The 70554-nt window shown below is 55.5% G+C and overlaps 1 protein-coding gene across 1 annotated transcript; it reads left to right on the top strand.

Moving 5' to 3' along the window:
* Window positions 1-49557: 49557 nt before the first annotated feature.
* On the top strand, window positions 49558-68610 carry PCBD1 (pterin-4 alpha-carbinolamine dehydratase 1). The gene is made up of 5 exons (XM_012762601.3): window positions 49558-49563; window positions 64042-64101; window positions 66446-66577; window positions 67142-67222; window positions 68082-68610. The coding sequence occupies exons 1-5, from the start codon at window positions 49558-49560 to the stop codon at window positions 68178-68180; spliced, it is 378 nt and encodes a 125-aa protein (XP_012618055.2). The 3' UTR covers window positions 68181-68610.
* Window positions 68611-70554: the final 1944 nt, after the last annotated feature.

Here is a 70554-nt window from a genome sequence, read left to right as displayed (position 1 = left end):
ACACACTCACACATACAAAAGTCCCAAGGAGCTGGGCCAGCCTGCGGGATTGCTGCCAAGAAGGGGGAGTGCGGAGTATCACGGGAGCACGTATGAGGAGCATGAAACTCAGACTCACGGGCTAGGCGAGGCTTCCTGGAGAATGTGGGACCTGGAGGATGATAGGAGTCAGGCGGGTGCAAGGGGAAGGGTAGAGGGCATCAGGAGAGCATTCCAGGCAGGAGTCACAAAGGCCTGGAGACCAGCAAGAGTGCTCTGGGGACCGCAGCCATCCAGCTCTTCTCCTGGGCACTCCCAGGCTCTTTCTCCCACTATCCCTGGATCCCGTTGGGCCCTGGCTGTGCATAATCCCATGTAGTCCATGCCTACCTCTCCAAGCCTGGCAGGTCAGGAGAGATGGTACATTCCACTTGTGCTGCGTGACCTTGGGCAAGTCGGTAAGCCCCTCTGGGCCTTGGTTTACCACCAGTTGAATAAAGCAGGCAGAAAGTTCCTGAAGGTGCTATAGCTCAGCCTATGACCTTGTTCGGCCAGATAAATCCTCTTTGGGGAACATCCTTGCCCTATTCTAATCCCGCCTGAATGGCAAAGCAAGGCAAGTTGCACTATGGAGGGACAGGGGAGGCCGGGCTGTGACCCGGTGGGCTGGGGTGGGTAGGCAGCCTGCTCCCCACCTTCCAACCCAACCCGGCCACTAATGAGGCCTGTCTGTGGAGTAATTAGCCGCAATCACAGCAGGGCGCATTAGGCAGACACGGCCTCCGTGCAGTGGCGGTTCCTGGGACGCAGAAGCCCAGGGCTTTGAACATTGCATTACGGCGGGGGATACGTCCTAATGTCACTTAATTACCCCAGACAGCCTCAGATGTAATCGAGCCTGGATGGGCTGGCAGGAGCGGGTGCAGGCGTCCAGAGGAGGCTGATGCATTTATAATGATGCCACTTTGCCAGACAAATCTGGCCCCGGTGGGCTGAAGATGAGGAGGAGGATGGGGGTGGAAGCTGCGGTGGCCTCCAGACAAAGGTACTTTCATTCTCCCAAACCCTAGGACATCTTCATCCTAGGTTGGCCAGATGTCTCCATGTAGCCGCTTAAGGCAGCAGGAAATTGGGGGGTAGGCAGGTCTTCACTTCCCACCCCCTCATCTGAGAGGCCGTGTGGGTCAGTGTTTCCTCTCGTTCTTTAATTTCCTTTCCCGTGAAAGGCAGGGGTGAACAGCAGGAGTGAGTGGTGGGCACAGAAGGACGTGGGGCTGAAGACCACTGGGGCGGGGAAGGTGGGTGGTGCCCCAAGGATGCTGTAGGCTGCTTTGAGAGGAAGCCCCACGGGCAGAGGGAAGAACTCTAAGGTATGAATCTGGACACTGAGCTTCAAGGGAGAACTCCCAAGACAGTGCTCCTGCCAATGCACATCCCTCCAGAGGCCAGAGACCTAGCAACACGGGAATCAGTGGCTTCCGAGAGGCCCTGGAAGGCAGGGACCGTGTCTGCCTTGCTGGCCTGTATATTCTGCACCTAGCACAGGGCCTTAGTACGTATCTATCTATGTGAGCAAGTGAATGAATGCCACCCACCATTTATCCTTCCAGGCTAGTCACCCTCCCTGTCCTCATCTGGGAAATGGGGCCAACGATGCCCAGCTCACCTCCCAGGGCTCTGGTGGCTAATGACTGGTGAGCTAATGATGACAAGGGACTTTGAACACTTAGGAGCCCTTGACAGAAGAGCAACTGCATCTGTGGACCACTCCCTCTCCCGCCACCCCGGTCACATCCCACAGGCCCGCGCCAGGCCAGGCAGGCCACAGGCCCAGTGGAAAGTAAAGACCTCGTGGCTGGATTGGGGTGAAACTGCCCAAGGCTTGCCAGAGGGGCCAAGCATCCCCCTTTTCCCCTTTGATCTTTCTCCCCTTGTAGGCCTGACTTGTTCCCCACGTGCCAGGAAAGCAGGCCTCTGGCGTCTCTAGCTGTAGAGCTTCCAGTAATTTCAGGAACGGCTGACATGGAAGAGAAAGTTCTTTGGGGAGGTTCTCCCAAATAATAACGGGGAGGGGCTTAGTGATGGAACGCCACTCAGGCGGGGACCTTGCCCGGGGAGTGAGTTCAGAATGCCAAGCAGGATGTGTGACTACAAAGGGCATCTGGGCACAAGCCCCCCATAGATTATCAGGCAGACAGATGGGAGCAGCTTCGAGCACAACCTGCTCGGGGGCATGAGCTGAGGCTCGGAGTTGGGAGAGGAATGCGGACGGCGTGGGCTGCAGGGTGTGGAGAAGGGAAGGTGCAGACAGATCATCAAGGTCTCTAAGACCAGGCAAGAAGCTGGGACCCTGTCCTTCCCTTGCCCCGCAGGGACAATGATAGGGACAGTGACACCGTGATGCATCTTGCAGGCCTCTCTCCTCTCCCTCTCCTGGACCACCTAGGGCCTTCACAGCCATCTCTGACCTTAGCTTGCTGTGTGACCTTGGTTGACTCGCTGTCCTCTCCACTTGGACACTGAGCAAGCGGGACTATATGGTTGTTACAACTCTTCTAACTTTGACATTCTGTCTGCCTGCCACACAAAGGGGGCTATGGGAAGCACCAGCTCTTTCTAGGGTCCCTGTTGCTGTACCCCAGAGCCCACCCGCTCCCTCCATGGGGGCCTGGCAGTCACTGTGCCCCACAGTGACATTGAGGGACGTGCTGTTCTCTACCCTGCCCAATGGGCCATGTGCCAACACCTGCCTTCTCCCCACGAGCCATCCGTCACTGTCGTGGCGTGTTGGTGGGAAGACGGCTTCATTAGCTCCTCCGGAGCCATCCGTCCCCTGGTGCAGAGACAAACGGAGCCCTCCAACCCCCGCCATGGCGGAGCTCAGAGCCCTGAGGGCAGTTTCCGAAGGGCCGCCCTGACCCCTCTGCTCCCTGTGCCATTCTGCTTGAGGTTATAGGCATCTCCGCCAGGCAGGGGTCTCCGGCCTCTCAGGATATGTCCCGACAGCTCCCTCACCGCCTGTCACCACGCCTGACGTCCCCACCATTAGAGGGGTCACTGAGGCACTTCAGCCCCCACAAGTCCATTAAAATGCAAATGCTTCTGGCAGGAGCAGGAACGTGAGACCGGGAGCCAGGAGTGCAGGATGCTCTGTTCTCTGCTGTGTGAGTTTGGGCAACTGATTTCCCCTTCCTTGGGAAGCCTGTTTTCCCATCTTTAAATAAAGGACTTGATCTAGAATTTAGATCTTCTCCAAGTCCCTTGATCTCTGCAGTGAGGCTCCACAGGGCAAACTCTAGGATTCTGAGAATATGCCAGTATATCTGAGGCAAAGTAAAATGCTCTGAGCCCATCCCCATAGGACCTCAGGCCACCAAGCCCACGGCTCAGGCTTGTCAGGCACAGCTCGATCAGTCAGAAAACACAGCCCCCTTCTAAGCCTCTTCTTGAAAAATAGTATACATTTTGGAACTTCTAGTTCACAGCCATGGCTTTCAGGGACTGCCAAGCAGGAGGCAGTGGGCAAAGTCGAGGCTAAGACCTGCCTTGGTGTTTTTGGCTGATAATAGGCCCAGGAAATGGAGAGTGATTTCTTCCCAAGGGTTTTTCCAGACCACCAGGAAATGGTTCTGTGCCCCTGCTGAGATGGGGGGGATGCCTGGTACCCCACTCTGGACCATGTTGAGTTCCTCATGGGTTTAATGGAGGAAAGAGAGCCCCTCCTCCCTACCTGCTTGCTCACCTCGGTAGACGGAAGCCCCTTGGTGTGCAGCGGGCAGAGGGAGAGGCGACTCACCTGCATTGTAACGGTGTGCAGAGAAACTGTCCCATCTCTGTTAATAAAACCAAGTTGCATCCTCCAAGGCTGAGCTCCAGAGAGAGAAAACTTCTCCATGGAGCAGTCTGGGCTCTAGTTGGGTGAATGGGTAGGAAGTCCCTGGAAAGGTGCCTAAAGTTGAAGGTGAGGTGGCCATGATGACAGCACAAGGATTGTGTCGGGTCAACTCCCAAAGGCTCAGAGTACACAGAGAGATGGCAGCTTGCGTGCAGACCTGGGGCGTCCTGGCCACTCCATGGGGAAATGAGGTGGAATTCTGCATCTACACAGATGTGGCCCTGCCCACCAGTGCCAGCATGGAGCGGGAGCCCCAGAAAGGTTCTGTCTGAGAGAGGGTGCCGCAAGCCTCAGCTAACCTCCCCTTGAAGGGATCTTTGACCACTGACAGTGTTGAAAGAGCAATCATGGTTTTATTAAAAGAGCTTGGGGTCAAAATACCACAAAATACCACAAGTGCTCACCCATGGTCCACACGCATGGTCACGAGAAGCTCTGGTGAGCCACTGACCACCAACCTGGAGCAGGTCCCGGGCCCTGGAGAGCACTTCAGGGGACCCATGAAAGACAGGCCTGGTCGCTAGACTCTGGCATAAGGCCATTGCTAGTCAATGAGGGCCCCAGAGGGTCAGTTCTCTCAGAGATTAGGAATGGAGAGGAGGGGTAGGGCAGTGAGGTGGCAAAGGCTCAGGGACCCAAAAGAAGAGTGTGTCTGAGGCCAGACACATGCTCATCTAGTTGGAATGAGGGTAATTCAAGGAAGTGGAGAGGGGTCAGAGAGGGCCTTCAGGGCCTGGTTAAGGGATTTATAGCTTGATCCTATAAGCAGAGGGAATCTATTAAAGGCTTTTGGTAACAAAAAAAAGCTAGAGCTTAGAGGGCCCTGAAAGAACATCTAATCCAACTCTTCATGTTACAGGTGGAAATCCTGAACCCCAGAGAGCAAAAGGGACATGTTTAAAGCCATCCAGGTGTTTTAGAACCATGGCCAGACACGGTAAGTTAAGCCACTGCCCACTCCACCCCAGAAGTAATTGTATTCTGTGGGAAGGAGAGGCACTCGCCGTTCCAGCCCTGGGGCCAGCAGATACTTTCAACAGTACTCATGTTGTAAACAGCTCCTAGTTGCCCAGCTTGCCCCTTGGAGATAGAGAGGGGCTGGGGTTTAAGCTTTCAGCTCCACTCAGATGGTGCACAGTTCTTGCTCATTGGTTTTCTGCCGGGGGTGAGCTGTAGATGCTTTCAGCACCACACAACCGTGGACAGCTCCTGGCCCCCAGTTCCCCTGCTAGGAGCCCTGGGAACTGGGGGGGGGGGGGGGGGAAGCAGTGGGAAAAGGGGCTGGTGTGTTGACTTCTATTATCAAGGGGTCCAGATGCAAAATGAATGCCTGTGATATTTATCCCTGTCATCGCTAATAATAAGTGGCCTGATTTGTCAAGTGGGGACAGATTCGAAGACGTCAATTAAGAAGAGAAAAGAAGCCCAGCTGTGCTGTATTTATCTGCTGTGCAGATGCCTGGTGGGTGGAAGGACTCCAGATCTTGGGACCTCCATGCCCCAGCCCCCACCCCTCCCGCCTTCTTTCCACCTCCCCTCCCCTGCCTCATCTTCCTCTCCTTCCTTTCTTCTGCCTCCTCTCTCTTTTCCCTCATGACTTGTCCCAACAACTTACTGCACTTTGGCCTCTCTCCCTCCCTTCACCTCTTTCCCCCTCTTTCCCCTGTCTTTTCTCTTTCTCCTTTCAACTCTCACCCTCCCTCTCTCCTTGCTGCTGGCTCACTTACCTTTCCCTCTCACCCTTTGGTTGCCCAATGCTCTCTCTTTACCTCCCCACTACATTCCTGCATCTCCTCCCCCAGACCCCCTCCTCCAAGCCTCTGGCTGCCAGAGTTTGTCTTTCCAAACTGGCTTCCTCCTGTGGTCTCAGTTCACAAAGCATAGTCTTGATTCAGAGTGTTAAATGGATGCAAACCATTGATGGAAAACTGGAAAAGCCATAAATCTGAAGGTTTTTACTTAAACCACAAGCTGAGCCAATCTTTTAGAGGTTTTTTCTTTGAAAAATAAAATAAAAGAAGATCCTAGGGAATAAGTTTGACTGGGTCCTTGAATCTAAATTAAAATTTGAAACTAGCATCTGAACCTGTGCAAGAACTCAATACTGCCTTCCCTGGCCCTGCACCAATCATGTCTCAACCCGGGGGTCCTCAATGCAGGCCTTTCTCAGGTAGCTGAGGATTATAAAGAACAGTAAGGATCTTCATTCTATATCTGGGGTCTCTCCAATCAAGAAGTCACAGTGAAATGCCCCTGGGATGAAAACCAGCAACCAGGAGGCCATTGTATTCTAAGTGGGGTTCAGGAAGGATATGAAGATGTGTCCATTTTGGCACCTTTTATGGGGCCAAGGAGAGGGTGACAATGCTTCAGTCTGGTATTCTCCACCCACTAGCAATATGGGAAATTGTTGGTCTCTTGTAGAGAACACAGCCCACCTGGACATCCCAAGCTGGGGTAGGAACTCTTTCCTATCTCTGCCCCTCTTGGGCCATGACTTTCACCCTCTGGGAATAGTGGAAATGGGTCCCTAGACTATGGGATTCTGGGCCCAGAGCCGCTTGTGTCAGCAGAGGCCCCCTCTTCCCGGACTGCCAGCCCGGCCCACAAGCTCTCCAGCCCACTATGACTTCACATTGCAGGACACCAAGCCTGACCATTGACATGTGGCTGGGGCTGCATTCAGTCTGGCTGAGATCAAAGGCTAGAAGGTGGATCAACCTATGGCCAGGAAGAAGAGAAAGCCACATGGCCGCTAAGAGACCCCTGGTCTTGCCAACCTGGCCAGAGCCAGCTTCCCTGGGTCTCATCAGCTGGGTGTGTGGACAGGAGGATCTTTAGCCACAACTTGAGATGTCCTTGTACCCATAAGGGAACAAGGAAACATGTCCCCAGTTGGTTATAATGCTTCTCAGGTAACCACCTTCCTTCCTGATTTAATAATGGGCAATTCCGTCCTGCTCTGCCTTCCCTCCATCCCCAGGGGCCAGCTGAGAGCATCCCCTACCGATGTCCCCAGCAAGAACTTGAGGCATCCCTCCCAAGGACCAGGGTTCCCCAGGTACCCTGTCTTCTTCCCAGGCTGCCTGCCCTAGAGGCCCAGCTTGAGCCATCCTTGGTGTGGCCTGATGCCATCTATGTGAGGCCTTTCCAGTGGCCATGGTCACTTAGACCCTTTGGAAGGCCCCAAGGTATAGGAATCAAGTCACCTGGCTCTAGTCCCAGCTCTCTGCCATTGGTAAGGACTTTGGATGGTGATTTAGAGTTTTCAAAGCATTCCACATTTGCGATCTTTTTTCTTTCTCATGATCTTATTTGATCCTCACAACAGCCTTAGAAAGACACAGAGACAGTGTGATGTTATTGCCACATTCCAGATGAGGAACGTGACATTCACTTTAGGACCTGAATTAGAATCTAGACTCCTTGCCTGCTGTCCCTTCTTCTGCTCCAGGTCTTTAGGATCTGTTTCAGGGATATTCTGAGGGTCAGACAAGAATCACTAGATAATGGCTGAAGCTGATTTTTGAGTTCTAGGGGAGACAGGTGTCATAGACCGGTCACAACCAGTATTCACATGCACAGACATGTAAAGTCGCTTGCCGATGGCTCAATTTGAGCCCACGAGGTCCAGAAATGCTACATGTGTCCATTGTTCTTTAACCCTCAAGGACAAATTGGGCCACTGAAAATGACTGTGAGCTGGTGAGTTGGCAGTGTATTCTACAAGCCTGCATCTTGCTCCTCCCTTTTTAATGTCTCACTGGAATAACAAAATCGTAATAATGATAATAAACATTCAGTGGGCACATAACCTATTCAGGCACTGGGCTAAATACTTTGCATGCATCATTTCATTTATGGATCACAACGATCCCATAGCACAGTTACTATCATCTCCCCTTATTCAGAGGAGAAGACCGAATGAAGTTCAAGGATGTTAAGTAACTTTCACAAGGACACAGCTTAGAAGTCACAGACAGCACTTGAACTCAGATCCATGTATCTCGAAGGCTGGAGCTCAGCACCAGAATCTTGGCACGCTCCTGCCTCGGGGTCCAGCCCCCAGACAGAGGCCTTGGGGAAGGTGCAGACGGAGAGACTGAGGCTTTGCGGAAGCGGAGCAGTGCTCGGCCTTCCTTGCTGGGAAGTTCACCCCTGCTGCTCGGCTGCTGCAGAGACAGTGTTGCTGCGCCACCCGTACCCCTCACCCTGACCCTCTCGGGGTGCCCTGGCCTCACTGCCAACTGCCGGCATCTTCATTTCTGTGCCCGAGGACTCTGACTGCTGGTCCTCTTTGCTGACTGCGTAGGGAAGGCCAGGAACGCCAGGGATGCCTCCTGGAGCAGCTTTCAACCAAAGACTGATGAGCGTTGGTCATAAGCCCCCAGCCCCCCGCTCCTGGGTGGGAGCTCGCTCTGTGCCCGCTCTCAGAGCTCCCCAGCAGGACCCGCCCCCTCGCCCACCATGGCAGTGAGCCCAGTAGTGTCCCCGCCGCCTTCCTGTCCCACCAGCACTTCCCGCACCTTACTCTGTGACTCAGGGCCTGCCTCTGCAGGAACCCAAACTCAACCTCCCTCTTCCCCACTCTCAGCAGCGGCCTCAGGCCCCAGAGCAGTAGAGTGGCAGGTGATCTGCTCAGGGCGTGGGTGCCCGTTTCCGGCTCACACCCGGCGAGTGGCTCTCCACGTCCTCACGCTGAGGTTCAGGTCTGCCGGCTGCTGTGGGATGTCCCTCGTGCTCTGACCTTTCCCACCTCCCCTCTGGGGACCCACGTCTTCCCACACCCTGGGACTCTGCGCACACCACTCCCTCTGCCTGGCAGGCTCGCTCAGAAGCCCCAGCCCCTGCACCTGGGCACCAGCCATTCACCTGTTGAGACTCAGCTCAGCAGCCACTTCTTGTCGGGAATTCATTTCTGACCACGCCCCCAGGAAAAGTGCTCACTCCCACCGGGGAGCCCCTGGGTGACGTGAACTTGTCTCTGTCCCAGGCCCTGTGACTCACCCCAGGCCTGGCTGTTCATGGGGCACCTCTCACACTCCATGCTGAGCCCCTTGAGGGCAGGGGACTGTCTGATTCATTTCTGAGTAGTCAGGCCAGCTCTCTAACTAATGTGCCCTGAACAAGTGACAGTTGTCTCTGAGACAAGAGGAGAGGCCCTCATGGCGCAGGGTGTGTCTCCAGCCTCAGAATCTGTCCCCCCCACCCCATGCTCCAGGAGCCTGACAGTTGGGCCCCGGGAGTCCAAGGGAGGGGTGCTCTGTTTTCCTCTCCCTTGGCATCTCAACCAGGGTCTCCTCTGTACCCAGGTGATGGCCAATATTCTGGGAAGAGCACACACCTGGGTTCAAACCCAGCTGGCTCTGGGTCCTTCAGCAAATTACTTGGACTCTGTTTTCTCATCTGAAGCTCAGTTTTCTCGACTTCAGTGGGGGTAATGGAGCACCTCCCTCCCGGGAAAGCTGCAGGCATTCAGGATGATAAGCTCGAGAGTGTGCAGTGCATGTCCTGGAACGTGCATGGTGCTCCATAGACAGTGGCTCCCGAGTGGGCTGTGCAGGCTATGGGAGACGGGGAGTATACCGGGTGTTAGAGGGACTTTGCCAAATGTAACACAGTCACCCCATTTCACAGATGGGCAAACTAAGGCCCAGAGAGCAATCATCCTCCCAAGGCCACAGGACTATCAGGGACAGACCTGCGGGGTCTGATGTCCTTGGCTGTGTGCTTTCCATTGCACCAAGTGGCTGATGTTCAGCCATCATTGTTTAGCTAAAAATAGTTTAAAACCTCTTTTCTGCCCACCTTCCCCCTGCTGCAGTGGGTCTTTGTGCAGAGTTTATGGAAGGTTCCCCATCCATTTCCCCACCCTGGCAAGCCTGCCCTGCACCTGGCTGCCCACACCTGCACACCCGCCTGCACCAGCAGAGATCCGCCCACCCCCCAGGCTGCGGGTCTCCAGGGCCGCAGGGGCTGTTTCCCTCCCGCCATCCCCTGCCCAGACCCCAGCGTTTCTCAGGCAGAAGGCCAGACCTGAAGACTAGCTGCAGGATGCACGGCCCCTCGGTCACGCTGCAAACGTCTGCTGACCTCCCAGAGCTCCACGTCTGTGCTAGGCTTTGGGAATCCGGAGCTTAACTCGTCATTGTCTGCACCACAATATGTTCAGGGTCAGAGTAAAGGGGCCAAGCAAGCAAGCAAAGAATGAGCTCCTGTGTGAGAGCCAACACTCCTTAGAGCAAAACTCTGGGGGCTGCGGGAATGTGGGCGGCAGCAGGAGGGTTGGGGCAGGCCTGGGACCTTCCTTCGGGCTCACGCCCTGCTCGCCTTTTCCCCCAAACCCTGAGCACCGCTGGGCCGGGCAGTGAACCCTGGCCGGGCTTGGTGAGAGGGAAGCAAGAGGGACCACCCTCTCGCTCCCCCAGCTCCCCTCCTCCCCTCCCCCACAGCCCCGCTCCTGCCCCTCCCCCTCGAGAGCCATCCTATTAATAACTTGTGATACCATTAGGTTTTGCTGTCACCAGCACTGACAACTCAGAAGCCCCCGAGAGCTGTCTGCAGAGACACAATAAATGAGAACTCTTAATTAACACCTCCCTTAACTAAATAAATTAATTTTATGCAGTCGTGATGTCAGCGATGTGACTTGCCGATGACTGAGGTGACTTGGACAGACTTAGCCCGGGCTGCGGGGCAGGCTCGGCATGTTAACTCTGCAGGGCGTCCGTGGGCAGCGGCCGTGGGTGTGAGTGCCCGGGCCAGCCGGGCAGCGGCGTGGGGGGCACCAGCTGGGAAGGCAGGACCGAGGACGGTCCCCAGCCTGCCTCTGCCACCTGAGTGGCCTTGGGCGAGCTTCCTTGCTAGGCTGCAGGTTCCGTCCTCTGTAAAATGGGCCTTGTCTCTTGTCACGTCTGCCGAGAGGACTAAAAGCTGCGGATGGGGAGGGGGTTACACACCATGGAGTGTTCTGCCAGCGTGACGAGTGCTGCCGACGCCTCCCTCCGGCTGCGGAGTCAGTGCCAGTGGGGCGAGTCTCCTGCCCTTCCCCTTACAACACACATGCAGGACAGATCGTCCCTGGGTCCCTGAGCAGCCCTGAGCCTCCCCAAGGACGCCTCGGGGACAGGAGGACACATCCAAGGCCGTTGCCCTCAGAAAGCCTGGGTACCCACCCCTCAGCTGACCGGTGCTCACGGCAAACGAGGACAGGACAGGAGAGCCATTCCCAGCTGCTCGCACCGGAGGGAAAGCTGCCCTGCCCTGGGCTGACGCTGGCCCTGACCCGGAGCGACCTCTGATCCTGCCCCAGCCCCCCGAGTCACCTTCATCAGGACCCAGCGTGAGCTGCCCGAGCCGGCCCACGTGCCCCACCCCCACCACGCCAGGCCTGGGACAGCCTCCGCCTCACCGCCCAGGGCTGCGCTGTGCCCCCAGTGTCAGCGTCAGCCTGGGAGAGGCAGAGAGGCCTGGGGCCCCAGCAGCTCACCCCCCAGGGTGAACCCCCTGCCCACACTGTCCCCTCAACACTTGGCCGTCAGTAGTCATTCTTCCCAGTTAGCGCTGTTCCCAGGGATCTGTGCACAGAGACATCCAGCAACTCACCAAGGGCCACACAGCACCCCTGTGGCCAAGCAAGGACTGTGACGGCCACCCAGAGATGCCTAACACATTCACTCAGCCACTCAGTCACTCGACAAGCAGGCACTGGTACCCACCCCATGCCAGGCACCTGGGGGTCAGCGGCAGGACAACAGACAGGGCCCCTGCTCTCACGGGCTCACAGGCTGGGCAAGACTTGTTCCTGTCACTGCACCAAGCGTCTCACAGGTGCTGCCTCCTTCCCTCCCCAGCACTCACAGGTGTGCGCGCACACTCGCGCGCACACACACACACACACAGATGCACATGCACACGCATACGCACACACACGCACACACACGCCCACGCATGTGCACACACGCACACCAGGCTGGCAAAGTGAGGGCACGCCTGCAAGGAGCCGTACTGGGCACAGGGTCGGGGGAGGCCCCAGGGTCTCCCTGTCCACCTGTGAGGCTGCCGGGAAAGGGGCCCTTGCTGGTGGCTGTGGGAACTCAGAGTGCTGCGTCAGTAATCGGGTGCACGTGGGCAGGGGAGCGATGAAGTCCCCGTGTCCCCGAGCACACGGGCTGACCCGCAGCGGCCCTGCCCAGAGCCCACATCTCCACAGCCGTGTGGCTGGGAGCAGAAGCTGGGCTGGGGCCGCGAACAACCGCCCGCCTGCCCCTCCCACACGGGCAGGACGCAGAGAGGCTGAGGCGGACGCCCAGGGCGGGTCCTGGCTCGTAGCATCGGCGGATCGTGGGATCTTCTGCCTCCACTTCTTGAAACTGTGGCGTGCCCGACCCCAGGTCCCCTCTCAGTGCCCCACCCCGCTCTCCCGACTTCCTAGAAGCCTCCTTGATGCTCACACTTGATGCAGTTCCAGGCAGAGGCTGCCCCTTCCTGTGGGAGGCGGTAGGACGGACGTCCCGGAGTTGGGGACGGCGGGCCCAAGCGGACCAGCAGCTGTGTGACCCTGGGCAGGTCACATACCTCAGGGTCTCGTCTAGGAAACACGGCCACAGGTGCCCTTCTCACAGGGCGGTGGTGACATGAGACTGTCACCGTGCTTGGCTCAGGGCTGGGGACACAGAGGGTGCCCTGCCGTCGGGAGTCCCTCCGTCCTGCTTGCTCTGCCCCACAGCCAGCCTTCCAGCACCACAGCCCCAGGGACGCAGCCCCCAGCAGGAAGTGCCTTCGGGGTGCCTGATGCTCCTTTGTCCACAGCCCCTGACTGCCTCCTCTGCAGGCCGTCTTCCAGCCTCTGCTTACATGCCCTGAGGGACGGGGTGCTCACTCCACCCAAAGCAGACAACGGGAGCCAGCTGTCTGAGGGAAGGTTTTCCTGCTTAGTTGAAATGTACCTCCCTGGAAGAGCCACACGCCCCGAGTAGCCTGTGCCCTGCCTGGCTCCTGTGACTCCCTCCACCTGCAGCCACCACCCCGGGGCCAGGCCTGAGTCCGGCCTTCTCTGGCCTTTCTATCCGGGTGCCTGGGGACAGTGAACCTGAGAGCCAAGTCCACCAGGTGCCGCCCCCCTTCCCACACCCCGATATCTGCCCCTTCTCCACACCCTCACACGGGCTCTCCTGACACCCCAAGGCTTCCAGAGCCTTCACCCAGCTACAGCCCTAAATGAGTGTTCCTTCTCCTCGGCCTCCATATTTTGGAAGCTGGGACTGTTGACCTAAATTTGGCCAAAGGAATGACTTCCTACTGCAGAATTATGGACACGAGGGTATCCTGGCAGCAAGGAAGTTCTGGGATGACAGTCTTCTTGTTTTTTTGGAGACAGAGTCTTGCTTTGTTGCCCAGGCTAGAGTGAGTGCCATGACGTCAGCCTAGCTCAGAGCAACCTCAAACTCCTGGGCTCAAGCGATCCTCCTGCCTCAGCCTCCCCGAGTAGCTGGGACTACAGGCACACGCCACCGCGCCCAGCTAATTTTTTCTATATATTTTTAGTTGGCCAATTAATTTATTTCTATTTTTAGTAGACATGGGGTCTCACTGTTGCTCAGGCTGATTTCAAACTCCTGACCTTGAGCGATCCTCCCGCCTCGGCCTCCCAGAGTGCGGGATGACAGCCCTCTTAGCACCCTCCAATCACACCCCATGGGCCGCTGCACCCCTTTGGGGTAAGACTTTTCCTACACAGAGACAAGCAGATCTGGAAGGAGGCCACCAGGCCCTGCCCAGCCCTGGTGGGCTTCAGAACCCACAGCCTCCTTTAGCCAAAGCAGCTGGGACGGCTGCGGCTTTAAGAACAACTCCCTGGCCTGGAGAAGTGAGGAGTGGAAGGGATTGATTTTTGGGTCCTCCTGGAGCCTGGGATCCAAAATCAATCTGGCAATTAACAGGCGAGGTGTGGAGGGGCTGCCGGGCCTCGGGCTGCCCACTGCTCTGGCATCCTTTCCTGGCGGATGGCCCTGCTGCCTCTGCCGCACCTCCTGCCCCTCCTTCTGGGGCCCTGGTGACAGCTCCAGAGGTGTCCAGCCAGCTGTGCCTCTTCCAGGGCCTTGTCACCATGGCAGGGGCACAGGATAAGCTGAGCCTGGCTGGCAGGGCTTGGGGCAGCCTGGGTTCCTGGGTGTCACTCTGCTCAGGAAACAGCCAGCCTCTCGGGGCCCTTTCTGGCTCCTCCATCTCCACCTCGCATGCTAGGCAAGAGCAGGGCATGGCAGGGGCTTCTGGGGCCTCTAAATCTCCTGAGGGCCAGCACGGTGGGAGCAGACAACTGTCTGTCCCTCGTCCTCCGTCCGCCCTGCTGACCTCTCTGCACTGCACAGGTGGGGCTTGCACCCCTCAGACCGTGTGTGTCCACTCTAAGTGCCAAGGAGGTGGAATGGCCCCCAAACACTCAGAACGGAAATGGGCAGGCACTGCGAGCCCATCAGAGAAGGCTTCCTGGAGAGCTGGGTGCTCAGCTGAGCCTGTAGGGTAGAGCTCAGAAAGGCAAAAAGGAGAAAGGGCTGTGCCCGTGATAGCAGTACCCGCAAAGGTCAGGGGTCAGGGATAGGCACGTCAGGGCACGGTGCCTGAGTGGGGGGACAGAATGGCCCGGCTAAATGGCTGGAGCCTGGGAGCCTTCGAGGCATGGGCAGTTGCTGTCACCAGCCTTCCATCAGCCAACTCCAGTCTGGCACGCAGGGGTCACCCCAGACCTGCTGATCTTCCTCCCTTCCTTGTGCTCCACGAGGCCCCTCTCCCTGGCCAATTGGCCATCAGCCAACAGCTACGTTTATGGTCTCCATTATTCCTCCATTGACCAAATTTCTTTTCCTCATTTTTCTTGGTAAAAGACAGTTTTTAAAAACGAGTCCCTGAGCTCAGCCCTTTCCCAGCCTCGTTAATTTCGTGCCCCACCTCATTTGTTCCGAGGACCTACTTTCCCCGCGCCCGCTGCCGCCTTCCTCCCGCCGGCTATATTCGGCGCTCGGCTCCGTCCTCGGTAACCTTGTGTGCCGCTCGGAGTTCTGCCGGGGTTTCTCTCTGCCAAGGAACTCCGGACTCAGAGGAACCGCAGAGGTCGTGTGCTCACACCCAACCCCCTCCTCACAGCCGGCACTGGAGTCCCTCCGCCACGTCCCCTGCCCAAGGTCATCTGGTGTCAGTTCCGTTCCTCTAAGGACAGCGGCTCCCTGTGCCACTGCAGGGCAGCCTTAACCAAGACCAACTTCTGCCAAAGACCTGGGACGGACCTGAGACATCTTGCCATCCCCTTGCCGTGGCTCCCACTTCGTGTCCGGCCTGAGTCAATTCTCCCAGACGACACCGTCAGCCCTCAAGTGCGGGGACCAGTCACGCGTTTCTTGGGAACCCTTTGGACCAAATGCTCTTCAGTTACCTCGGATGTGCAAGACAGGTGAGGAAGCGCCACCCTTCGCTTACATTCCTGCCGGCGCTGAGACCCTGACTCCTGCCCCTGCGCCTCCAGCAGCCACTAGGGGACAGTGGTAACCCGGAAACTTCTTCCTCATTTGAGCTGAAATTGCCTCCTGGCCCTTCCCACCTCGGGAGCCAGCTCCACCTTCAGGAATCACCTGGAACAGGTGGAATTCCTCTTCCCAGGGACAGACCTACCTACGCACGATTGAGGACAGCCGTCGTGCTCCCTCCAAGCCCATCTCCCGAGTTCGGTCACCATCCTGCCTCGCGCCTGGCCCCTGGCCTGGGCACCATGCACTCCTCTCCAGGGGACACATGGCAATTTGTCAGCATCCCTCCGGGAGCAAGGCCCCTTTTGCTGTGGTCTGAGCAGAGCAGGACAGACGCCACCAGGCGATGAAGCAGGAGCTCGTACCAGAGCTTTGGCAGCTGCTGCTCACACTATCCGTGTGTGTGTGAAGTCAACCAAAGTTCAAGGAGATTTTGCGTGAACTTCCTTCGAGTTGATGCTCGAACAATTGACCTTTAGTACTTGGATGGCAGAGTTAACGTTTCTGTTGGCTGAATCCCATTTCTTCATTTTACTCAGGTGCCCCGGCCTGTGGAAATTCTTCGGTAACCTGTTATGGCTAGTGGGTCAGGTGGGCCATCTGTCACAGCCTGGTGACACTCGCAGACCCGACCATGGGAGGCTGTCTCTGGCCGAGCAATAGTAAAGAGAGGGTCCCGGGGACCCTGGAGACACGTTGCCACCTCAATCCTACCCCAGCACCCTGGCTTGCCAGGAGAGGGAGTTTACTGCCACTTTGCAATTGCAGAAACGGTGGTTCAGAGGAGGAAGAGGCCCGAACAGGGACCCGCACCCGTCAGCATGGCAGAGACATGAGCCACGGCCCCAGCCCAGCCCACCCCTGCCCTCGGACCCAGCAGGCAGGAGCCCAGAGAGGCAGGCAGGGAAAGCTGGGGCCAGGGCAACTTTGAGGGTACACAGAGGCCACGAAAGACTAAGGTCTGGAGGGTCAACTGTTCTGGCCCCCAGGGAGATGTGACCCAGAAATGAGCACCCAGACCTTGGGCAGAAGCTGTTTCTCCTCCGTCCTCTGGCTTTGCTGGGTGAGGGCCCTGCTCACCCCTGACTGGAACAGAGGGCAGAGGGCAGTCCTGCCAGGTGGCAGACAGAAGGGCCCCCCTACAGAGGGCAGGGGCCTGGCCCCAAAGCATGCCCCAGTTCTAAGCAGCCGTCTCCCGTGAGCCTTGCCCCTGACACCCCAAACCGCCATGGCCGTTCTTCAACTCTCCGCCCTGCCCTAATGTTTAGAAAGATTTCTAGGAGTAGGACAAGAGGAGCCAGTCTGCCAGGTCCTCCAACCTACTGGGATCTGTCACAGAGTCTCACCCAAGACATCACCTCCAACACCTCCAGCAGCCCATAGCAGATGCCTGAAATCCTCCCCTACCCACAGGCTCCACTGGGCTAAGACCCAGGTGGGAGGGCAGGTGAGACCCAGGTGGGAGGCCAGGTGAGACCCAGGCAGGAGGGCAGGTCAGTCTGCAGAGCCCAGGCTGAGCGAAGCCAGCAGGTCACCCCCCTGAGACCCTGCCTCCGAACGACTTGAGACCTGCCCTTGCTCAGCAACCATGCAAGGTCCCTTGTATCCTGTGGCTTCCTTGGGGGAGGAGCCCCACACACAGGTCACGCCCTCACCTTCGGTGCTGATGGCTAAGAAGCCATGATCACTTCCTTCCCTCGCAGCCCCGCCCCACACATGGGAAAGCAGGAACGGGGGTCCTCAGACACTTGGGCTCAGCTGGGACCCCTCACTCCACTCCCCATGGGCCCGGGAGGCAGGAGCAGGGCAGAATCACTACCCCAGGTCACAGGTGAGGAGGTGGGTCAGAGAGGAAGGAGCCTCTGCTGACCCAGAGAGTGTGTGGTGGCCTAGACAGGGGGGGCTCACTCCCACCAAACTGTCCTCCCTCAGCCTGGGCTGAGGCACCCACACCCCCACCCCACACCCTCTCAGCCCGCTCCCCCTTGGCTCTGCCCAGACGGGGCCAGCTCCGAGGCTCCCTGGCCGAGCCAGGCGCCGAGCCACCCTCTTGCCCTCCATCTCAGGTACACAGAGCGTTCAGGTGTCAGGGCCCTTTCTCTCCTGAACCCCCAAAGAAAGCTTTGCCTGCCCTCTGCACCCTCACCCCTGCCATCAGGCAACACCCCACCACACCATAGAGGCTGCTCTTAACAGGGTCCCCTTTACAGCAGCTGATGTTGCTGGCCACCCCCCTGGCTTTGGGGACACACAGCCCCATTCCAGCCCTGCTCCAGCTCTTGCCCAATCCCAGGGCTGCTGCCCGATCAAGGGCCTGAGCCCACTGCACTCCTCCGTTGCGGGACTCGCTCCAACGGACTCGCACCCTCGCCCCGCCCTTCTCACCCTTGCTGCTCTGACCCGCCCATGGCTTCTGGGACCCTCTCGGCAGGCCGTTCCTCAGTCTGCATTTCTAGCATCCCTGAGCTGTGGACAGAACATCCACCACACCTCGAAATCCTGCCTCTCCCTCAAGACCAAGCTCCGACGCCCCCTCTTCTGGGAAGCCTTGTACCACGTCCGTGAATGCCACCATGTCACTTGAGTGCCTGCCAAGTCCATGTCCCCCTCTGGCTGTGATGGTCCCACCCACGCCCGCCACGTGGCGCTGATTGGACAGGGTGGACGGGTGGCCCCTCCACATTCAGCCGGGGGAGCACGTGCCCGGGCACCGAGGGCTCTGCCCCGAGGGGCGGCAGACGGGGGGCGGCAGAACGTCGGACAGGGCTGTGGACAGAACTAGAGCAAGAGCCCAGAGCGAGGAGGGTGGGGGACGGGCAGAGCAGCGGGAAAGGCCAGGGCCGGGATGCAGGGGGCGAGGCAGAGCAGAGAGAGGAGCTGCCCGGCCCTGGACCCCTGTCCTCTCCTGGTGGACCTCGCAATGTTGAGGCCACCTGTGTGGACCTCTGCCCTTGGTGAGCAAAATGTTCTGGCGCCCAGGCAGACGAAAGCTCTTCCCCTGTGGGCTCCCCTGCAAGGTTTTCCTGTCACCTCCTCAGTCACAGAACCCTCGGGCTCCTGAGCTCCTCCGGCTTCCTCCCGCTCCTGCCCAGGGCCCTCAGGGGACTGGCCACCCGACAACACCAGACAGGGCCCGTTTAGGGGCACCATGCAGCACAGGGACAGTCACAGAGTCACTCCCGGGCCCTGGGGGCCCAGTTCAGCATCTCACCTCGTTCCCAGGGCCCCACCCCAACCCCATCCCCAAGCGCACAGGATCCCGGCCAGCTGAGAGTGAGGCTGAAGACCTCTGGGGGGTGTTGAGACAGAATAAAGGCTGAGAAGGTGGTTGGCCAGATTCCATTGTTGGCAAACAGGGAAACTGAGGCTGGGGGGGTGGCTGAGGCCAAGGGTGGAGAGGGGCAGGCAGGCAAGCACAGACGCGAGTCCCGTCGGAGGCCCTGCTGTTTCTAGCACATCTCGCATGGCGAGGCCTCTCTGGGGAGATCTGGTTTCCTTCCTGCTTTCTGCACGACCTTGGGCCAGTCACCTTCGCTCTCCCCGCCTCATTTCCTCCTGCATCTTAAAGAGGCCTGGAGCTCAGCGTCAGGGACTTGGAGTTGCGAAAGCTCCGTGCCACCCGAACCAGGATGCGGGCAGGGAGCAGGACCGGGTGACCTTTCTCGCCAGAGCCCCCAGCGCCCTGCAAGGCTGGGCCGGAGGGAGACCAGCACCGGGGCCGGGCCCAGAGCTGTCAGCGCGAGACTCCTCAGGCCCAGGGTGTGGGGCCCGGCGTGACCACCTCCCCACCTGCAGCGCCCCAAAGTCTCTAAGTCCCTCCGGTGCTCCCAAGCAAGACTTTTCAGCAATTTCTCATCCTGACGTGTCATCTCTGTTTGCCACTCCATCACTTCCCTCCCAGCGGTTCTGGGGAGCGTGTGCGCGAGGGGAGCGTGTGAGGGTGCGAGGCGTGTGGGTGCGAGGTGCAGGGGCTGGTGAAGGTGTGTGCGGGTGGGGGCAGGGTGCATAAAGATGGAGCGTCTGGAGAGGCGAGGGGGTGTTTGAAGGCGTGTGTGGTTGCATGGAGGTGCGTGTGCGTGCGTGCACACTCGGCGTGGAATCTGCACGTCGCTCAGGGTGCACGTGAGAAAGCGAGGCTGTGCGCCCGCCCCCAGGAGAGCTGGGCACAAAGTTGCCCTGGGAGAGGCTGTCATGGCCAGAGGCAGCCCCAGCAGAGGTGCCGGCACCACAGAGCCTGCCCTCCGAGCCCCGTGGCTGGCAGCAAGAACACCAGGGCTGCCGTGCTGGTCTGCCCAAGGTCAGTGCGGGGTCAGCATGGAGCCCGAGTCTCCTGGCTCCTGGGCGAGGCTGTCCTTCCCCTGGGCCATCCGTGCCCACAGCTCAGCTGGCAACAGTCAGCACCAGGGCGGAAGCTCAGCCGTGGTGAGCTTTGAGTCCCCGTCCAGCCACCCTCGGAGGACCGGGGCCAGAAGGTGCAGCTCTGTGCCCTCCAGGGGTCCGTGAGCAGGGGGAGGCTCCCACCTGAGCCCACCCCTCCTTCCAGCCCCCTCCACCTCCTCGAGGAGGCACAGCAGGCTGGGGCGGGAGTGATGGAGAGGGACCCGGCCAGCTGCACAGGCAGCTGGGGACTGGCAACACAAAGGAAACTGGCCGGGGCAGGTCCCTTGGTTCTGTCCACCCACTTGGAAGAGAGCACACGGCTCCCGCTCCCTGCCACCTCTGCCCTGTCCCCATGTACCCACACACAGCAGGAAAGACCCTGGCAGGGGGCCCCGGGCCAGGGGGACGAAAGGAGGTGCACCTGTATCAGAGGCTGATGAGTAGCCCTGGGGACAGCCTCTCCAGCACCAGCCACACATGTCCCCATTCCACAGGAAGGAAGAGAGAGGCCCAGATACAGCAAGCAGGAGAGGGGACTCTAGCTGGCCTGGCCTATGGTCACCAAGCATGCCTGGCCCAGGGGGCTCCGTGTCTGCCCCTCCTGGCCAGGCCGGCTACGTGCAGGGAGACGGCGCCGGAGGGTCCACTGCTGGCTTGGGAGGGTGCTTTTGTTGGGTGAGCAACTCGTCCTGGTTTGCCCAAGACTTCCTGGCTTTAGCACTGAAAATTCCACATCTTTGGAAACCTTTAGTGCCAGACAAACAAGACAGTTGGTCACCGTACTCTTTAACCTCCTGGCAGACCCTCCCAATGGCTTCTATGTATGGCGGGGACAGGATAGAACCAAAGAGGGTGAGGAAGAGTCTTTAGAGGCCATCAGCTGAACCGCAGCACCCCTCAGCTCACTGTCACCAGCCTCTGCTTGGATGCCGCTGGCTCCTGGCAGCTCACCACCACATCAGGCAGCTGGCAGCGAGCTCCTCTTGCAGCAGGCTGACAGTGGCCTTCCCCCAGTCACCTCTCCCCTGCCCGCCCCCCCTTCTTCCTCCCACTCTCCGAGCTCCCAGAACACACACGCCTGCTCCTTCTAGGTCACTGCCCTTCAAACCTCGGGAAGCTGCGATCACACCCCCTGCGGCACTATGGGCTTGTCTTCTCCAGCAAGGGACGTCCAGCCTTGCTGTGCTGGTGACCAGCAGGGAAGGGACCTCAGGGCCACATTGCAGCTCACTCTCACCCCACTGCCCTCACCCCTCCACGCCCTCGGGGCTCCCTCTGAGAGCTGCATCCCACCCCAGCTGCCCCTTCCTGGGAGGGGCATGTGGACGGGGCTTGGGAGGCGGGCGATGGCGTGAGCAGCCTGGGTGCCGGGCAGCCTTTGGGAAGGACAGGCTCTGGCTTGTGTCTGCAGATGCTCACTCTGGCCGCTGTTGGACAACACTGGGAGGCAGGAGAGGAAGCGGCGCAGCGGGCAGCTCCTGCGGGAGTGATGGCGAGAGGTCCAGATCCCAGGGGTCATTTGGCTGTGGACTAAACGCAGGAAAGAGGAAAAGCATGTGCACGGGGGTAGGGCAGTGTCCCTGGCCCCCTGTGCTGCCCCACGCACTCACAGCTGACGCCACTCATTGCTGAGCCTGCCCCAGTGGGCCTGGGGGCTGAACATGCCTCCCCGCCCCCCACTCAACCTGGGCCCAGGTGACTGCTCCCAGCAGGTGGGCTTCAGACAAGAGAGGGGGACCTCAGACAGCATTGCTGCCTCCTGGACTCATCAGCCGTCTGGCCCATGGCCTTGCAGATCCTCCCTCCGTGGAGGCGGTTTCCGGCCCCGGGCTGCCCACCAGAGTCACAGAGGACCCCTCACCCGGCTGGAGCTACTGAGTGAGATCCCACCGGTCTGGCCCGGGCAGAGCTTCTGTTCAGGGCTCCGTGCTTTATCCCGATGCTCAGTGGCCGTTGAGGACCACTGCACTAGTCCAGCCGCTTTGCACTGGAGATGGGGACACTGAGGCCTAGAGAAGGAAACCGAGGGCCTGGGTCACACTGCATGTCTGCAGCAGAGCCAGGATGCAGGACTCAGGTTCCTAGCCCTGCCCCGAGACGCCCCAGCCCTGGGAAGACCCAGGCATTGGCAAGGCGGGCAAGGAGCCCCTGGGAGAGGGCAGGGGGTGCCCGTCCCCCCGGCCTCACGGCAGGTCTGTCTTCCACCCTGCCTGAGCCCCAGGCGGAGGCAGCCCTCCCCCGCCTGCCTCACCCCCGTCTCCTCCATGCTGTAAACCTGTCTTGTAAAAGCCGATGAAAGGCCTGGCCGCCAGCCACAAAAGCCTTCCCGGGCCTCCGCTCTGTCCGCGCACGGCTCCTGGAGCAGCAAGAGGAAGGCAAGACGCTGGCGTTCAGCTGCTCTGTAAATCTATCAAAGGTATTTTTTATCACTTCCCGACATTCCTCTGTAAAAGCCACTCAGCTGCGTTTACAAATTATAGAATTCATTTGATGTCAGGGACCTGGCTAATGGCCGGGGTAAATGCAGCAGGAGCAGGTGGGGGCCCTCCCAGCCCCGCCGTGCAGCCTCTGGCGACCGAGTCGTGCTATTTCAGCCTCTGCCTCCCCATCTGTAGAATGGGGATGCAGCAGGTGGCTGTGAGGAGTAGTGAGGCCACAGATGTGCACGCCTGGCTCCAGGCCGGCCGCAGAGTAGACCCTCGGGAAAGGATGGTGGCAGTGATGTGTATCGGGGCCAAAGGTTAGAGAAAGGTCACAGGGGTGCAAAGCCCAAGGCCTGGGGTTCCCAGCCCCCAACTCGCACCTCCTGGCCAGGCAGGCCCTACTGCATCACAGGCCACCCCCTCTGGGGAAAGGTGCTCTGGAAACAACAGGGCTTAGGCACGTGGGCGTATCATCTTCCTCCTCCTCCCACTCTTCCTCCTCCTCTTCTCAGGCGGCAAGCTTTAGACCCTCTCCCCACATGGGATCCCGAAACATTCCCACCTCAGAACTGCCTCAGCCCTTACCAGCCTGCCATGAACTGTGCAGTTCAGTTCAGGTTCCCTGGACGCTGGGTTAAGAAAGATTCTGAGGCTGCCTCAGGTTGATTAGTGACGTCTGCCATTGGCCTTAGAGAGTGTGGGGCGGCCCCAGGTGCAGCCTCACGCTTTGCCATCCTTCAGGTCCAGTCTCCTTATTCCGCAGATGAGGAAGCTGATGTTGAAGGAGGGGAAGGCTTTGGACGGAGGAGGTAAGAAGGAGTGACCTGAGATTTCTCAAGCACCCACCGGGAGCTGCATGCTGGCCACCGGGTCTCTACACCGTCACGCTGGACCTGCTGACAGTCCCAGCCACTTCACAAAGGAGGCTGAGGTTGGAGCAGCCACCTGGCAAGACTGAGGCTGTGGCTCCTGGGACCCATCACTCGAGATCCCAGGGTCTCAAACAGCAAAGGACAACCAAAGGACGGCCAGGTCCTTGGAGCAGCGAGGTCCAGAGGTTCAGGCGGCAGGCGGGACACTGTGGCAGGGAGCCATGGGAATCGCACCGAGGGGACACATCTGTCAGGCTGGAGGCCCAGCAGAAGTCTCTTCTTCACCACGTGACAGGCAGAGCAGAGCAAATTATTGGCGGTGCCAGAGACGCCGGTGGCCTCCGTGTGAGCAATGGCGGGAACGCCCCAGACAGCTTGCCCGTGGCGTTGCTCACGCTGCTGGGAGGCCGGAGGAAGGGGGACAGCGGCAGGCTCCACCTGTCCCATTTCGTAAAGGAAGGAATCCAGGCTCAGGGAGATGACCCGGGCTGAGGCCACTCACCCCACCTCTCTGACTCCCGGCCTGGCGCTATGCCACAAACCTCCCTCCCCTCTGGGCTGGGGAAGACAGGCCGTGAACTGTCGGGGGCATTTTCCCGTGCTGTTCGGCTTGTATTCTAGGGAAAGGGAATCCCTGTCTCCCCCCCTGCCCATTGCACTCTCCTCCTCAGTGCATTTTGTCCCGGCCTGCCACGTGCCACACTGGGCCAGGGCCCTCACACGCCATCTCGATAGCCCCCACAAAAGCCACGTGTAGGGGCAGCTCTCAGCCCCATTGCACAGATGAGAAAACCGAGGCTCAGAGCAGCTGAGGCTTCAATGCCAAGACTGCGACTCTGAAAGTTTGCTCTTCCCTCTCAGCTCCCCTGCCCCCTGCAGCAAGCCAAGGAAGCCTCTGCCGGGGGCACATTCTGGCACAGGAGCACCCATGAGGCAGAGGGGGCCACCACTCGGTCCCCTCTGCTGACACTGGGGGTAATGATATTTAATAAGAGCTCATCCCTCCCATAGTCGAGTGAGACGAGACCAGGATGGGAAGCTGAGCCTGACACAAATAAGCAGTTTCATTATGTTCTCATCCTGTGCCGCTGCGCCTGCCACGCTGACATTACACAGGACGACAAACGGAGTCTTGAGACCCTCAACGTGCTGTATCCAAGGCAGGGACTGCGGGGGCTGGGCTGCTGCCACGAGGATTTGGGGGAATCAAGGGCTCAGGGGAGGCAGGAGGATGAAGGACTGTTTCAGGCAGGATTTTGTAGGAATGGAGCCTGCCGGGGGCGGCTCAGGGCTGGGCCAGTGGGGGGCTAGATTTCCAGAGTCCCAAGTGCCTCTGCGTCCACGCCCGGCCCAGTCCAGCCCCCCAGGACCCGTCTGCCTGCACTGCCACCCCCTCGCTGTAACTCGGTCAGTCCTGGGGTTTCTATCAGGCCCCTCTGGGGGGCCCATTTCCGAGCAGCAGCAGGGCAGGGAGAGGAATTTCAGCCCAGCTCCCTCGCTTCCCCACACGGCAGGCCCAGCACACAGTGTGCTCACAAGGAAGATTTTGATGAATTAATGCATGCATGAATGAAGCACCCTGGCATCTCTGCTCCTTCATCTGTAAAATGGGAGGGTGACGCCTGCCCAACGAGGCTGCTGAGGCTCAGAAGCAGCGCACACCCGGCGCCGAGCACAGGGGACAGCCGAGCGCTGGGTGAGGAGGAGCTGCTGTCGCAAGGGCAGGCCTCTGCCCTCAGGATCACCGGCTAATTGCCTCTCCATGGTCGGCCTTCATCCCCTACTCCTGCGTGAACCACAGGGCACCTGACAGCCCCTGAGCCTCAATCACTGCCCAGTAAAATCCAGGGGCTTTGTGTGCACGTGCATACACGCACGCACACACGAACATGCACACAGGCACACACACACAGGCATGCACATATGCACACACAAACATCCACACAGGTGCACACACACATGCACATATGCACGTATGAACCTGCACACAGGCGCACACGCACACACATGCATGCACATATGCACACACAAACATGTGTACAGGTGCGCACACGCATGCACATGTGCACACATGAGCATGCACACACAAATATGCACACACGCATATGTACATATGTACACACAAACATGTACACATGCACATATGCACACATGAACCTGCACACAGCCACGCACATGCGCATATGCACACATGCACAGCACACAGGCACATTCACACATGCATGCACACACACAACAGAGCATTGGAAGCAGATGTTACAGAATATTGAGATGGCCTGGATTTGAAAATTCTGCATATATTTCTGAGTTTTGTTTGAGAAAGTGAAGTCATGGTGGTGACACAAATTAGTATAAATATAAATGTCGGCCCCCATGGCCAGCATGTGGTGTGAAGCAGCTCCCAGGGTGTCAGCCCCTGTCCGCAGCAGTGCCCCGTCCCCACCTGCTTCTGTGCAGCCCCCACCCCGCCCCAGGAAGGCCTGGGAGGCCGAGGAAGGAGATGCCTCTCCCGTGTGCTCATGCCTGTTCTGCACGTGTGACATCATGAGAAAGGACTAGGGTGACAGATCTAATTCCTGCCAGGGCCAACCTGACTTTTCCTTCAGTCCTCTGTGTCACGAGACCTTCTGTGTTCTAGGCGGAAATTGCTGGGGAGGAGGGTGCTTCTCCCCCCAGGGCAGGCCATACAGGCCACCGGGCACCTGAAGCAGCCCCTCTTGGGACCTCTATGCCTCCACAGTCCCATCAGTGTGGCCACCACCCCTCCCTCATCTTGTCTCTCCCTTTGGCAAATGCTCATTGGAGGAGCCAGACAGAGCGACCCGGCTGTGAACCTACAGCCATGGTCCTGCCCTCATGGATGACAGCCCGAAGGGAGCCTGACCCTGCCAAGTCACCACACAGATCACCGCAGGAGGAGGGCCCGGACCTCACGGGTGCATGGATGGACGACTGCAGGCAGTGTGAGGGCAATGGGGGCGTGTGCAAAGGCAGGAAGAGCAGGCACATCGAGATAAAAGGAAGAGTCACACGCAGGCATGCACAGAGGCAGCTGCAGCCCTGTGCGGGGGCAGGGGCCTGACTCTCATCCCAGGTCCCCAGCTCCCTGGATGCCCTCACCCCATCTCTGACCACCTGAAACCACACATGGAATTTCTTCTTCACATGCACGCTTTCCTTGCCGATCAACTCACGCAAACGTGTGCCTATGGCTACTCATGCCCCACTCTCTAGCAAATGCAGTGGCATTCTGAGTCCCCGGTGACACTCACCTGGGACTTTCATATCAGACTTTCTCTGGCTACATCCCTCTCCTGGCTCCTGTCCACACAGCAGCCACAATGAGAGGAAGCCTGCTGTCCCTGCCAGCAACTGGGACTCAAAACAACACTGCACAAATACAGGGACATCTCCAAAGCCATGGACACTTCGGGTGTGACTTGCAGCTTAATGAACTTGGCAGTGAGCACAGAACTTTCACAAGGAGGAAGGTCTGCTGAGTGCTGAGCCTCAGCACCCCATATTTTACCCCAAAAGAGGCAAGGAGGGCACCTGAGCCTGAGGATTCAGGATCCACTTTGGCTCCTGGAACCAGAGAAGAGTGAGTCGTGCTCCAGGTCCAAGTTCTCTGCAGCCTGACCTGAGTCCCCATTGCCACCGCCTCCAGGCAGGCCGCCCTCCTGTCTCCACACCCCTGGTTGCCCTTGTCTACATTAGAGGCTGAAGTGGGAGCTTTATCAGTATTCAGGGGCCTAAGGACCCAGACTGAGACGACTCTGCCCTGTAAGAAGTGGCTCAGGAGAGAGTCACCTTGAATAATTCAAATGAGGTCGAAGGCCACCACCTCCAGTAAGTAGTCCTGTCTCACGTTGGAAAAGAAGGCCTTGCTTCTTTGATCTAAGAGAAGGAGACGGGGGAGAGAGAGAGTCGAGGCAGAGAGGTAGAGATGCTAGGGGCAGAGAGAGAAGTAAATGTGGTGTCATCTCTTACGCGTGTCTGTATCCCCAAAGCCGGCTCGTCTGTCCTGCTCTGCCCAGCACCCAGCACTAGGAGCGGCCCAGAGCGGGGCCCAGTGGACGTGTGTTAAATGAAGGAAGGAGAAGCATCACACAGCAGGGGTTCCTTTCTCACCCTCTCCCACCCACCCAGCACCGCACCTCCAGCCGAACCTCTGCCCAGCCAGGGGGCCACGCCAGTGGGATCCCGGCCCCGGCCCAGGCAGCAGAGGGGCCCCCAGGGGTCAGCGGGCTGGGATGGCATCATGGCCCCGTCCTCTGGGTGGCTCCAGGCTGCCCGTGCGCAGAGACGACAAAGCAGCCACGTGGGCGTGTATGACTTATGGCTTTAATCTCCCTGATAGAAGGCCTTTAAAGATTATTTCAGGGATGAAAAAAAATAATCCTGGGTAATGAATCACGGCCTTAAGAAGCTGATAAGCAGCAGGGAAGCTGGCCGGCCCAAGTTCCTGATTTAATTAAAGTCTTACAGATACTCCCTGAAACAAAATCCATTGGAGCCATCAAGGTGATAAAAAGGCTGCAGGTTCCTTTAAACTAACTCACCTGCCTCGTGAATTTTCTTCCTAGTGAAGAGTGCGGATGAGGCCACGTCTTGTGGAAGAGGACTGCACCACCGCTGATGGCCTGCAGGGACCCCTGGGGGCAGAAGGTGCCTCACAGAGCCCAAGACCCAGAGCGGCTCAGAGCCTGGAGGACACAGGGGACACAGTCAGACAGGGAGGAAACTGCGTGTCCTTGGGTGGCTCGCTGATCCTCTCTGGGACTCAGTTTCCACCCCAGAAGCTAGCAGGAGGTGAGGCCAACCAGCGTCCAGGAGGCATCCCAGAGCCCCATGTTCCCGGAGGAGGTGGGGAAAGGGACGGGTGGTGTCAATCATCGGGGCCGTGCCTCGGATTCCCCACCCACGGCACGCTTCCCCCAGCCCTTGGCTCCTACTCACTCCCTGCCCCTTCCCTTCCCAGTCCCTCTCACGCATGGAACTACCCTGGCGAAGGCTCACTGCCAATGCCCTCAGGGACACCGAGCCACCTGACCCTCTGGCCACCGCAGCCCAGGTGAGGGCAGCGAGTGGAGTGTGTGCATCCAGCCAGAATGCACCACGGAGGGCGAACAAAGGGCAGGGTGCCCGGAGCAGGCAGGAGCGGGGGCTCCATCTGGCTCCACGGCAGGCTCTGCACAGGCCTCAGAGAGACGCTGAGTGGGCTGGGCCTGGAGGGACAGAGCTGGGGCCCATGAGGATGTGAGTGCACTGGCCAGTGCTCTCTGTGTCCTCAGAGCCTAGCCTGTCCTAGGGAGGGAATAGGGTGGGTATAGGATGGCCAGCCAGGTGGACAAGCACGCAGGGGAGGTGGCCGTGGGCTGCAGCTGGGGCCCGCCTGGGCTACGCCAGCTCCCGCTCTGACAGCCTGGGCCGGCCCCCTGTGCTCGGCGCAGATGTGCCAGTGGCTGGCCTTGTCCCCCACGAGGGCCAGCACAGCAGGGACAGGGTTGCCAGATAAATTTGAATTTCAGATTAGCGATGAATAATTTTTAGAATAATATGTTCCAAATATTGCATTTAGTAGCTCAATCTGGCAACCCTATGAAGGGTGTCCTCTGAGCCCCATGCCTGGCACGGAGCTGCCCCAGAGAGAGGCCCCGTGTGGGCAGTGTGGACAGTGAGTTTATCCTTCATGGCTCCCCTGGGTGCCCCGAGGCCTCCAAGAAGACAGGAGCTGGTGGGAGGGAGAGGAGACCCCACCCGGAAGCTGCAGGCTGGAGCCTGGTCACCACAGGGAAGTCCTTCTGGCCCAGCCCGGGCGGGGCTGCTGGGGTCCGGCTGCCACCTAGTGGCCAGTGTCTGGCCGGCAGGCTGTGGTGCTGGGAGAAAATGGGGTACATCAGAGTCCCCCACAAAACAGCCCTGTTATGCAAGGTTAGGATTCTTGCCCCGCTTTGCAGAAAAGGAAGCTGGAGCCCAAGGTCACCCAAAACCTTAAATGTATGTGGGCACCCTAGCCTGGGCACAGTCTAGTCCCCACCTCCAGGCCCCCCTCTTATTCACAGCCACTAAGTGGGCTTCCAGGCCTGCCATGTCTGTCTCATCTGTCTTCTGCTCATCAACCTTCAATGGCTCCCTATTGCTGATGGAACAAAGTAACCCTTCCCCGTGTGGACGCTCAGAGCCCTTCAGGAGTCAGACTAAGCTCCATTTCCCAGACTCCCTCTCTGCCTTTCTAAGCCTGTGCCCCTGCCTCCTCCCTCTCGGGCCCCAGGGCAGCTGCCTTGATCTGCTCCCCCGTCTCCTCACAGCCCTGAAGCCCTGCAGTCATAGCCCTGGGAGCAGGCCACCAACGTCTTCTCTAAGCCTGTCTAACCTCACAGCTTCAAATCCCGTCTCTCCACCAAGGATTCCAAAATGGATCCCAGACTCGGTGAAGCTGAGTCTTTGATGAGGTTCCCACCTTCCTTCAGGGAGCTCTCCTATAGGCTGGCCCCCTCCCGCGGCCCACAGCAGCCCAGGCTGGCCGAGGCCGGAGCTGGTTGCATCTTCTCCCTGCCTCACGAACCCAGAGGAGGCCAGCTCTGGACCTTCCGAGCCACCCAAGGTGCTTACCCCGAAGGACCTTTCTTTGGTGGCGTCTACTTGTTCTCATTTATCAGAAGGAAAACAGGGCTTTTCTCAGCATTAGAGAACTAAGAGGGGATGGGGACCAGAGCTCTGCTCCTTGTCCTTGTCTCCAAGAGAAAGACAGGGAGACCCCCCCCAAGATTCCGCAGAGGAGCCTGGAGCAAGTCCCTATGGTATCCCAGAACCCACAGGACCGGACATATAAGTTAGCCCAGGCTGGCCTAGAACTCACCCTTTAATACCAAACAGGTTAGCCCAGAGACGCACGATATCCTAGAACACTTGGGTTAGCTTGGAACACCTGCCAGCCCAGAATAGCCCCAAAGCCAGAAGTCAGTTTGAAACAAAGTAGTTAGTCAAGGTTAGTCCTTAACGCACAGGTTTGCTCGGTATACCCAGGCGTGATCAACACAAATAGGCTGGTCCAAAACAATGATTTGTCAGGGTTTTTTTAAAAAAGCAGCATAACCCTCCTTCAAATGAAGCATCACCCAGAACCCCAGATGGAGTGGAGCGGCCTTGGTGGAAGTGGGGAGGCCTCGGCAGTGGGCCGGCACCTACCTTCGGGGAGAAGCTCTGGCCCGCGGCACTTGCCAGCTTCTGCGGTGTAAACGCCCCCAGCACGGCCAGCGTCAGGGACTCGGAGCCGGGGAGGGACGTGCACAATTGACTCTGCAGCCAGGAAGCCGGCTGCAGACCCAGCGCTGCCCATTCCTCATCCTGGGCTCTCCCAGGGTCTCCCCGGGACCCTAGGGTCCAAGACACAGAGGTCAAACAAGCCTGGAGCTGTGCTGGGCAGCTGCAGGTTTCCGGAACTCAGAAAAATGCTTCCTGACCCCCTGGCAAGATGGGGGCAAGTTAGGAAAAGAAGTCAGTGGGGAGATCTGGCCCCACATGACTTTGACCAAGTCCTACCACCCTCTGGGTCTCGGCCTTACCACCGGTACAACGAGAGACCTGAGGGCTGTGACCTGGTGGGGGTCCCCCCACCCGCGCTGGCCTCAAAGTCTGTGGGGCTCACCTTTGCCAGTCCCACCTCGTTCCCGCCCCAGGCCTGGCACCACCCCTGGCAGAGCCCTGGTGCCATGTCACTCTCCCCCAGCCCTTCGCACACCTGTCCTCAGCCAGTGGTCATCCGAGGGAGACGGCAAAGTCAATTCCCCCCGCCTCTGGGGGTGGGCGCGTGTGTCCTTAACCAAGGCGCCAAGTCCCAAGGTGCAGGTGCAGGTGTTAGTGTCTGGCGGGCCACTTCGTCAGCACTTGGTGGCTGGATGAGCAGCCAGGGGCAGCCTTTGCAAGCCACTGAGAGCACCGGAAGGGCCCAATCCATGCCTTTTATTCTAATTAAAATAAATTTAAATTAAATTTAGATATAGGTCAAAGGACACAAAGTTTTAGTTAGACAGGATGAAGTTCTGGAGATTGCTTTACAGTACTAGTGACCAGAGTTAGTAATAATATATTGAATAGTTGAAAACCGCTAAGAAAGTAGATCTTAAATATTCTCACCACCAAAGAAAATAACCATGTGAGGTGATGGATACGTTAATTAGCTTGACTGTGGTAATCTTTGCACAATGTACACATGTAAACAAACATCCCATTTTGCACTGTAAGTATATACAGTTTTTATTTGTCAATTATACATAAAGAAAAAAATTTACTTGTGAAATATTTCAAGCATGGGAAAAAGGACAGAAAAGAACATTTACTGTGTTTCCCCAAAAATAAGAGCTACCCATAAAATAAGCCCTAGCAGGATTTCTAAGCATTTGCGCAATAGAAGCCCTACCCCGAAAATAAGCCCTAGTGATGGGCGTGGCTACACAGGACACCTGCACAACCCATGCATTTCGTCGCGGAGTGGTAAAGAAGATGAGCAGCCCTTCTCATCTGCCCCATCGTGACAGCTACTATCCCAGAGGTGACCGGAAAGGTGCGGGCAGCCCCACCAACAAGGCTCCCCCCATCAGGTCCCGGCCATCCTGTGCGTGCTGCAAGCTGAAACTTTGAGGGAAAAAATAACACATCCCTGAAAATAAGCCCTAGGGTGTCTTCTTGAGGAAAAATAGATATAAGACCTTGTCTTATTTTCAGGGAAGCATGCTAGCCACCACCTGGATTTATTTATTTATTTTTTTTTTTGAGACAGAGTCTCGCTTTGTTGCCCAGGCTAGAGTGAGTGCCGTGGCGTCAGCCTAGCTCACAGCAACCTCAAACTCCTGGGCTCAAGTGATCCTCCTGCCTCAGCCTCCCGGGTAGCTGGGACTACAGGCATGCGCCACCATGCCCGGCTAATTTTTTATATATATATCAGTTGGCCAATTAATTTCTTTCTATTTATAGTAGAGACGGGGTCTCGCTCTTGCTCAGGCTGGTTTTGAACTCCTGACCTTGAGCAATCCGCCCGCCTCGGCCTCCCAAGAGCTAGGATTACAAGCGTGAGCCACAGCGCCCGGCCTCACCACCTGGATTTAACTGATGCTCATATCCCGCCAGGTGTTCCCCGCTGGGACACACCTCCCGCACTATGAACACACTCGACACGCCTCCCCCAGGGTCCCCCACACGGGACTGCTGCCGGGCAAGTGTGTCTGATACACCCCCTCGAGAGCAGGTGCTGCAGGAGGACAGGAGCAAGGCCTCTGCACATCTGCGTGTCTGCACGGCCTCCTGTGACACTGTCGTCTGACATCTCATTTGCCCCCGTACCTGCCCAGTGAGACCAGCGAAGGTTCATCCTTCCTGTTCTGCAGAAGAAGAAACTGAGGCACAGTGGGTGAGGGATTCATCTGAGAGCACACGGCACGCTGGAGGCCGGTCAGGGCTGGCCCCAGGTGTGTCCCTGAAATGAATGTTCTCTTCCCGATCAGTCCCTGGGCGCCCGTCTCCAGGTCCCCTCCCCTCTGGACCTCCAGGAGGGGCTATTAACAACCATGCTGTGTCAGTAGGTGGAAATCAGGACTGTCCCAGGCAACCTGGGCCATACCTAGACCCTCCCTTTGAAGATCCACTGCAAGAGTCGCTGGCCAGGAGCAGAGGAGCTGACGCTCTGGAGGAGGAGGGGTTGACTGGGGTCTGGAAAAGCCAGCCCTGATGGCATGTGAGAAGGGTGAGGTCCCCGCAGAGGGCACGGCTGGGCGAGCCTCTAGGCAGGCGGGGGGTTCCAAAAGGGTGGAAAAATGGGTGATTAAGATGAAAAAGTGTAACACTAACACATATATCTGCTAAAGGACTCAAATCCAGAAAATGTAAAAAAAAAAAAAGAGAGAGAGAGAGAGAGAAAACCTCAAATCAAGGAAAAAAGACAATTCAATGTTTAAAACTTTGGCAAAAGACTTGAGCAGGTGCTCCACGAAAGATAACACCCAGCTGTCCAATTCTCGTGGGGAAAGTTGTCACCATCCATCACTAGGGAAATGCAAATGAAAGCACAATGAGAGAGCATTATACTTCCACCAAAAACTCTAAAATTAAAAAGGAATGACACTCTGAGTGTGGGCAAGAATGTGGAGCTACCAGAACTCTTACACGATGCTAGTGGGAGTGTTAATTGCTTCAACTACTTGGGAAGCTAGTTGGCAATATTTACTGAAGCTAAGCACAGCCCTGCTTATAACCCAGCAAGTCCACTCTGAGATTACTTCCCCGAGAAAAAGGAAGGCATGCGACTGGCAAAGGACTTGTGCAAAAATGGCCGTGGCGGCTTTATTCGGAAGAGCCCCAGACCGAAGATAACTTCAATGCCCACCTACTGCAAATGGATAAATGAACGATGGCACATCCACGCAACGAAATACCGCACAGCGATGAAGAAGATGACGTTACGGATACAGGCGACCGTATATGAGGATCTCACACGCGTGACGCTGAAGGGAAGAAAGCAGACAGCAATCGGTATGTGCTGTTCGGTTCCGTGCCCGTGAGGCTCAAGGACAGATGAAATCAACCCTGGGGACCCACGTCTGAACAGAGGTCACCTCTGGGGAAGTCGAGGACTGGAAATGGCACAGGGGAACTTCCTGGGCTGTTGCAATTTCGTGCTAGATCTTGATCTGTGAAGCATTTACACGGGTGTACACGCCTGTGAAAATCCGGCGAGCTACATATGCATTCAGGATTTGAGCACGCTATACTAAGACGTACCCCCAGTGACCTGTTTTTTAATCCCTCCAAATGGGGGTGGAGCTGGAGCGGAGAAGGCAAGAGGGCAGGACAGGCCCTTGGGAGGCGTTTGCAAGGTCCCGGCGTGGGAGAGGGCGCAGACCAGCGGGAAACAGGTGCCAGGCGTGGGCTGGGCGGCCGTGCTGAGGGAGGCCACAGGAAGGTGGAAGCAGTGTGGACGGGAAGGGGACAGGCGGAGGTGCAGCCCCTCGGGGCACTGAAGCATCTCCACACACCAAGGTGTCGCCCAGAACGGCCCTGCCAGCCGGTCCCAGCACCCTGAGCAGCCTCGGAGGGCGTGGCCTCCCTGCCCTGGGGGCAGTTCAACAACAGTAGTCAGCCCATTCGCTGAGCCCTGCTGACGTCCCTGGAAGGTTCTGTGCTCCCACGGACATGAGAATGAGCATGAGTCCCATGCGGGAGGCCACCATGTTCTTCCTATTTTACAGACAAGCAAACGCAGGCTTCGAGAGCTCAGTGGTGGTGCCACCCCGACCTGTCAACCCACCCTGCCCATGGTCATGTCACCCCAGAGTGACAACCACTTGTCAGGGATGCGGGATGGGTGGGGCCCGCCGGGCAGGATGGAGCTGAGAGGAAGGGCTTGGGGATCAGGGCTGCCAGGAGTCCTGCTGCTCCTCCAGGCCTGGGAGCCAGCAGGTGGCACGGCTGTGGCAGTAACTGTGAACTTGGACGTGGAACATGGGAGCTTCAGCCCTCACTGCCCCCCCTCGAGGACTGTTACTTGCCCCATTTTACAGAGGAGGAGGTGGGAGCCCAGAGAGGCCGGCCAGGGAACCGCGAAGACCCCAGCCTTGCAGGCCCCAAGCCCAGACGATCGATCACATTCCAGCCCACGTCTCCCCCGTGGGTGCTGGGGACTGGAGGGGGTCCCTGCCCAGTGGAAGGGACAGGCATGACCAATTCTGGGAGCCCCAGAGAATGCAAGATGGAGGAGAGAAAGACAGAGATGCAGACAAGCTGGGGAAAGCGGGAAAGAGGCTGGGAGAGGAGAGACAGCAGGGAGTGCCCGGCAAGAGGCAGGCGGAGTGGGCGCCAGAGGCCGGCAGGGCAGGGGAGGTGGGCGGTGCTGAGGTGGGACGTGGACCAGGTGTTCCCAGCAGCTGTGAACTCGTGAGACAAATGCTGCTGACACAGACCTGTGGGGCAGGTCCCTGCCACGGCACCTCCCACCTGCCCTCTTGTCAGCGCCACCTCACTGGCCACTCGCCCCCACCCCTGTGGAGCCTTAGCAAGCTGATTTTGCCCACCTTGGTCCAGGTGGCTAGGGGTGTCAAGCGGGGGAGAGTCGGCATAGGGCCAGGCTTGGGCTCTCCCAGGAAGCCCTCCACCCAGACTGTGTGGCCTTGGGCCTCAGTGTTCTCATCTGGGCAATGGGCCTCCAAGGACCCTGCCAGCTGTCAGGCTCTGAGCCACAAGGCATGTCCCCTGCACCCAGACCCACTCTTGCAAAGATGTCACTCTGCAGCACTCCACCGTCCTTGCCCGGCCTCCTGGCTCCCAGTGGCCAACTGTATACCACCAACCTGGGGCCTGGGTCTTCCTCTCCAGAGGACAGGGCCCAAAACTGCTGGCAGCGTCTCATCCCCCGTGTCCACCTGTTCCTTTCCTTTGAGCTCTGGGGAGGAGGGGACCTTGTGGCTGCTGGAGGGGCCGACACAGAGGTAGCTAGAAGGATGCCAGGGAGGCCCATCGGTGTCATCACCACCCCTCCCAAGACTGGCCAGGCTCAAACCAAGCCCTGCATTTAAGAACTGTGTGACCTGAGGCAGCTCACTCAACCTCTCTGAGCTGCACATCTCTAAGGTGGGGATGGGGTTGCCCTGACCATTTTGCAGAGCTGCTGTGAGAATCCTGCCCAGCCCAGGGCCTGGCATTCCCCAGCATAAGAACATGTCCCCACGAAAGAGGAAAGGTGACTGCAGAGCTAGAAGGGACCTTGGGCAGTGCAGACTCCAGCCCCTCACTGACACGCAGAGGGACAGAGGCCCAGAGGGAGCAGCTGGGAGGCGGGGCTGCAGAGGCAGGCGGAGGACAGGCAGCTGCCCAGGTCTCCGTCCCCCTGGCCAGTGCTCCCTGGTCTGGGAGGGGGTGGGGAGCGCCGAGGTCACCTAAAGTCACTCCTGCCCCTTTTGCAGATGCAGCAAATGCCGGCTGCATGAGGGCATCTGGAGACGCCAGGCAAGAGTGGGCACAGGCAAGCACACCGAGGGCCTCAGCACTGCGGCTCCATTGTTAAGGACAAAAGAACAGCCCTCCCTGAGAGCCAGGCAGGGCACCTGCCCGAGGAGCGCCGCGGAGGTGGGATCCAGGCTGGTGGGGCGGCACGCAAGACAGGGCTCCCCGGCCCCTCCGCCCGCCGTCCACTGAGGCGCTGTCTCGCCGGCAGAGGCTCTGGGCTATGATTAAACTGTCACTGCCACCTGCGATGGCACTTGTGATAGAATCCAAGGGGGATGGAGGAATGAAGGTCACAGGAATCACACAGGTCCCTAAATCAGGATGCCTCTGAAGTCAGCAGCCTTCTTGGGTCTTAATGCCAGCCAGCTGCCCCGTGGATGGTCCTCAGACGGAGGAGGGGGGCGCTGTTTATAGCCCCTGCTTAATTAAATCAATAAACCACCAATGCAAATCTGGCGGAGGGCCAGCTCTTCACCACGCACCATGCCGAGGGAAGGACTGAATTAACAGCTGCCGCAGGAGCACAGAGGAGGAGAGAAGGGGAAGTCGAGGAGGAAAGGGAGGGAGAGGAGGCAGGCCAACCTGGGAGGGGACCGGGAGCAGGTTTGGTGTCCAAGCCCCCAACTCTCTCCCCAGACTATATCCTAACCCATCCCTGCAGCACCCTCTGGCATCCTGTTTCCACTTTCAGGCGTTCCCCTCCCCCTCCTGCAAAGGTGGACTCAGGGAAGGCTCTACGATCGGTCATTTACACTATAGTGAGAACTTGAAGCTAGACAAGACTGCAAAGATGCCCTGATCAATTTGGGGATAAGGAAATAAGATCAGAGGGCCAATCGCCCCAGGGTATCTATTAGTGGCCAAGTTGAGAACTTCAGAGCCCCTGGCCCAGGCCATGGCCCTCCTGCTGCACGGCCTCCCTCAGTGCCTGGGTCTTGCTCTCCTTGCACTCACAGGATGGGTGAGACTTCAACGCGTCCCACTGGGTGGAAATCAAAGGCATAACTAGTGCCATGCTGGCCCAGGGCAGGCTGCCAGAGGATTCTGCCAGGTCTCTTTTTCAGTGTTCGGGGCCTGGGCAGGGTGGGGCCCCAGCAAAGGCCCAGGTGGGCAGCCCCCACTCTCCCTCTATTCTGCATGCCTTGGGGGACCTGGTGGTCTGTCCATCAAGGGAGGCTGTGTGGCCCAGGACCAGCCCATGCCCCTCTCTGAGCCTCATTTCCTCCATCTGCGTCACGAGGGGCTCAGAATCCATAACCCGTCAGGGACTTTCTAGCATGGACTCTCTGCAGCAGATCCATAGGGAAAGCCCCACCTCCTCGACAAGCCTGGGGCCTGGCCCGAGCTGGGGTCGTGGTCAGCCCGCTCGTGGAGCTGGAGCCACTGCAGCCACTGACAACCTGCTGAATCGGCCCTGGAGTCGTGCCAGGAACCCTGAACTCCTCTATTTTCCCATCTGTAGAATGGGAATGAGGACAGGTGCGGATCCCACGTGTGGGAGGGAAGTGCACTAATGAATGCTCTCAGAGTCTCAGATGAAAAAAGGGGCGGGCATCTGTGGGGGCCAGACACTATGCAGGGACAGCCTAGGGATCCCTGCCCCTGCTGGGCTGCAAGCCCCCTCAGGTCAGGGAAGACACACTGGGACTCCAGTCTCTGGTAGAGCCTGGCCGGCACTCCCTCCCCCCAGGACCATGAGAAAATGCCTTCCCCCTTTGGAGCCCCAGGTCCCTCCTCTGCAAATAGCCCCCAACTCCAGGGAAAATGACAGCATTTTACTATCTGCCCTCCACCTGCCTCAGGTTTATTGGGTCTTTATGTGTGCGTAGCATGATAAGGGACACAGAGGAAGCCTGAGGCAGGGTGCCTGCCATCAGGGGACATGTCTCCCCTGGGCAGGAGAGGGGTAAAGAAATGAGAGGAGTTCAGCATGCACAAATAAAATAAAACGGCCACATTGGCCCCGGTGCCTCAGCAGAGACAGCAAATGCAAGGAAGGTGCTCCGGCCTTCCACTCCCTGACCTGGGCAGACATCACTAATCCATCCGTAACTCTTTCCAGCTGAGCCTGGGTGCAGCCTCGGGTCCTTCTGTCCGGGCGGCCCAGGCAGCCCCAGCCCGGTCGCTGACAAAGCAAAAGGGGCTCACCTGCCTCAGAGTCTAAGGGTTATGCTAGGGCAACCGTAGGAGGCTTCTTGGAGGCGGAATTCTTCACCCGGGCCTCGAAGGAGGAATCTGGACAATTAAGGGGACAGAAGAGGGCGCTCCAGGTGGCAGGGGCAGTGTGAGTAGACACCTGGCGAGGGAAGTTGGCCCAGCAGACTCAAGGACAGTGGGATCCGCGGCCAGTGGGGAGGGATGCCCAGGAGGGTAGGAGGCCGAGTGGGAGGTAGGGTCGGGGACCAAAGCTCAGAGGCCAGGTCCACTCCTCCCCCAAATCTTGTCTATTGGACCTGCCCCCTGCACCTTCTCTGTACACTCCACAGCCCAGGGAGGCCCCGGAGGGGACTGGGGGTGAGTGAGGCGAACCATGGTTGTCAACCTCTTGGGTGACAAGGAAATTTGCAGCCTCGTGGAACTGACATGTTGCTGCCCATTCTCTGAGTTGCAGGGTGGGTGTCTCGGGCGGCTCCTCAGCTGGCTAACGGCCATGTCCGGCCCAGTCCAGCTGCTGGCCCGGGCGCAGCCCACAGGGACATGTGCCTCCATCTCTGCATACCAGAGGCCAAATGCAGAAAGGCCAATGTAGACGCTAGCCCTTGCCTGGGGTTTCTGGAGCCTCAGGGTGAGTCCACAGGCCAAGGACAAGTAGACAATCCATCCCCTGTCCCTGCCCAGCTGGCTTCTGGGTGGAAGTGGGTGAGCCCCTCCCTGGAAGACCTGCCAGTTACACCCACCCTGCCCACCTCTTTCCACTCACATTTTCCTTCAGAACCTATCTTAGCCCTTTCACTTCCGTCAGGGAGCCCACCAGGATTTACCCCCAAGCCCCACCAACTGCAATGAGTAGCGGGAGATCTGTTTGTAATTTGGACCCAATGCTAACATGCTGCAGGACTTGGGTGACCCACCCCTCTACCCAGGCCTTGGTTTCTCCACCTGTCGCTGAGTAGTCAGACAACAGAGTGTCTAAAGGCCTCCAGCTCTAAGAATTCTCCTGTCATTTCTGATGAAGGAGTCTGGTGGCCTGGCAGGTCTAGGGCCACTGGGCCATCTGGAGTCTGTGCACCTTGTCCTGCTGCACTCGGGGCCTGGCCTGAGCACTGACCAGCAATTGAGCAGGGTCAAAGGCCCAGAGCCTTGGACCGCTGTGGCTGGAGGAGTCTTCAAACACCATACAGTCCAAACCTTCAGTTTCCCAGATGAGCAATGGAGGCTCAGAGAGGGCAATGACCTGCCCAAGGCCACACAGCAAGCCACCCACCGCAGGGGCTCATACCTTAGTCTGTTCTTGCTCGGTGATGTGGCTCATGGGTGCAAAGGCTTTGCTGGCTGTGACCTCCCTGCCCCTCACTGGGAGCCCCTCTGGAGGGACTTTGCTGGGCCCTGATTAGGGAGGACACAGAAGAAACGGCCCCCACCTGCCAAGAGCCCCCAGTTAAGATGGGAGGAGAGATTCCGGTGGAGGTGAGGGCGAGGAGAGTAGCCCTCCCCTCGGCTTCTCTCCCCACTGCCTGCCCCTCCCCCACAAGTGCAGGGTTGCTTTGGGTGAAAAACTGCCCTCTTTAGAGGGAGTTACCAAGTATTAATAATGTCCTAGTATCTCAGTGCAATGAATTTGTCAGAAGTCTTTCTCTGAGGCAGGAGGGCCTTGAGATCAAATAAGGGATCAAGCAGTGACAGCCCTGCTTCCTTTGGGGGTGCAGAGAAAAGCTCCCAGGATCTTTCCCCGCAGGCAGCCCTGTGGCCTCATGCGCTGGCTTGCAGCTTGCCCTGGTGCATGCACACGCACACACACACACACACACACACACACCCCACAGCCAAGGCCAGGGGACAGTGGCAGTCTAGCAAAGACCTTCTCAGGCTGGCTCTCCAGGGGTTGGGGTGGGAGTGGGGGGCCGTGTGGGAGGGAGCTGCCTGACCTTAGAGGCATTCAAGCCAAGGCAGTGGCATGGATGCACAGGGGACTTGTCCATCCCAGAGAGACTAGGACATTCACCCTCTCCCTGCTCCGTCAGCCCTCAAGGCCTGCTGGCCCAAAATTCGAGTCCACAAATGTCCCTGCCCTGCCCTCAGCCACCCCGGGGTTCCAGGGGTTCTGGCATTTGGAGGGGCTCTCCGAATGGCTGTGTCACAAAGTGTCACAAAGTTGCACGGCTCCCAGAGCCCCATCGTGCAGGCCAGGCCAACCCCGCTGCTCTCATGCAGGGCACAGGGCCCGGCCTGCGTTCGGTGCCCCCGGGATTCCCTCTCTCCCCACTTCCAGTTGCTGAGCCGCGCTGGCTCTGCCGGCTCTGCCTCCTGCTCCGCTGACTCCCTCCATCCTCTTGTCTTTTTTGGATTCATTCTCTGCCAGTCACTCTGTCTCTCCTTCTGCGTCCCTTTCTGTATCTGTCTCTTTCAGCCTCTTTGTCTCTTTGTCTCCCTCTCATCTCTGTCTCTTCCTTACCCCGTTCCCCCCACCGCCCCCCTCCCCTCCCTCTCGCCCAGCCCCTGCAGCGCAGACTTTCTCACTCTGGAAGCTGGTGCTGAGTCGGTGTTTCCGAGCTCAGCTGCGAGCTGACAGGGCTCTCACTGTCTCCCCACGGACCCCTCCCCAGAGCCGCCTCCGTTGCTTCCTGCTTTCTGTATCTCGGGTCTGAGCATCTCCTGGGTGCTTAGCCTGAGCCCGAACTTGCGGCAGGGAAGGGGAGGGGCGGGGCAGCAGCTCAGACAGCCGGGACAGCGCCGAGCCAGGCCGTCCCGGGCACCTCCCATACATGATGCCCACATGTCCAAGCTGGGTGTTCATTTCCCCATTTACATGCAAGGACACTGAGGCACAGGGACATGAAGAGCCCACCCTAGCCAAGCTGCAGCTCAAACCCAGGTCTGTCTGACTCCAAAGCCCATGCACTTTCTTGTCTCCACGCACGACTCTGGGCACGCAGGGCTAGGTCCAAGGCAGGACATGCTCAGAAAGAAGAGGCCACCGCTGAGGGCTGTGCCCTGCCGAGTGCCAAGCAGGAAATGAGGGCCGAGGCCTAGGGGAGCCCCTGGGCAGGCACTGTGGGCGGGGGTCAGGGAAGCCTTGGCAGAGACAGGCCCTGTGCCACCATCAGGAGGAGAGGGCCCTCCAGGAGGGCTCTGGAGTGAGTAGAAGCTTGAGGCGGGCCTGGGAGAACCCGAGGGTCAGCACAGCCAGGAGGGGAAGTTGAGCCAGGCTGGGGAGGCCCCAAGGTGTCAGAAGGAGGAATTCGGGCTGTGGGCTGGGGAGGTAGATGGGAGCCCCACTGCCCCCCCCCCCTGCAGAGCTCTGTCCTTCATGTGGGCCTTGGAGGGGCAGTGCCCTCTGATTTGGTCGGAGGCCACAGGGAACCACCCAGCCACGTGAGAAGGGCCCAGGCCAGGCCACCCCAAAGCCATGGTCCTGGCCAGCCTGCTTCAGACCTACTGTGTGGCTTTGGGTAAGTAAATTAACCTCTCTGAGCCTCTCTGTATATGTAAGTGGTGGAGCCATATGGTCTCTGAAGGCCCTCCTGCCCCGACGTCCTGTCGGTTGGTCCCACGGGGACCAGGACGCTCCAGGAGGTGACGATCCTGGCAGACTGAGAGGGCGTGTCGGGCCCCAGGGATCTCGGGCAGGGGCCGGACAAGCACATACTTGCCAGCAGGAGACCAAGGGCTGTGGTGAGGCTGGGGCTGAGAGCGGGAACTCAGGTCTTCCAAGCCTCACCTCCGAGGACTCCCCAGGACTCGGAGGTGCTGGCCCGGCTGTTCCATCCTGCCTCTGGGCAGCACCTTCCGCCAGACACTCCTGCCGGCGCTACGGGTGGTGCTGGAGCCCCTTGGACCTCGGCAGCACTGTCCTCCAGTCACGATGAGTGGGTCATCTGGGTCCTCCAGGAACTGCGTATGAGGGATAAAGGGGAGAGGGAGCAGGACCAAGCGGGGAGAGCAGGATGGGGACAGGAAGGAGGCCCGGGAGGAGGGGCCTGAGGCCCAGCACCGCTCCAGGAATGCCCCAGCCGGGAGCTGAGACCCGAGCAAAGCTGCCACTGGAGGAATCCCACGTCTGCAAGCACTGCTGGCTCTGGGAGCATCACCAGGCTCAGCCATTGCCAGGGGCGGCCTGGGGAGAGCAGGGGTCGGGTGTGAGCACCACAGCGGGTCCTGCAGGTGTGGCAGCTGGGGGTGTCAGCCAGCCATGTCCCCCAGGGTGGCTTCTCTTCAAGGGAGAGCCGAGGGGTGCACCTCTGAGGCTGCCGCCCCACCCGTCACGGCCAGAGTCCTTCTGGGTTTGTGCCCCCCCCGGCCCCCCAGTGCTTGCACAAGCCGGCCCAGGCCTGGGCCTCTCCGCCCACACCTCAGCGCCTCCAAAGGCAGCTGCGCACACACTGGGCACCCGCACCTCCTCCCCAGGGACGGGCCCAGAGGCAGTGTTGCTGGCCGGGGTGGCACGGCCTGGCCTCAAAGGGAACCCAGGTCTCCCAGCCCGACACACCTGGGCCTCAGACGTGGCCCTCTGCAGACCCCAGGAGGAGCCCCAGCCCTGCCACACGCCCCGAGACTCACACACAGACGCAGCGATGACTATCACCGACCGCCCAGCCTCAGCTGCCCCTGCCGCAGCTGCAGGGGCTGCCTACGTGGGGCACCCACCTGGGTGGGGCTGGGGTGGGTACAGAGAGTGCCCTGGTCCCCCGGCTCCAGATGCCCTCTGCCCATAAGTCACCAAGGAGGGAGGGGGTGTGGGAGAGATTCTGACGGCTGGGAGGTGGGTGGTCACAGGTGTTTAGCTGACCACAGGCCCTCGGACGCCTGAGTGGGTCTGACACGCCCCTCCCCCGTCAGCGAGAACGTCTGCCGGAGCCGTCCCAGGATGGAGTGGACTCCAGGGAGTGAGTGCCCCGGGACCGGAGGCATTTAGTGTTACTGGGGGCACTTCATCCTGAAAACCCACGGCCAGCTCCAAGGGGTTCCCAAGGCGTCTTTCAGGCCTCATGACATTCAACAAGGTGTATTAAGTGCCTGGTCTGAGCCAGGCGCCGATCGGAGCTCGGACGTGATGGTGAAAGCCCCTGGCAGCCTCAGCCCTGCAGCGCCAGGACACGTTCTCCACGAGGCCCGCCCGCCCGTGCTGAGGCTCTCTCGGGGGCGATCCCAGCAGGGCGGGGCCTCACCGAACAGCGGGGATGGACAGGAGCGGGGGGCAGAGCCTGAGGCTGGTGCCAAGTCTCAGGAAGACGTGGGGGTGCCCTGGGGTAGGTGGGGGAGAGAAACGGGCCAGGCTGAGAGTGACTTCAGAGACAGAGTCGGCTGGATGTGGGGACCGACTGACTAGGAAGAGTGGGGACAGGAGGACAATTCCCAGGTCTCTGGCTTGAGCAACGAGGACTCCTGGCTGTGCACTTACTGCCTGAGAGTTACTCATCCCTTGTGTGCCTCAGTCTCCTCGCCTCTGAGACAAGGATAATGACACTACCTGCTGCACAAGTTGGTTTGGGGGTTACATGAGTTGGTATGTGTAAATTGGTTAGGATGGTACCTGGCATCAAGTAAGCCCTCAATAAACAGGCTGTTGTTATTGTCATAGTTGTTGCTGTTAGGAGAAGCAGGAGATGATGAATGGGTGGGTAGATGGATGGATGGATGGGTTTGTGGATGGATGGATGGATGGGTGGGTAGATGGATGGATGGATGGGCTGGGTATGCGGATGGTGGATGGATGGGTGGCTGGATGGATATGTGGATGAATGGGAAGGTAGATGGATGGATGGACAGAATACAATGATTGCTAATCCCCGAGTCAGAAAACTCTGGAAGACAAAGGGCAGAAGATGAGTATAATTTGGGACAGATTGCATTTGCAGCGCCTCCACAAGGCATCCCACCAGAAGTGTCTGGGGCAGGTGCTAATGCAGGGCAGAAGTCCGGGAGTGCAGCTGGGCTGGGGATTTGGGCATTCTCAGCCACAGGAAAGGAGGAGCTGTGGGGCAGGGCAGGGCTGTGGGGCAGAGGATGGACTGGGAAGAGAAGCCGGCTTGAACCCTAATGGGCAAGTCAGGACTCTTGCAGTTACTAGTGCCAAACAATGAACTCCAAATGGCTTAAGGAAAAAAAATATCAGTGCACGTGACTGAAACATCAAAATCAGGAACAACTGGATCCAGGTGTTCAGTCTAGAGCTTGGGAACCTCTCCTCCTTCCATCCATCGGCTCTCTTTTCTTCCTTGGGCCGGGTCCCCCTGCGGTGGTCAAGACGCCTGGACAGCCCCGAGCTGACATCCTACCACACAGCCAAGAGGGAAGACCACTTTTCCTTCTCAGCAAAATCCTAGGCTGGGCTCCCGCAGGCCAGGCCTGGTCACAGGGCATCTCTGAATCCAGGGGGTGGATCAGCCTCACCCCAACAACAGGGCCTGAGGCCGGGTGGGCGGGCGGGCAGGGGGTTGAGGGTAGGCAAAGAAGGTGGAAGGGCGGCCACTGGACAGGCACCCACAGCTGCCCGCTTCACCCAGCAGCTAATGGGAGGGCTGGGGCAGCACGCACATGCATGCCTAGCAGGGCGCGGACACCAAAAAGAGCTCAGGCTTCCAGAAGGAGGGAGTGGTCACCAGTGTCGGCTGCCATTAGCGGTCAAGAGTGATGTGGCAAGAACCAGCACTTAGGGCAAGGACAGAAGAGCCCAGAGGCAGAGGGAGGGAGAGAGCACGGGGGAGGAGACAGGCCAGATGGGAGGGCCAGGGAGGACCCCGAGGAGGACTGCGGAAAGACATGAGAGCAAGAAAGAGGACGGAAGGAAAAACACTGCTCGGCTGCCCTTCCTCCACCTCCCCCAAAGCCGAAAGTTAAAAATAGGCTGTGCGGTGAAAGGGAGACAGAATGAGAGCAGTCGTCTAAAGAGAGAGCCAGCAAAGGAGCCGGGACGGGAGAAAAGTCCCCGCAGGCCCCGCGTGCATGAAAGACAACAGCGGCAGAGCCTTGGTCTCTCCCACCTAGGCGGGGCCCACCCGCCACACGCCCGCCAGCTGCGGGCTGAGGACCGTCCTGCAGCCCAGCCAGGCCCTGCGGGGGCCCCCCCTGCAGGACGAGGACGGCTCCCTGCACCCAGGACCTGGCACCCCGGCCTGGCAGGGCGGGAACCACAGCCCCACCCTACAGACGAGGAAGTGGAGGCTCAGAGAGCTGCACAGCATGCCGCCGACTCCCGGGCTCCGGGAGCTGCCACGAGGACTCGGCCACAGAGAAGACACCCGTGGGATTCCCCAGGCTGGGAGTTACAGGCGACCTCCCTGTGCCAACGCCAAGCATCCACAAGGACAGAGAGGAAAGGGTGGCTGGGCAAGTCAGGAGGTGACCCGGGGACACACAACCCATAACTCCTCAACGCCTTCCTGCACTGGCAGCTTTGGTGGGGAAACTGAGGCCCAGAGAGGGAACACTGTCTACCCAGATGCTCAGGGCAGCGGCAGAAGTGGGCACTGAGAACCGGGAGAACCTTCCGTTCCCAGCCCTGCCCGTCCCTCCCCTGCGGCCGAGCCAGACCCCCCTCCATGGGGCTGCAGCTTCTGTCACCCCGTGCCCTTCCTGCCACCTCCTGGGCACGCCCGCGGAGGAACTAATTGGCGGTTGGTTTGCAGAGGCGAAGCCCCACATAAACAAGCACGGAGGGTAATGAGCCCGAGAGGAAAACCAGCTAGGAGCCGCCGCCACGCTGACAGCACTGCTCTCCCTGCCCAGCGCCGGGCGCCATTACTTCTGTCAGCAGACAGCACGATTATTGGATGTTGTTAATAATCTCTTGCGTTTATAGGTGGCCTGTCTTCCAAGGCCCTTACAGCTCTTCTGCATTTAGCTTCCCCTTGTTGCCAGGAGGTCGATACCACGGCGTAGAGAAACATTTATCTCCATGCTTTCACAAAGCCCAGAAAGGGTAGGCCACTTCCTTAGGGCCACACAGCAAATCAGCAACGTGCTGGGATCGGTATTCTGGGGCCCAGGAAGGACCCACCTTGTGGACGCTCATTGTGGTTCTCTCAGCCCATGTCTGGCCCATCTCAGGACAGGCCTGCCCCTTGTACTTGTCCAGGGTTTTTTCCAGATTGGACTTCATTGATCAAGGCAGGGCTGGTGGAATTGTTACCATCGTGCGGACTCAGAGACATGAAGTGACTTACGGAAGATCACACAGCAACAGGAAGGTTGAGGACTCGAATCCAGGTTTCTGGGCTCCCCGTGCAGTGCTCTAACAAGGGCAGCAGCTGCGCCTCCCTATCCAGGGCTTTAGCCAGGGCAGCCTGCCCGGCAGCTGAGTTGGAGGGGGGGGGGGCTCCAGGAGAAGCACGGAGGTGGGCCCGTACCTACAGGAGGGAGGAAGATCTTGTCCTGTTTGCCTTCTTGTGGGGGGCAGCAGGGCAGAGCTGGGGCCACTCCGTCTGGAATCCCCCTTCCAGGGGCAGCCGGGTGGCCGTCTCCCTCCCTTCGCCCAGAGGTGGTTCTGAAGGAGGAGAGAGGAGGAACGGGTGCCTGTGCCTCTGTTCCTCCAATGGGAGGCAATAGAGGTGGGACAGCCACCTGCTGCTCCCCCACTCACATGGAGAGTGAGTGCGGAACCCGGCAGGATCCCACAGGTCCCTGCCTTGAGGACGGGGCCACCTGAGGATGGGGCTGGCCAAGGGGAGCCCTAAACTTCCCTCTGGTTCCCAGGTCATCGAGGTCTCTGTGGGCCGGGGTCTGCCAGCCATGTCCAGCCCAGCAGAGCCCCTCCGGGCATCTCAGGGCCGGGGAGCCCCTGGCCGGCGCCTCATCTGTCTGGGCGGCAGGACCCAGGCAGGCGGGGGGCGCGGGAAGGGGAGGGAAGCAGAACACCTGGGCTGGAGCCCACTTCTCCACCTGCTGACAGTGACCTTGGATAAGTCCTTCATCCTCTGGTCGTCTGTCTCCTCATCTATGGAATAAGGGAATGTCCCTAATGTCCCTTCTGGCCCCAGGATGGCCATGATTCCCTGTCTCCCCCGTGGGAGCAGTGCTTGCAGTTTGGGCTGGTTCGAGGTCCGCAGGTGTCTGACTCAGACATCGATGCGCATCGATCGCCGTGCGTCCTCAGGGACCACCCGGCCACACAGAGAGACCAATTAGGCCCTGTCCATCTTCCTTCCAGGCCACTGGACCCAGAGTTCTCCTTGGGTGCCTTGGGGGGCCTCGGATGGGGAGGGCTGCCCCCCTCGCCAGAGCGGAGAGCGCCCAGTCAAAGCCCCGGGTTAAGGAGGCGGGAGGCAGGGGCCCGGGCGCAGGGGAGGTAGAAGGTGGGCAAGGCTGGAGATTAACGGGAACTGTCCCGTGGGCAGGGGCTGCAGGGGGCAGAAGTGACTGGTGATCAAGACAGATGAGGAAAGGGGCCAATGTGGGGGTCACCCCAAGACTCCCCTCCAAAATGTGCTCCTGGGGCATGCAGGGCTGCAGGCGAGAGGCGGCTCTAGGGCCCTGGTAGGATGGAGCAGTGGACATGGTCTCAGTCCAAAGGCCAGGAAGCAGTGGGGGGATGAAGTTGCCTCCTATCCTATCACCAGGCACAGCACTTCAGAGTTTGCAAATGACTTGCACAGAAATGCTTTCCTGGAGCTTCATAACCGCTCCATGACCAGGTACAGCCTCGTACTGCAGATGGAAAAACTGAGGCCCAGAAAGGGCCTGAGCCTCCTCTGGGGAGTTACCGGCTCTGGGCCCAGAAGGCTCCCACCACGCCTGTCTCCGGGTCTGTAATCTGGGCAAGCAGGAGGTTGTCCACTCACTGCTCCCAACTGCCACCCTCCCACTGCTGGAAACCCCGCCCCCTCCCCCGGAGGCTGGAGCAGCCCCAGCGGAAGCCCGGGTCGGGAGAGGGACGCTCCACCCAGTCCAGCCGTGCCCAGAACTGGCCAGCCCTCTGCCACCCACCTGATGGCAGATGCGGGATTTCGTGGGGCAGTGGGAAGGGAGGTGCAGCGCGGGGGGGGGGGGGGGGCGAGACCTTACTCTGAGGAGCATGGTAACAGAAGCTTTAGAGCATGGAGCAAGAGCGCCTGGTCAGCCCACGCTGAGTCGGGCTCTGAGCTCAGAACCCCCCGAGTGGCGTGCCTGAGCCCGTGTTCTCTGCCCCCGAGGCAGGCACCTGTGAGGGGACAGCCACCCTCTGCTCCCTGACTCACACGGAGAGTGGGGACGGGCCGGTGCGTGGGGAACCCGGCAGGATCCCGCAGGTCCCTGCCTTGAGCCTGGCATGGGCAGGGCCTTGGATGGGGACCAGAAAGGGAAAAGGCAGGGAGGCAGCCGGGGACACTGAGGGCCCGCCACTGAGAGCTGGTTGGAATCCCTGGTGTGTTACTAGCTGTGGGCTGGGAATGGGGTCCCCTGCCGGCCACCACCACCTCTCCCCCCACTGGGCACCCATGGAGTCTCCCTGGTGGCAAAGAGGAACAGGAGGGGACGGCCCTCTCCTTCACCCCAGAGCTAAGCGGGCGCCTGGACCTGTGGGAGCTGCTTCCTTAACCACCCTGCCCCGGCCCTGCCCATTCTGCGCTCTGGGGCTGCAGGGAGGCGGAGCTTTGGGACCACTTGGGCTGAGTTTGAACCTCAGCTCTGCATCTTGGCCCTGCAGTTCCCGCTGCATCGCCCTGAGCAGTCCTGTCTCTCGGAGCCACATCCTCCTCATCTGTAAACGGGGAGGTAGCAGAACCTCCCTCGTGGGACATCAGTGAGGATGGGGGAGGACACCCACCGCGAGCAGGGTGGCTGGTACTCAGTAAGGTTGCCACAGCACTGCCTCCACGGCTTTGCATGGCCAAGAGCGAGTCCTCCTCGCTGCCTCTCATTGCAGTGCCCCAGCCGGTGCCCTGCGCCAGCCCCTTCTACCGATGCCTCCCTGCCACACGCCACCAGGTGGTCTTCCTACAGTGCCTCTCCCGTCCTGACCACTCCTGGGCTGGAAAACCCGACAGTGCTGGTGGAGGGGTGGGGTGGAAGAGTGACTGCTCGCCTTGCTCGGGTGGGATCCTGGTAGTACGATTATGTTTCTTTAAAGAGTCTCTCACTTTGAGAAGTACATTCCAAAGTATTTATATATAAAATGATCCGTGATTTGCTTCAAAATAATCCAGGGCTGGGGAGGAGTGGGGAGGGCTAGAGCCCACACAAGCCTGGCTCACTGTTCATTCTTGAGCTCAGCAGGGGTCTGTGGGGATCATTAGACTAGCCTCCCCACTCTTGGCTGTTCAGAATTTTCTATAATAAAGAGTTTTTTATAATTTAGAGGGAGAATGGATGAAAAAAATGGTAGAATGTAGGCATTGGTGGTGCTAGGTGATGGGTACATGGGGGAGGCCATGAACCCTTCTCTGTAGTTTGGTGCATACTCGAAAGTTTTCGGCCGGGCTCAGTGGCTCACTCCCATAACCCAGCACTCTGGGAGGCCGAGGTGGGAGGATTGCTTGAGGTCAGGAGTTTGAGGCTGCAGTGAGCTATGATGATGTCACTGTGCTCTAGATGGGCAACAGAGTGAGACACTATCTCAAAAAAAGGAAAAAGAAAGAAAAAAGAAAAGAAAAAAAGAAAGTTTTCATAATAAAAAGAGTTTTTTGTTTTTTAAAAATAAAATTCCGTCTGATTCTCGCTACTGCACCAGAGTGGAGTGCCTTGGCTTGGCCATGGGTCCCTCTGTGGGCCGTGGCCCGTCACCCCCTGGTACCCTGCATGCCAGGATCCAGGACGACGGCCAGCAACCACCCCCTGGAGTGGCACACTCACAACCCTGCTAGCCAAGAGGGAAACTTAGCCTCTTGGTTCAGCTCTAGAATCACCTCCTCCAGGAAGCTGGCCGGGGTTCTCCCCTGGCCTCCCCGCTGACAGAACTACCCACTACCTCCTGGGAGTCCCAAAAATTCCTGTGGCCTGGGACCCTGGGGACACAGGCTGCAAAGGATGGAGCTCATCTTGGTGCACCCAGGCCCCAGCACCGGGCACAAAGCTCAGTAGATGTCCACTGAGGATTGAAAGATCTCGCCAAACTCAGGACTTAACCTTGGCTGCCTGAGTCCCATATGGGTTTTGTTTCCTGAGGTCGCCCTGCCCCCTGTTGGTAGAAAGAATTATTGCAAGGATGGCTGGAAGCAAAGCTGGAACACCCAAGTCCAAGTCCACTTCATGGAGCAGAACTCAGAACTGGGCTGCAGGGGGGCTGCACTCTGCAGAGACATGCAGAGCCTGTCACCATCTGCCTCTGCGAATCCTCCAATCCTCCAAGGATCTGCCTTACATGCCACAGCCTTGCAGACTGCTGGCTGGCCTTTGCTCGGGCCACCTTCCCTGCTTGAGTACCTGTGCCCTATACACGCACTAACACACACACACACACACACACACACACACACACCCCAGCCCTGCCCAGCCAGCTCCTAGTGAATATTCAAGCTTATCCCCAACGTCTCTCCAACGTGAGCCCTTCACTGTCACCCACATGTCCAGTTACTCTGTGTCACTCCACTACAGCCTGGCCACATGCCCTCTGTTAGACCACTTGTCACCTGTAGTGTTTGTGTGACCATCTCCTTCCCTAGATCTGGAGGTCCCTGAGAGGAGACACTGGTCTCAGCGTGGCAGTGCCCCTTTAAGAACTGAACTTGTGCGTTGAGTTTCTGCCATGACTGCCAAAGCTCCCTCTGCCCCTGGGCGGGCGGGCGGCTCATCAGAAAGGAAGGCGTGGTGGTTTCTGCCTCCCTAAGGAAGACACTAGCACCTTCCATTATAGATCTGTGCTGTCCGCTATGGTGGCCGCTAGTCACCAGTAGCCACTGAGCACTTGATATATGGCCTTGTGATGGAGGAATTTAACTTGATATTTTATTTAATTTTGATTAGCTTTAACTTATGTTTAAACATTGATGTCCAAACAACTTAGGTATGTGAATTTACATTTTCAACCATAAATTTTATGGAACCTAAATATAGATCAAGTGTTTCTGAGGAAAACATAAGTGTCTAAATTGAGTTGCACCGTAAGTATGAGATACATAGTAAATCCTGAAAACTTAGCATGAAAAAACAAATAAAGCCTGTAATCCCAGCTACTCAGGGGGCTGAGGCAGGAGGATTGCTTGAGCTCAGAAATTCGAGTCCAACCTGGACAATGTATCAATACCTCTTCTCTAAAAAAACAATGTAATGCAGCTCAATTTTATATTGATTACATGTTGAAGTGATAACATTTTGGATATATTGGGTTTAAATAAAATACACTAAATGAAACATAATTTCATATGTTTCTTTTTACTTTTTTAAAATGCAGCTATTAGAAAATTTAAACTTACATACATAGCACCTAGCATTTGTCGTTGCTGTATATTACATAATTATGCATATTACATTATATAATATCTCTGTTGGATAGCGGTATAGAAGACCAGGGTTTCTCACCCCCAGAACTCCTGATATTGGGGGCTGGATAGCTCTTGCTTGTGAGGGGCTGTTCCGTGCACTGTAGGATTTTTATCACATCCGTGGTTGGGACCCACTAGATGACCCCAGTTGTGACAATCAAAAATATCTCCAAGTATTGCCAACATCCCCTGGGGGACAAAAATCCACTGCCACCCTGATCATGAGCCACTGCTGTAGACCCTTCTGATAGACAAGCACGGTCCCCATGAGGGGTGGGCGGGAAGGCACTGGCGCTGGGGGGAGGGGAGGGGAGCAGCCTGGGTGGCTCTGTGGGCCTAGGAGGTGGACCAGAGGTGGCGGTTTGAGGTGCACCAGGAAGGGGCCTGACCCTGCTGTCCTTGCCCACAGGCTCTGAGGCCACACGCCCTGGGAGAAGAACTGCAGAGCGTGCCCCTGAGGAGCAGCCTTGGCTATCCAGGGGAAGGGGCCCTCCTTGGGGCACCCTCACAGAAGAAGCCTGGGAAAACCTTCCCTGGGCAGCAGCAGGACAGTAGACGGACGGCCAGGACCCCACAGGGATACCTTCTGCGTCAAAGGCCAGGACGGCAGCCAGGGAGAGGAGGTGGCAGAGCTCTTGGCTCCTGGACAGTGGAAGTCCTCCTCTGGGGCTGGGTGAGCCACTGGGGTTCATGGACTGTCTAGGGAGGCAGGGGAGGGGGATGGGAGAAGCCTCCAAGCGTAGACTGTATTTCAAGTCAGTTGTGGTGGGGTGGGGGGCCCTACCACATTCTAATTTGAGAATAGCAAGTAACGCTGTCTGCATCCCAAGGGTGTGAGCACTTTTTTAAAAAAATTTCCCTCTACTCTTCTTAGTAGCAGGGTGTGAAGCATTTGTATGTGCAATTATCATGGCAACCTCGCCTTGCCCGTCTCCCCGACACCTGTCGTGGCGCTTGGCATGTGCAAATCGAAGTACAGTTGAGGAAGGAAAGGAAGGAGGGAGGGAGGACAGGGAACGTGCCCTTGATTCATGTGTAACTGGGGAGACGGTGCATGAAAACAGACACAGGGACCAGAACTATGAACTCACAGAAGCTAGGATTGGAATGGATCTAACTGTCAACGGGTCACATCTCTGGCCCATGCAGCAGTCCCTGCAGCAACCCAACAGGGCCACGGGATTCAGCAGTGGCCATCCAGGGACAATGGAGCTCTCTGCTCTTCAGGGGGCCCATCCCTGCGGGACAGGTGTGATAGGTTCAGAGTTCCTCTAATCCACCGGCAAATATCAGAACTAAATAGAGGGTTCATCAGCACAGAGATGGGAGACAAGAAAACCCACACCCATTAGAAATGCAATGAAAAAAACATCCCGTGCACGATGGCCACCCAGTCCATAAAATATCCAAGAACAAACGTAACGAGAGAAGTCCTCGTCCCGTCAGAACACAATAAAACTTTACTGAAGGGCATAAAGAAGGCCTGAATAAATGGAGTGATCTGTCACATTCCGGCATGGAAAGACCATAATATGAAGATGTCAATTCCTCCCAAATTAAATCTATAAATTCAATGCATTCCCAATCAGAATGCTAAAGGGAGGTTTATAGAACTTGACAAGCTGATTTTAAAACTCATCTGAAAGAGTAAACAAGCGAGAACAGGCAAGAATATTTTGAAGAAGAAGAAAAATGAGATGCGACTTGACCTACCAGATATCAAACGCGCTATAAAGCTAGAGAAATTAAAACAGGATGAAGTTGCTGGATCAAAGGAACAGAACAAAGAACCCCAAACCGAGCTATGGCGGGGATTACGGGAAATTAGCATATCACAGAAACAGCATAGGGGAAGGCATGGGCTGGCCGATGTATTACAGAAATAGTGTGGGATGATCGTTTATCACGTGGAAAATGACTTATTATTATTATTAAATCTCACATAATGCCCAAAAGTAAATTCCAGAGTGCTGAACAAGTCTTTTACCAACTTTTTACCAACTGCAAAAGTATTAGGAGGCAATAGAGATGGAGATTTGTTCATCTTGGGGTGAGGAAGTCCTTCTAGGCAAGACATAAATCCAGAAACCATCAAGGAAAAGTAAGACAGATTTGACTATCTAGACATGAAACATTTCTCTGTGTTGCTAAGCGAAAAATGATTATTTGGAGAAAACAGTTACAATACCGATAATAAACAAGGTGCTATTATCCTGCAAATCAATAAGACAAACTTGAATTCAGAAATTCAGGACAAACTTGAATTCAGGAAAGAAAAATAAAAAAGACAGCAGGGGGGAGGAGAGCTGAGAAAGTACAAGCGAATGATCCAGGGGCACGAGAGTGGACATGTGTCCACCAACCCCCGTCCTGTGCTTGATGGAGGTGGGGTGTTAGCTGCTACCACTTGCAGTCTGTCTAGAGGTGGGCAGAGCACGTCGTATGGGCAAGAACGTCCCCAGGCGGAGAAAGAGAGTCGTGGTTGTGAAGTGTCCTTCAGGGCGGGGTTGAAAGGATATAGTGGCAATGCCAGGCCTGGACATGGAATGTCCCATTTAATCATCACAGTAATCCTTGTAAGGCAGCTATTATTAGTGTTATCTCCATTTGAGGAAACTGTTGCTCCAAAGGGTTAAGTAACGTGCCCAAAATCCCCCAGCCAAGCAAGTGGAGGAGCCAGACTTGGGGGCAGACGCCGCCTCCAGAGGCCACCTCTGCATGGTGACCCTGGGCAGGTACAGAGCTGGGTGGACAAAGTTGGGGTTTACCTTTCTCTTTACAACAACCATATGGCTCCCACTCTTTTTGTTTGTTTTGTTTTTTGCTATCAGCACATGTTTCGACTGTAATTTGAAAAAAGCTTTTAAAAAACGTTTTAGATCCTTAGCCCAGGACCTGGCAAAAGATTAGTACTGCATAAATGTTACAGTCTCCAAGTTGTCGTTGTTAGACGGTATTTCGAGAACGTAGTTTATATATATATATATATGTGGCTGAACAGCCATCTCCACTGTCAAAAAAGCAACGCACCAACGTGGATTTGGGGAGCATTTGCTGAGAAGGTGTTAAGTACAGGGCAGCATGCCAGACACCAGGGGGATTCAAAGATGTACCATTTTCCCCCCTTCAGGAACGGGAGAAAGAAAGCAAAGGAAGTGCTGAGGAAAGAGAGCACAGGGTATCAGGAATCGGGTAGGTTCAGCCACGAGGGCTCCCTGGCAGGCGGGTTTCCTGGGAAGTAAACAAAGCTTGAGCCTCAGCACCCTTCACTTGAATGGGACTCATCCAGGAACCAGCTTGTGCTCAGATGTTTTTGCAAAATTTGCAAAAGTAAGCTATTTTAAGTGCAATAGGGTAGGCCCCTGGCGGCTTCCACTTGGACTTTCCCTATGTCACACAGCCTCCTGTGGGGTTGTGTTTGGGTGGGATGCTGGGTGTGTTTGGGAATCTGGCTGGGGGCCAGCTGAGCTGAGCATGCATTTAATTTGGGTTTAGAGGGACACGCTCATGTGATTACCCATCACTACCACATCGATGTAAATTACTGCTAGCCCTCCTGGTTATAGAAATGCCTTCCAGGAATATTCCCACTTCTAGTGTATGTCCCACGGCCCCTGGCAGGAAAATACGTGCTAACGGAGGAGGAAAAAGTTCCATATGTGCAGAGCCGGCATCTGCTCTCTGGGCAATGCTCCCAGTCGTCAGGTAGGTAATATTTGCAAGCAGACTATTTTGTTTTCATCCATACCTAGTCAAAATAGATGATCTCTCTTAGTAGGAACATTCTCAATAATATAACATATTTAGTTATAAATACACTACCATTTTTTTTCTTTCTTTATTACACAAGTAGAACTTTTCTTTGTCAGGTCCAACCGATAAGCACATATGTGCATGGGGTCACGATCAATGATACAAATAATCAGTCTTCCTTCTGGCATGGTTGTCAGAATTTATCATCCTATTCTCTTCCTAGAAAACGCTAACAGAAAACCACCCTTGTAGGAAGAGGCCATCAAAATGTAACAAAAATGATAGGAAATGAAAACTGTTACATTTTTCTGAGCTTTGTGATGTTTGTGGTAATTCTTTTAAATTGGCAATCTGCTGTGACTTCTTCCTTTCTCCTCCTAAATCAATATCTACTTTTGTATTTAAATGGATCTTTGTTATTTGTGTTCTTTTTCTTAAAGAGGGACTCCAAAATTGTGTAAACATCAGACTTATCCAAAATCCTGGATCTGTCCCTGCTCCTTGGAAGAGGTCACTATTAAGTCATTTTAACAGAGGAACAAAATTCTAGGGGTAGAATGGGATGCTCAGGAGGTGGCCCCAGTGAGTCCAGAGATTACTAACCTCTAGACTCCACTAGGGGGCCTCAGTGGTCCCCTGGGGCCACAATAGTTCCCCTAGACCAGACCACACCCCAGGAGCCTCACATAGCACTGACACCAGTCCCAGGTGGTGCAGCATGGAGGCTAACTTCTTTTTCCATTTGGACCAGCACCCAACTTCGCCAGGTACTTCGTTACAAGGGCAGTGGCCCCTATGGACGTTCATCAAAAAGAGTTCCACCACTCTGCTTTCTAAGCACATGGTAAACTGCACTTCCCTACTCCCTCTGAAGCTAGGCACAGCCATGCGAGCTAAAACTTTAGAGCTGGTACTAACCTACCACATTGCCACTCACTTTTGCAGTGATTATAGAATCATAAGAGATAAAAACCTCCATCAGCCTATGTTCCTGTGTGACTGTCATGGATTGAGTCCCTCTGTCACCCCGTGTTGAACATGTTGTAAGGGAAAGAAAGAAACTTTTATTGTGTTGAGCCACTGGGATTTTAGGGTTACTTGTTGCTGCAGCATAACCTAGCCCATCCTGACAAACAGAGGCACCAAAACAGGAGATGAGGGTGCTTCGGCCCAACATGGGGCCCCAGACTGCTTGCTAGTTCATCTCATGAGTCAAAGCATACCCCACTGGGGCAAATAGGGCTCACGAGGGAGGTGAAATTTCCCGCTGGAAGATGACAAGGCATTTTCACTTCCCCCAGGGCTACTGCTGGCTATATTTCAAACCTTCCCTCTGAACCCTCCCAAACCCAACAAACAATAATAGGGATAGGAAAACTGCAAAAAAACAAACAAACAAAAAAACCCACTTTTGTTCAAAAGAGGGGAAGGAGAAAGAGGCACACTGCAGTTATTGGCCCACAGTAATTCTGAAATCCAGCGGGGCACGTGTTGCCGGTTCCTGGATTATAGCCCAGTCCTGCTTCCTGGGAGTGATTCGCTATAGCAGTGGTCCCCAACCTCTTTGGCACCAGGGACTTTTTTCATGGAAGACAATTTTTCCACAGACTGAGTGGGGTGGGGGTAGGGGTTTGGGGGTAGGGGTTTCAGGACAATTAAATTGCATTACATTTATTGTGCATTTTATGGCTATTATTATTCATTGTAAAATATAAGGAGATAATTATACAACTCACCATAGTTTGGGGCCACCTGCCTGCTCAGTAGCTCTTGGCTCAGAAAGCTGAGCTCTTATATCTCAAATCTGACTCGTTTTTTTCTTTTTGATAAGGTTTGTCCATGTTTAAAGAAAAGTAGCTTTTTTCGGCCCGATTCCTACCTCCTAGAAGGCAGGAGGTACAGTGGACTCTTTTTGTTTTGAATTTAGAATCCACCTTTCAGTTCCCATTTGTAGTGCTCTTACCAATGTGATTCCATTAAAAGTTTTGTGAGGTTCCTACAGATCTTACTGAGCTTCACTCTGATTAGACAAAAATGGCAGCCACAGATCTCTTCAACGTAGGCCCCCCTCTACCTTGGGCTGAGCGTCAAAGCGCACATAACAATGTTCTTAAGATTTTTAAGCAACTTGGCTCTTGTCTGGCAAAGTTGGGCTAAGAGTCACATCATAAGGATCCTTAGGAACCCTACTGCTCACCTGAAAGTACCTGCTTACCTGACAGAGCCTCAGATCCGCCTGAGGTTGTTACCCCGAGTCACACAGCTTCGCCCTTGACTTGATCTTCACTATGAAGCCATTTCTTCCTTTGAGCACCTTTCACCAGCTGGGAAGACTGTCCTGGGCCTGCTATATTTCCCCTAAATTCTGTTCAAAATCTGAATTGCTCATTTTTTAGCTCATTGCATTCTCTCTCTTCTCAATGTTATCGGGGGCTGCTAAAAGCTTAGCACGGGTCCACTAGGGACCGTTCCCGTCACCCAGGTTACTGCAGAGACAGTGCTCCTGTTATTGAGTCTTCTTTTTTTCCCCAATAACAATTTCCTCACTGTCTTTTTAAAAAACTTTGTATTGAAATACAACATCCATACAAACCGGTGCACAATTCATAGGGGTACAGTTTGAAGAATTGTCACCAGTTGACAGATCCAGACACAGCACATCACAAGAAACCCGCTCCCAGCCTAACTTCCTATCACTCGCTCCCTAGCGGTAAAAATTATCCTGAGATCTAACACCGCAGATTAGTTTTCGTTCTGAAGTCAGGTTTGACATGTAATTTACATGTTCATCCTTTCTGACAAAGGCATCCAGTCACGTGACCACACCACACTCAGCACATAGAACATCGTGATGGCCCCAAGAATTTCCCTTGTGCTCTCTGTAGTCAACCCCCCCCACCAACTTCCAGCCCCCTCGAAATCTTTTCTCTCCCTATATGCAGTTTAGTGTTTTTCAGAATGTCATATAAAAAGAATAATTCAGTATGTAGCCTTTTGAGTGTGGCTGTCAACCCCAGCATAATGTTTTCGAGATCCAACCCTGCTGTCAAAGCTTTCACCAGTTCGTTTTTTATTATATATCCCTGAGTCATATTCCAATGTACGAATGTACCACAATTTGTTTATTCGTTCACCTGTTGATGCATATTTGGATTGTTTTCAAGCATAGCTGCCGTGACCATCAGCACAGCTTTTGCGTGTGCGTGTTTTCATTTCTCTTGGAGTGGGGCTGCTCAGACACCAGTGTATGTTCAACTTCATAAGAAGCCGCCAGATTGTTTTCCAAATCGACCGAACCATTTTGTACATCCACCAGCAACGTGGGAGAGTTCCAGTGCCTTCACACCCTCAGCAGTACGAGGGACTGTCAGCCTTTTTCCTGGTCATTCTAGAAGTGTGCAGTGTTATCTCATGGTGATGTTAATTGCCATTGTCCCCGTGATCCCACAGGAAGGGGGTGTCTCTCCACATATCCCCCGCACTCTTACCCCTCTCCGAATGGTGACTGCCACGCTTGCCACCCACTGCAGGGTTCAGGTGGGCAGGGGAGGGTGGGCTCTTGCTGTCCCGGGTGACAGAGCTTTCTCACCTGGCCTCCCCCACGGAGGCAGGTCCCGTGTGGAAGAGTTTCTGCCCTTCCCCAGAGCTAGCCGACCTGGAATGGTATTGGTACAGGACCTGGGCCCAGAACAGCTTCCTGCACTTCCTCCACGGCCAGGGGGATTTTCCTCCTACCAGAAATGCAGCCGCCATGGATCTTTGCCTGGGAGTGACAGAGTTTGTTGGCTTCTCCTTGTGGCTCAAGGCTTTTGCTCCACTGAGCAAGGGGTCAGGACAAGAGGGCGGGCTTTGGTGCTTTTCCCACAGCAGCAGTAGTAATCCCCTTGGGTCCCTCCCCCACTGAGAGGTCTTTCTCCATCCCCCCTCCCCCCACTCGCCTCCACGCCCCACTAGAGCAGCACCCAGTGTGTGAAACTCTCGCCTTGTCTGGGCCCCCTGCCATCCCAGACTGACTGGCAGCCCACACCTGGCTTCCAACAATCTGTTAAAATTGAACTGATTTCTTCTTACCCACTTTTCTGGAGGCCACCCCTTCCTCCCACATGCCCGAGCAAGCCAGTCTGCACCCCGGTCTCTCCTTGGAGAGTCCTGCCCCCTGGGATTCAGACGACTTGCTTGCCCTGTGACCTGGGCTCCTTGGTGAGCTCAGGACAAGTGATGACTTTGCAGTACACACAGTCTCTTCTCATTGTTAGCTGGGGGAGCAACACTGTCTACATCCCAGGTGGTGAGGACTGAACTCTGATCTTGTTCTTTGCCCAGAAAATTCCTTTCTAAGGGGGCCTGGTGAGTCACACCTGCAAATGGTAAATCTCAGTAAACAGGTTTTTATGATGTGGTTTCTTCCCAACCTGATTCCAGTATAGCATCACATAAAAGATAGAAAACGCTTATCTTAACTCAAGCATTTCTTTCCACTGATTCCTAGCCTTTGGACAAAGCCTAGCTCTTTCAGCCAATTGTCAACTAAAGAATCCCTAAATCCACCTGTGTCTTGTAAGCCCCCACTTCGAGATGTCCTGCCTTAATCCCTAAACCCACTGATGACTTGTAAGCCCCCACTTCGAGATGCCCTGCCTTAATCCCTAAACCCACTGATGACTTGTAAGCCCCCCACATTGAGATGTTCCACCTTTTTGGGCCAAACCAGTGTAGGCCTTCCATGTATTGATTTATGACTTTACCTATAATTTCTGTCTCCTTGAAACATAACTAAACATAACCCAGCCACAGCAAGTCCACTTGCTCAAGGCTTCCTGGGCGTGGCTCCAGGCCATGGCCCTCAAATTTGCCTCAGAATAAACCTCCTTAAATTATTTTACAGAGTTTGTCTTCTTTTCCATTGACAGTGAAAGAGGAAATCCTCCTTGCTGCCCTTATATCCTTCCTCCCATCTTCGACCACCACCTGTTCCCAACCTTAGGCTACCTGTCGTAGGTTGTTCTAATGGCAACACTCCACTTCCAAGCACCAATTTCTGTTCCCACCATCTCTTGCTGCAGAACCAACCATCCCCAACATTTGGTGGCTTAAAACAAAAATTATTATTATTTCTCATGGTTCTGTGGGGTGACTGGTCTCCTTGGGGGTCTCACATGGGATTGAAGTCACATGGGATTGAAGATGTCTGCTGGGGCTGAAGTCATTTGAAGGTTTGGCAGGTCTGGACATCCGAGAAGACTCACTCATGAAGCTGGCGGATGATTAGCCTAAGCCCAGAGATTCTTTTGACCTAGTCTTAGAAATTACACAGTGACATTTAAACCACATTCGGTTGGTCATACAGGGCCAACTCAGATTCAATATGGGAGAGAGCCACACAGGGCACAAATATTGGGAGTCAATCTTCATTGGGGGCTATCTTTGGAGACGAGCTAACACCCCGATTAGCACTACACACAAAAAGAGACCTTTCACATTCAGTCTTAAATCTATCTAACTATAAAGTTAACAGAAGAAAAGGGAGAATATTTTTGTGTCGGGGTTGGAGAGGACTTACCAGATAAATCTTCAAAAAGCACAAAATTATAAGACTGAGGAAAAAAAGATAAATCTTACTACACCAAAATATAAGATTTCTGCCCACAAAGGACATCATGGAAGAAATTAGTATGCAGATGGCAAAACGGGGGGAGATATTTGCAGTATCTAAAACTCACAAGCAATTAATATCTAGATATATACACCCACAACACAACTAAAAAAAGAGAGCACTGTAAATTCTAAAAAATTGGCAAAGGATATTAGAGAGCAATTCACAAACAGTAAGCGCCAAATGCTAATGAGAATATGAAGAGCTATTCAAAATCATTAGTCATCAGAAAAAAATGCAGAGTAAAACAGTGAGCTCTCATTTTATAGCTATTAGCCTGACAAAAAGTAAAGAGTCAGGTAATGCTAAATGTGAGTGTGTATATGTAAGGCGCACATGGAAATAGGAATTCTCACGGTGCAGGCGAGAATGAGGACTGGTGGAGCCATTCTGGACAACACCTGGAACTAATTCGAGATACATTCCCATGAGGGGAATTGTGGGATTTATAGGGTATGCATATATTTAAGTTGCCTAGGAAACTGCCCACAATCCAGAGAGCTATTGGAGATGTTCATTGCAACATCATTCTTTGTTTTGCTCTGAGAGTGTGTGTGTGTCTGTGTGTGTGTGTGTGTGTGTGTGTGTGTCCACATGCTCACGTGCTTGGGAGGTGGTGGTGGCAGGGGCAGGGAGCTGGGGGCAACCTGAGTGCCCATCACGGGTAGAACAAGAAACCCTGGTGGACTCTCATCATGGAATACTAAGCAACAGTTATTATAGATGCTACAGATTGAGTATACATACAGCAACATGAGTAGATCTTAACTTAGCACCAACTATTCTGCTTTGTAAGAAACAGATGGAGAAATATGATACATTTACAAAACACTATTTACACGAATTAGAAAATACATATAAATGAAATAACAGCATACATTTTGCAAGATCACATACAAACAAAACCACATATTAACATGTTAGAGACATGTTGCCATTAGGGGACGAAGGATAAAAGTGGAGTACAGAAATAAAAGTTAATAGAAAAAATGTTCAAATGTTATAGGACTTTTATTACTTGGCTCTAAGACTTCTTATAAAGCTACAATAATCAAGGCAGTGTGGTATTGGTGTTAAGATGGACAAACAGATCAATGGAACAGAGAGGGGGCTCATAAATAAACCCACACACATACAACCAACTGATTTTTTTTTTACAAAGGTACAAAGGCAATTCATTGAAGAAGGGAAAAATTTTATATATATATATATATATATATATATATATATATATATATATATGCAAAAAGTGAATTTGGATCCTTAACTTGAAGCATACAAAAAATTTACTCAAAGTAGATCATAGACTTAAATGTAAAACCAAAAACTATAAAATATAGAAGAATATCTTGGTGATCTTGGGTTAGGTAAAGATTTGTGTGTGTGTGTAGGCACATATATATATATATATATATAACACTAAAATAGCAATCCAGAAAAGAAACATTTGATAAATTGGATTTCATCAAAATTCAGAATGCTTGCTCTTTGGGAAAAAAAAAAAAACCTGTAAGAATGCAAAGATAATATTTCCAAGTCATAGATCTGATAATGTTCTTATCCAGAACAAAAAAACCCCAAAACTCAATAAGGAAACAAATAATTCAACATTTTTAATGGGCCAGAAATTCCAATAGACAATTAACTAAAGACTTACATGTTGCAAGCAAGCACCTGAAAAGATGTCATATCATTGGTCATTAAGGAAACTCAAATTAAAACCACAGTGAGGCACCACACACCAATTAGAACAGCTAAAATTAAAAAGATTATACCAAGTGGTGGTGAGGATGTAGAATTGGAACTCTCATACTCTGCTACTGGGAACATAAAATGATACAAACACTTTGGGAAACAATGTGGCAGTTTCCTAATAAGTTATAAACACACACCTGTCACATGACCCAGACATTCCATTCCTAGGTATTTACTCAAGAAAAATGAAAGCTTGTATCCATACAAAGACTTGCAGGCAAATATTTAGAGCAGCTTTATTTGTAACAGCCAATAAATACTAGGAACAACCCCAATGTCCATCAACAGTAAATTGCTAAACAAATTGTGCCATACCCGTACAATATTATACTATAAAATAAATTTTACCTAGCCATGAAAAGGAACTATCGATATATCCAACAACATGGATGAGCATTAAAACAATTATGCAGGGCATATACTGTATGGTTCATTTACATAAAATTCTAAAAAATGCAAACCAATCTATAGTGACTGGAAGCAGATCAATGGTTGTCTGGCGAGGGGTGTTGGGGAGGGATTAGTAAACGGCAGGAGGAAACTTTTAGGGGTGACTGATATGTTCATGATCTTGAGAGTGGTGATGGTTTCAGGAGGGAAACATGTCAAACCTTATCAAATTGTACATTTTAAATATGTGTAATTTACTTTTAATTTAATTTACTTTCAATTATATACGAATAAAATGTTGTGATTCGTTTTGTTTTATGAGATAGTGCCTGGCTCTACTGCCCAGGCTAGAGTGCAGTGGTGCCATCACAGCTCACTGCAGCCTCGAACTCCTGGGCCCACGCGGTCCTCCTGTCTCAGCCTCCCCTATGGGGGGACTATATAGGTGCGCACCACCACAGCCAGCTAATTTTTTTCTATTTTTGGTTGAGACTAGTATTGCTTTTGCTCCGGCAGGTCTCAAAATTCCTGACCTCAAGCGACTCTCCCACCTCGGCCTCCCAGAGAGCTAGGATTGCAGGCGTGAGCCACCGCGCTTGGCCAAAAAAACGTTTTTTAAAAAGAAAAAGGCAATCTCGCTCCCAGGGCCAGCCATTCGGAAGCGGCGGGCGATTTAAACCCAGAAGTCGCGTTTGGAGCCCGTGCACTTTCCGCTTTGGCCGCTCTGCTAAGCACGGAGGCTGGCCCTGCGCGGCCAGGAAAGTGCTGGAAGGAAGCAGGGCCAGCGGGGCCGGCGGGGGAGTGAGTCATTAGCCGGTGGGCGGCCCGAGCGCGGCCCCGCCCCCGGGAGGCAGCCTGTGCGGGCGCTCGCCCTCTCGGCCGGCCACCTGCTGCCCGCCCGGCCACCTGCTGCCCGCCCGTGCCGCGACATGGTGAGTGCGGGGCCGGGGAGCGGGAAGCGCCAGCGCAGGGTCCCTCCGGAACCCCCGGCTGGGCAGTCCGTGTCCGCCCGCTCCCTGTCGCCGGTGGTGCGGGGCGGAGCGGGAGGCCGCAGGGCCGCGGTGGCGAGTCCCGTCCCAGCGAGGCGGGAGGCCAGGGCTGCCCCTGATTCCCGGCCCGTGCTCGCTCTGCGACCTGCGCGGGGGACGGGGCTCACGGGCGCGTCATGGGGGGCCCGCAGCTGTGTGTTCTGTATTTGGGGCGCAGGTGAGGCCGAGGGAGAGACTAAATTCGCGTGTTCCTGCGCGTCCTCGGCCGGTTCGCTCGCTCATCTGGGCAGAGTCCGGCTGGAACTAAGCGGTGTGCTGCGCCCCTGCGCCTGGTTTGAGGCCCGTGGCGCGCAGTGTGGGCGTGGTGGCCCAGGGTCGCCCCTCCTCCGAGCTGAGCTTCCCCCAACGCCGGGGGCGTCTCAGGCCTTTTGCTCAGCTGTGCTAGGAAGCCCCGAAGCTTTACCAAACAGACCATTTCTGGCCCAGAGGCCTGAGAAGCAGTCAGGACTGGGAGGGTGTTTTGACGGGCTGTGGCCTTGGGGAGGGAGGGGGAGAGGGAATGGCTGTGAGGGGCGCCCAGGCCCCAAGGATGCAGGCTTGGGTAATCAGTAACCCCTCTGCACTCTCGGAGAGGAGGCTGGGCCTGGCCATCTGTTTACTGAGCACACACAGTCCCTTCCCCCTCTCTGTCACCAGAGCTCAGAGGGTTTGTCACTTCAGCCCCAGGCTGTGCGACTTGGGGGTTTCCAGAAGACTCTACAAAGAAAGGGGAACCTCCCAGAAGCTCACCTGTACCCACCCACCCCTTTCAGATCCCAGGAAGTAAACAGCGGGTTCTGGTGGCAGGGCTGACTTCTGGTTGCCCGGGGATACCGAACCAGGCTCATGGCAGCTGGCAAAGGGCCAGCTCTGGAGTAGGGGCCTGTTGGGCAGACGATGCAAATCACCACGGCCAGCTCTGGCCAGCTCTATAGCCATCCAGGGAAGTGGAGCAGAGGGCCAAGCCTGGTCAGTGCAGAGAGCACATGTTTTTAGAAGGGAGGAAAGCACAGGCTTTAAGAGCGCCTTCATGCTTCCACTGTGCCAAATGCTACCCCAAATGCTGCAAGGCCCATCACAAGCCTGCTTGTCCCAGGAAGTGTTTTTTAAATGCAGATGATATTTGCTTGATAACAATGCAGTTTCCTAAAGTGTCCCATTGGTGTGATGATCTGTGAGCTGTAGGTTCTGCCCAGAGAGGTACAGCCACCTGGCTGGCAAACGGTGGGACCCGAGCTTCAACCGGGCCTCCCAGACTCGACCCCGGGCACCCAGTCAGCCGGCTGCCTCATAAAAGCTAACTCAACTCCCTCACATTGTCTCCTGGGACCTAATTTTCAATTTGGCACTCTGTCCACGTCTGCCCTGGGGCGGTGCTGTTTTAGAAGCTGAGGGGTCCCTTGAACTCCTAGACCTGGGTCCTCCTTGTTTCCTTGTGTTCGCTGACACTCCATTCACAGCCAAGTTGTGCCAGTCGGGGCTGCCTTGAGGGCACCTTGCACAATAGGTAAGTAGGATGGGGCACTGGGTTTGCCAGTTGTCCTTGGCCAAGTTTTGGGACTTTTACTTTTGAGACTGCGCTCTGTGGCCCAGGCTTCCCAAACAGCCAGAAGAGAACAGAAAAAAGATGGAAAACCTGAGAACCCTGGGCCTGGCAGCTCGGGACCAGAGGCTGCATGGGAGTGTGGCTGAGTACCCCCCAAGAGGTAGTGCCAGAGGTTGTCACCTGCAGTGTGGCTAAGAACGGCCTGGATGCTTGCTTTAAATCTGGTTCCTCTGCCGGGCCCCAGGGAGGTCGATCCACAGACCACACTTTGAGAATGCTGCCTGTGCTGCCACAGACCAGGGACAGGGGCGGGAGAAGAGTGGCCAAGTCGTTTCCCCTCTCTAGGCCAGTTTCTTCAGGACACACGAAAGCTCTGGAAGGGGCATGTAAGGCGTTGGGGGCAGCGTTGGGGAGCAGTGCTGCTCAGTGCCGGTCATATGCATGGCACTTCTTTGGGATTTTCTTTCTCTGCCTATAAAACCCAAGGTTCACTGAGAACCTATCAGTGATCAGGCCTGGACCCCTCCCCCTGGGCAGGGCCCCAACCTTGAGACCTCCCAGCCTACTGCTGCCCTTTGATGGTCAGCCACATCCAGAGCAGCCAGGAGAGGGTGGCTAGAGTCCCCTCCCCCAGGTCTGGAGGCTTCTCTTTTGAGCTGTAGAGAGACATGCCCTTGGGCCTCTGTTTTTTCTGTCTTCTAGGCTGGCAAAGCACACAGGCTGAGTGCTGAGGAGAGGGACCAGCTGCTGCCAAACCTGAGAGCCGTGGGGTGGAACGAGGTGGAAGGCCGTGATGCCATCTTCAAGCAGTTCCATTTCAAAGACTTCAACAGGGTATGGCACTGGGGTGGGGCAGTTTGCTGAGACTGGAGCTGATGGTGTCACAGTCTAGAACTCGTTCTCTCCCTTAATGCTCTGATATCCAAGACTCTCAGAACTATGCTAAATCAGTTTGGGGGCACTGCGCCAGTGGGGAAATTAATTTTCTTGCATAACTTGGAAAGTATTATCCTCAGGGATTGCAGAGTAGGGAGATGGGTCTTGGGCTCTCCCTACCTAGAACTTCTAGAAACAATCCTCAGAGGACACAGTTCAGGTAAGAAACAGGTATACATCTGGAAGGCATTCCATAGCCAAAACACTAAGGCCAAAAGCCTGTTGTGGTGTTTCTGCCTTGTTAGTGATCCCAGTAACAGGACTTTCTTCCTGCTGCAGGGACAACCTCTAACTCAAGCCTGAGAGCCAGTGGCAGGATGTCAAGGGGGAAATGACTAAAGCAGGAGCAGTCTCCCTGTATGCAGCTAGTCGATCCTCCGCACCCTGGAACTGGTCGTTAAAAGGCGTGCAGGAGTTCCTTTCTCTCGCGACACTAACCTGGGTCTCACTTCACTTAAATAGGCTTTTGGGTTCATGACAAGAGTGGCCCTGCAGGCTGAGAAACTGGACCACCATCCAGAATGGTTTAACGTATACAACAAGGTGAGTGGTGTCCTGCAACTCTATCGTGCTGTGCCCTGGTCCAAATCCTGAGAACTCCACTCACTCTGAAGGCCTCTCTCCTGGACTGCACTGTGGGCCCTCCCCACCCACAGGCTGCCTGGCCACTCAGTCTGTTCCATTCATCTCATTCCTGTTCTCATTAAGGTTGCACAGGCCTAGAATCAACATGAATACCACTGGAAAATGATGTCTCACTACAACTTACAGAAATGCAAATGAAAACACTGAGATACTTGTGATTAACATAAACACTAAGTAGACATTAAGAGGCAAAACCTAAGAAAGGAAAAGCTGTGAAAGTCAGGGATACTTATTCATTGTTAGTAGCTCTCAATGGCTTTCATCTTTCTGGAGGTATGGCAGAGTGAAAAGGTAGTAAACTTGAACCAAGAATACCTGTGTATAGCCAACCTATCAGACTGATGAATGAATAGAAATAATCATCAAATGCCTACCATCTGCCAAGGGCTCTACTGGATTCTGTTTATATAAAAACATTAAGGGTGGAAGAGGCTATCTGTTAATGGATAGTATTTAGGAGTTGGCATTGGTTTTTAGTTTCATCTTTAGCTTTTAGGTTGCTCTTGACATTGGGATGTTAAATTTTTACCCTATAGCTGAGGTCACTGTTATTTTTGAAAGACAACAAAGGAGAGATGTAAAAGACAGTTTTGCACTGTCGTTCCAGGCATATCAGGAAGAGTCCCCAGGAGAGATTACAGGACTGGCGGTTACTACTGGGGTCTGGTAGGGTTGGGCCCCACAGCTAGTGACTCTCTCCTGCCCCTAAGTGAAGTCAGTGGAATCAGACGGCCCTGAATTTCTGGTTTCCTTTCAGGTCCACATCACTCTGAGCACCCATGAGTGTGCAGGCCTCTCAGAACGGGACATAAACCTGGCCCACTTCATCGAACAAGTAGCAGCAACCATGACATAGAACCTGCTCTTCCTCTTTGAATTGCTCAGGGAAAGGAGTGACTTCACTGGGGACCCAGGAAGGGAGCTGAGCGCCCTTGGCCCTGAGACCCTGCTGCCTGTGTTGAGGGCGAGTCCTCGACGCGCGAAGAGGATCCGGCATCCCTGCCAACACCAGGAATTTAGACCTTCTCCCTGTGCCGCTCTGTCATTGGGTTCTGTTACGTTACGCTAATTTGAATAAGCTCTCCCCTTTCTTTGTAACTTCCCAGCAACAGGAGTGCTTTTCTTTGTAGGCTGTCTTGCTCACTTGATAATTCATTTCCCAAGAAGCTGTGATAGAGAGGGAAATAAAGTTTTACCTCAGAAATCGGTACCCTAAAGTAAACCCGTCCTGTGTGACAGAAACACATGTGCTTTTATGTATCAAATAAAACTACTGTATCACTTGGTCTCAGGCTCTAGAAAATGCTTTTCCATAGGTCAATCCAAATTGGAGCCAGTAGGCACTTAAAGCACTTACTTGGTGCAGGGCACTGTTCAAGGTACTAGGGGAAAGAGAGGGACCAGACCAACCTGCCTTCAGGTTCATTATCATCTAGGGGAATCAGAGAGGGAAACAATTAACTATGACTAGACAGGATGAGATTAATTATGAACGAAATATTAATTATGAACGAAATTAATGCTAGATGGCAGGGCAAGAAATGAGCTAAGGGGAGTACAGACAATAGATGGTTACAAAGGCAAATCTGGAGGCTTCCATTTGCGTTATGCTTGGAAGACCTCAGTAGGACCCCGAGAGGCAGAGATGGCCGAGGGGGTGTCAGGAACACAGATACTTTTCAAACACTAACATGGTGCTCAAAGGAGATGCTCACTGAACATTATAGAGTTCAGATTTTCAGATTAGGGCTGCTCAACTGGTAAGTATAATGGAAATATAGCCAAATCCAAAATGTGAAATGTTTCTGGTCCCAAGCCTTTTAGATAAGGGATACTCAACATGTATCTTCTGGCTGTGATGGTTCATTTTATGTGTCAACGTGACTGGGCCATGGGCTGCCCAGACATTTGGTCAAACATTATTGATGGTGTTTCTGAATGAGATTAACATTTGAATCTGTAGACTGGAGTAAAGCAGATTGCCCTACCTGATGTGGGTGGGCCTAATCCAATCAGTTGAAGGCCAGTGTAGACAAAAAGGGCTGACCCTCCCCCAAATAAGGAACACCTCCTGACTGCCTTGAGCTGGGATGTTAGTCTTTTCCTGCTTTTGGACTCAAACTGAAACACCCACTCTTCTTGGGTCCCAAGCCAGCAGGCCTTTGTACTGGAACTATACTGTCAGCTTTCCTGGTTCTCCAGCTTGCCAATTGCAGATCTTGGGACCTGTCAGTGACCATAATCACATGAGCTGATTCCTTATAATCTTTCTTTTTCTATATGTATATTGGTTCTGTTTCTCTCGAGAGCCCTGACTGGCCTATAACATCAGATAAGGAGATTTCTAATCTTGATGGTCTCTGTAGTTTCTTAGAACCTTAGCAAAGGTCTCAAGGCTTGCTCGCTTTTACTGTATAAGAAAGAAGACACAAGGCATGGCTTAGAGGCTACGTGTCACTGGAGCAGTTAAGGAGCTCGCTTTCACAGGTTAGCTGCCAGGACTGGGAGAAGGGCGCCAGGAGCAGTCTCATCGCTACCAGTGTGTGCATGCCACACAAATATCACGTCACATATGCCATAACGCAGAGAGACCAGGGAAGCCCTTTCCCAAATAGTTCTCACCTAGATTCCTAACCTGAAGCACTGCCAGAGTATTAAGCTGACTTGCAAATGCCAGGGTCACTTGGAGGAGGCATATAGCAATGTTATAACCCAGTCAGCCTGGATGAGTCAGTCCCCTAAGAGGCAGAAAAGAGGCAGAGGTTGCTGGTTGAGAAATAAGCGTATTGTTGTAAGAGGGCTTGGTATGATGCCCTTCTTAGCTTATATGCTAGTAAACGATTATTGGTATCTATGTTGACAGCACTTTGTTCTGCAAAGCTGAACATGAAGACCAATAAGATCCTGACAGTGGTCTCCCATCTGCTCTACTTCTGACTTATGTTTCTCTAAGTGTGTTTTGATCTGATGACTGAAGATTAGAAGACACCAGACATGGAGGTATGGACTGCATTACCTTGCATTCCTGCCTCTGCTTATTATCATGGATCAAGGTTGAAAAATGCCAACTTAGGGCACCACAGTTACCTGAAGCACTTTTACGTGGGACAAAGACACAGGCAACACTTTTTAGAAATAAATAGGTTTATTCGAAAATGAATCCAAATAATTAAAACTATAGGAGAGGATATTAAGGAGAGATTATGATGAAAAGGAAAGCATAAGAGAAA

Source organism: Microcebus murinus, chromosome 14 (assembly GCF_040939455.1).
Source record: "Microcebus murinus isolate Inina chromosome 14, M.murinus_Inina_mat1.0, whole genome shotgun sequence".
In the NCBI taxonomy this organism is placed as follows: domain Eukaryota; kingdom Metazoa; phylum Chordata; class Mammalia; order Primates; family Cheirogaleidae; genus Microcebus; species Microcebus murinus.
The sequence above is the reverse complement of the archived record's forward strand: the minus strand, read 5'-3'. Positions and strand labels throughout refer to the sequence as shown.

What these genes read in the sequence shown, in the direction of transcription:
- PCBD1 (XM_012762601.3), top strand. An exon ending in ATTTCAAAGACTTCAACAGG is followed by an intron (nt 66,578 to 67,141) that starts GTATGGCACTGG and finishes TCACTTAAATAG; the next exon opens with GCTTTTGGGTTCATGACAAG. An exon ending in GGTTTAACGTATACAACAAG is followed by an intron (nt 67,223 to 68,081) that starts GTGAGTGGTGTC and finishes GTTTCCTTTCAG; the next exon opens with GTCCACATCACTCTGAGCAC.